Source organism: Aquarana catesbeiana, linkage group LG03, assembly GCF_042186555.1.
Source record: "Aquarana catesbeiana isolate 2022-GZ linkage group LG03, ASM4218655v1, whole genome shotgun sequence".
Taxonomy (NCBI): Eukaryota; Metazoa; Chordata; class Amphibia; order Anura; family Ranidae; genus Aquarana; species Aquarana catesbeiana.
The window spans coordinates 732,142,870-732,214,958 of record NC_133326.1 but is presented as its reverse complement, the minus strand read 5'-3'; the positions used below and the strand labels follow the sequence as shown (position 1 = coordinate 732,214,958).

The window sequence follows — 72,089 nt, the reverse complement described above, 5'->3', positions numbered from 1 at the left end:
ATCTCTTTAAAACTCATATTAGAGGCCTTAAATCTAGGCCTCACAGATCTTGTTGACGTTCCAGCCTCCGGGCTGTCTCCACTACCTGAGGTCGTCAACATTTCAGGTGTCTCCGCCATTATTTAACTCCACTATGCGCCGTAACAAAAAATGGGCGGAGAACATGAGTTAAAATCGAACGTCAGGGGCGGGCGACGCAGGCGGAGTTTCACACATGCGTAGTGTATAAAGAGGGGCCTTGCGCACGTGTCGTACGTACGTTCTGTGCGTCGAATTAGGGGGCGGAGAACATGAGTTAATTTCGAACGTCAGGGGCGGGCGACGCAGGCGGAGTTTCACACATGCGTAGTGTGTAAAGAGGGCCCTTGCGCACGTGTCGTACGTACATTCTGTGGTAGGTGGTAGTGGACCAGGACGTTACAAAACGAAGGTAATTTTAGATATATATTTTTTGGGTTTTATGGTCATGACTTTGTAGCAAGCGGCCTATATGGCTTGATAGATTGATGAGGCCTACATAGGGAGAAGATGATGAGGGGTTAGCAGAAACCTATAATAAAAGTGTTTTTTGTCTTGTGACTTCATCTTTTCCAGATATAATGAATCCCCTATTTAAGGATCCAGAGTTCCTTACATCTTTTATTTCCAAATATCGAGAGATGAGGAATTTGTGGGAGGTGAAACACCCTCAGTATTATGCAAAGCATGTGAGGAAGTCAACGCTGGAGAGACTTCTGTCCTTTGTCCAGGCGACCATCCCGGAAGCAACAATGGAGACATTGCTCAAGAAAATTGGGGTCTTGAGGAACATGTATAAGAGGGAGCATAAGAAGATCCAGGAATCAAGGAGATCAGGAGCATCAGCAGATGATGTTTATGTACCCAGGCTGTGGTACTACAATCAACTCCGTTTTCTGGATGACCAGAATGAAGCCAGGCCATCACTTTCAACCCTTCCCTCCACCCTTCCCTCCACCCCAGCAGAGGCTGATGAGGAGCAAGCTGGGTCTTCCATCCTGGATGAACCAGATATGACCATCTGGAGTCAGGTAAATTATTTTAACAAATATTTACTGTACTAATATTAATGATGTTAACTGGATGTTATAATTGTCTAAAATAATTTTGCCCTCAAAATTGTGTATACATATAAATTGACAGTAGTGGCTAAATATGTTTGGCACCTGCTTGAAATAATTAGGTTAGATTAGACTCTTTTATTAAAGAGATGTATTCACATTGAATTTGCTATTCATGAGAAGCAAACTGTGTGTCATTGATGAACCCAAAAAAATATACTCAAACTATTGTCCTTTTTTTATACACAGGATGAGTCCATCTAGGAGGAATGTGGGGAAAGTGGCAGGCAGGAGGAGACCGGGCCCATGGACAGCCTGGAGGAGGCCGGATTCACCATCATCCTGGAGGAGGCTGGGCCCAGTGTCAGGCAGGAGGTGGCTGCTCCCAGTGAGGTGGCTGCTCCCAGTGAGGTGGCTGCTCCCAGTGAGGTGGCTGGGCCAAGTGAGGTGGCTGGGCCCAGTAGGAGCCTGACCGAATCCCAAGTGCCTCCCCTCCATCTTCCCAAAAAAAGGGCCAGGAAGGGGATGGTCACACAGGACGCATCCCTGCGCCTCATGCAAGAGGCCACCCGTTTTTAAGGAGCCCCCCCGAAGCGGAAGAATCCTATGGCTGCTACTTAGCCAGCAGGCTTCTTCAGATGGATTGGGAGCAGCGCCTCATTTGTGAGCGCCTATTTGGGGAAACAATCCATAAGGGGCTGCAGGGCACGCTAACACAAAACACCCAACTACATGAGGCAGCCCCCCCTCCTCCTCCTCCTCCTCCTCCTCCTCCTGCCACAACTGAAACACCAGAGCCACAGCCTCCAAAGAAGGCTACAGGGAAGGCTGCAGGGCAGCGTGGAGGAAAGGCTGCAGGGAAGAGAAGAAAGTGATGACCTGGGTTCAGTCTGGTCTGACAGAAGGCGCAGGCTGTTGTAGGACCACAGTCTGGGGACATCTAGATCATCTGCTGGTGCTGTTGATCTCTGGGATTCTTGGACCAGATTGTGCTCCCTCTTATATGGACTCCTCAAGATCCCAATTTTCTGGTACACCTACTTTTGCCAGCGTTGACTTCCTCTTTATTTTATTTTGACCATGAATAAATGGATCTTTTTTGAGTTTAGCAAAAGACTTTATGTGTTTTCTTTTAAATCATTGATTTTACACACAATGTTAAATTAACAAGGGACAACAATCTCATTGAGTTTTGAAAAAACACACCAAAAATACATTACTAATGTTAATAATGTTCAAGTGGTAAGTCTTGAAAATAAAAAAATGTACATAACCAAAAACGGTGCTTTGGGTTAACTTTATCTAAAAACTAAAAAATAATCACTATAAAAAAAAAAAAGAATAATGGGTTCTTTGTGGTAACTTTACAAACCTAAAAAAAAAAAAAAAAAAAGGGGAAAAAGTATTATTAGTATGGAAACATTGTTTTTAAAATGCATACTATATCATTCATGAGATCAAAGAGAAAAAGAATCCAGAAATCAGTTTGGGAGAACTCTGATTATGAACAGCAAAACACCTTCGTTCTTTATAGAGCCTTCGTAAAGAAGAAATAAAATGCGCTGCATTCAACGATCACAGATTTTGCAGCGTGATGAATGTGCTACCTACAATACGAACACTAGTTTTACTAGACCGAGTGCTTCCGTTTAGTTTTTGCTTATGAGCATGCGTCGATTTTTGTCCGTAGGACTAGCATACAGACGAGCGGACTTCGGGGTCCGTCGTAGTTACGACGTAAAGATTTGAAGCATGTTTCAAATCTAAAGTCCGTCGGATTTGAGGCTAAAAAAGTACGTTGAAAGTCCGGAGAAGCCCACACACGATCGGATTACCAGCCAGCTTTAGTCCGTCAGCGTCCGTTGGACTTTTGTAGACGAAAAGTCCGACCGTGTGTACGCGGCATTAGTCCGTCCAACTTTTGAGAAAACAAAGTCCGCTGGAGCCCACACACGATCGAATTGTCCGACGAAATCCCGTCCGCCGGGCAAAGTCTGCCGTAAAGTCCGCTCGTGTGTACGCGGCATAATTTTACAATGCCTATTACTCGGCAACTTTCGTTAGGGGACTCTTTTTCTTGCATCTCCTCTATTAACTGTTTACTCTTTTTATTTAATGTTCTTTTGTAACCATTCTAGTTAATCTTACATTGTCATTATAAACTCGTGATAACGATCTGCCTTTTCATTGGTCTCCTTTATATTTTTAGTGAGCTCACATCCCCTTTCTATTAAACAAACCGAAGATATCCTTCCCCTGTTGCGTATTTTGACGTTTAAACTCTCTATAAAGATGCAGCAGGACAGGGCATAGTTCCAAAAGAATGTAATCAAGCCTTTTTATTTCCTTTGTCTCAGAGAAGCGATTTGACCTTCCACGTTCCACACGTCTTTTACTAAATGACTTTCTCTTTCAAAGATTTTTATTAGTTTTGTACAAGAACATAAAAAAAAAAAAAAATACAGACTTTCCGCACCCGGAATGTAAGCAAAGTTAAGAAACAAGCAATCATAACTATCGTGGAGTTTAACCCTTTCATGACTAAGCCTATTTTTGAAATTTGGTGTTTACAAGTTAAAATCCGTATTTTTTGCTAGAAAATGACTTAGAACCCCCAAACATTATATATATTTTTTTAGCAGAGAATCTAGAGAATAAAATGGCGATTGTTGCAATATTTTTTATCACACGGTATTTGTGCACCGGTGTTTTAAATGCAAATTTTTGGAAAAGTGACACTTTCATGAATTTTAAAAAATCCAAACAGTAAAGTTACCCCAATTTTTTTGTATAATGTGAAAGATGATGTTACGCCGAGTAAATAGATACCAAACATGTCACCCTTTATAATTGCACGCACTCGTGGAATGGCGACGAACTACGGTACCTTTGAATTTCCATAGGCGACGATTTACAATTTTTTTACGGTTACCAGGTTTGAGCTACAGAGGAGGTCTAGGGCTAGAATTATTGCTCTCGCTCTGACGATCGCGGCGATACCTCACATGTGTGGTTTGAACACCGTTTACATATGCGGGCGCGACTTCCGTATGCGTTTTCTTCGCTGCGCAAGCTCGCGGGGACAGGGGCACTTTAAAATTTTTTTTTTTTTATTTAATTTATTTATTTTTGTACTTTATAAATTGTGTTTAAAATTTTTTTTTTTTTTTTTTACTTTTATTGCTGTCACAAGCAATGTAAACATCCCTTGTGACAGTAATATGTGGTGACAGGTACTCTTTATGGAGGGATGGGGGGTCTAAAAGACCCCCCATCCCTCCTTTACACTTCAAAGTATTCAGATCGCCGAAAACGGCGATTCTGAATACTGTGTACTTTTTTAAATTCGGCGCCATTGGCAGCTGAGTAAACGGGAAGTGACGTCATGACGTCGCTTCCGCATTTACAACAAGAAGGCTGGAACGAAGCCGCTCGCAGCTTCGTTCCAGCCCGCCCCCAGCCGCCAAAGGCAGCCGAACGGACACCGGGCCTCCCGTGCGATCGGGAGGCCCGGTAACAGCGGCGGGAGGCGGCGGGAGGGGGGGGGGGGTGTCCCTCCCGCTCCTCCGGTATAACAGCCGAGCGGTTGTTATATTCGGGTAGCCGATCGCCCGCTGAAAACAACGGTACCGGGATGATGCCTGCAGCTGCGGGCATCATCCCGGTATAACCCCGGAAAGCCGAGTACGCATATGTGCGTTCGGTCGGCGGGAAGGGGATAACATACAGCCTGTGACTGGCACTAGAAATCAGGAGACTCCGTCTCACAACCAGAACTTTGCATCCGGGTCAAGGGGGATAGGACCTCTGGCACCCCCTATGGGATCACACTGTGCCTGGAGGGGTCCCCCCTTGGTCCAGGAGGCTGACAATCGCCCAGTGGGTGGAGACATAGTACCAGCCCCTCGCCAGCCAGCTCGGGGGCAGAAATAGCATGACATACAGTCATTCCGAATCTGATTTTGAGAAACTTTTAGGAAAAAAAAGCGGAAAGCATTAAAGAAGAGAAGAGAGAGAAAGGTGAAAAAGAAAAGGGGAAGTCACATAGAGAGAAAGGAGAGGAGAAAAGGAGCCAATCTACCGGGGAGGAGCCGAAGGTGCGTCGCCAGCTCCCCCCCCTGGAAGGGCCTAGAGTCCAGGACATAAGGGGATGCCCATGTGCAGGGACCAAGTTCCCAGGCAGCCTCGAACGTCAGGACCGTGTCTGCAAGCATGATAGCAAGTTTCTCCTGTGACATGATCCATGAGGTCTTGCGTTTGGCTGCTAAGAGGGAGATCTTGGGCTGCTTCCAAGCTTTGGCTATGGTCATTTTGGCCCCCAGAATCCTAAAGTGTATTAATCTGCGGTTGGCCTTAGGTATTTTAGGGATGTTGGAGTTCAGGAGAGCTATTGCAGGAGTTCTAGGTAACTGATGGGTAGTCATGGTCTGGATCAGGGTAAAAATCCTGCTCCAAAACTATCTAATCCTGGGGCACTCCCACCACGTATGGGCCATGGAGTCTATAAGTTGAGAGCCTCTAAAGCAGAGTGGGTTTGCCGTTGGGAAAAAGGAGGATAGTTTCGAGGGGGGGGGGGAGTACCATCTGGACATGACTTTGACACTGGATTCAACTAAGGAGATGTTTCTTACCCCCCTGAAACACCTGGAAAAAGATTACTGCCATCTCTCCAGGTCCCAGTCAATTTGAAGGTCCTGTTCCCAGGCTAACATGTAGGATGATTTAGAGGATGGAAGAGCAAGCGACTGGTAAATGATAGGTATCCCACCTCTCTGATCCATGGCCTGTCCACATCACATTTCATACGGTGTAAATCTGGGAGGAATGGGTTTCCCTTTCCATATCTTGTGGAGGAAGTGCTGTATTTGCTGGAATCTGTAGTCCTCTGAGGCCGGCATTTCTAGTTTCCGAGCACAGAAATTCTGGGAAACCGGGCCTGAGGGGGTGGAATAGTGCCCGATGCGATACAACCCCTTGTCCAGCCACGACTGGAAGGACTTGATGTCTTGACCGGGCGGAAAGTCCGGGTTGTGGAATATATGAGCGAGGGGTCTACATTCTGAGGTCAAGGAGGGCACCCGTCTCATTGTGTCCCACAGGGCCATGGTTTGTGATAGCATGGGCGATAAAATTGGGGAACGATCCTTGGAAGGGGCCCAGAGGAGAAAGTCTATATTATGGTTTGGGACATCCTGTCTCTCTATGCGGACCCAATCCGGTTTTTCAAGTTTGGAATAGACAGTGAATAATTGAGCTATTCTCGCTGCTTGGTAGTAACATAGTAGGCAAGGGAATCCCAGCTCACCACGAGACCTAGTGAGGAATAGGGTTTTTTGGGGAAGCCTGTGGCCCGATCCCCCCCAGATAAATTGTGTAACCTTACTTTGAAAGGATTTTAGGTGATCCTTTCTAATGTTGATTGGGATGGATCTGAACATGTAGAGCAGTCGGGGAAGGAGAGTCATTTTGACCGAATGTATCCTCCCCAACAAGGACAAACCCCCCTTATCCCAGCTGGTGAGGTCAGATGCTGGCTTCCGGTACATAGGTGGAAAGTTAGTTGAATACAAGTTCTCGATTTTGGCTGTGAGGGTGATTCCCAAATACCTAATAGAGGAGGTACTCCACTCAAATTTGAATAAATTTTGCAATGTTGCGACTATGTCCGGTTTGAGGGATAGATTCAGTGCTTGAGATTTGGTGTAATTCACTTGTAGGCCTGAGATGATGGAGAAGTCGTTTAGAAGTTTGGAAATGATTGGGGAGAGTTGTGATCTAGGAGGTAATGAACAGGAGTATGTCATCGGCGAACAAACCACACTTATGAGTCTGAGGGCCACAGGACACTCCTTGGATGTTTCTATTGGAGCGTATTGCAATCGCCAAGGATTCAATAGCAATAGCAAAGATTAAAGGGGAGAGCGGGCAGCCCTGTCTGGTTCCCTAACTATATTTAGGGGTTTTGAGTGGAGTCCCTGCAGGCGTATCATGGCCTTTAGGGACTAGTAGAGGGCATGTATCACCCCCATGAAGGGCTGGCCAAAACCCCAGCGCTCCATGAGGGCGAAGATGTAAGGCCAGGTCACAAGTCGAATGCTTTGTGCAAGTCCAGATTCCTTGCTGTTTGGGACCCTTGTCCCAGCCTGATTGTAGTAGGGAGATGATGTCGATTGCCCTTCTGACTTGATCTGGGCCCTGTCTACCAGGGATGAACCCCACTTGGTCCTTGGGGATGTACTGGCTGATGAAGGATGCTAGGCGATTGGCTAAAATCTTCGTCAGGATCTTAAGGTCATTGTTTATTAGGGAGATGGGTCTATAATTCGCCACCTCCTCTAGGTTTTTGTCTGGTTTGGGTATCACAGTTATGTAGGCTGTGTTGAGATGAGAGTCTAAGGGGGAGCCCTGAGTCTCTGCATTGAAAAAATGCGCCATGTAGGGGGCAAGGGTGTCGGCAAATGCCTTATAGTAAGAAACCCAAAGGCCATCAGATCACCAGGGAGCTGATCCCTTTATGACCTCCACAATCTCTTCTGTCAAGAAAGGGGCCTCTAACGAATCTCTATATTCAGTGGATAGGGACGGTATAGGAAGGTCCCTCAGAAAAGAAAGAATTTCCGGCCCTCGGTCAGTTGGGGGAGAGCTATAGAGCTGAGAGTAAAAGTCCTGGAATGCTTTGAGAATACTGTTGGGGTTAGATGTAGGTGACTGTCCTGCTATTCTAATCTGGGGAGAGGTGAACTCGGTATCTGGGGGAAAGTTTAGAGGCTAGCATGGAGCCCATGTTATCTCTCTGTATATAGAATTTGGCCCCACTCCAACTGATGTGTTTCTCTGCTTTCACCATGAGGCCCAAGTTCAGCTCCAATCTTGCAGCATCTAATTGTTCTATAGAAGTCTGTGAGGGGAATTGCTTGTGTCTGGTCTTTAGAGCTAGAAAAGCCTTTTCCAGTCTCTCTATGTCAGTCTGTGGTTCCTTCTTGACCCGAGTGGCCATACTAAATTTACTTCTAATGAACGCTTTGTGGGCAGCCCACAGGGTCTCCAGTGAGACATCCTCAACATCATTTAGGGTGAAGTATTCTTTTAAAGAGTCTTTAATTTCCTTGGGCCTGATTGGGTCACTCAGGAGCGAGTCATTAAGTCTCCATTGAGTGCAAGGTTGTCTTGTGAGGAGGTTTTGTAGGGTGAGGATTACCAGGGAATGGTCTGACCAGACTGTGTCCTTGATGGACGAGTTGAAGGTAGTCGGGATGAGACTTGGGGGGGACTAGGATATGGTCGATCCTGGTATATGTTTGGTGGGGGCAGGAAAAGTGGGTGTAGTCACGCTTGGAAGGGTTCATTTCCCTCCAGATGTTCACAAGGCCTTGGGAGTGAAGGAGTCTAGATTTTTTAAGACTAGCTCTAGAGGGACGTGTCAACTGGGCCCTAGGGGGTCTCGATCTGTCTAGACCTTGGTCGAAGGCTACATTAGAGTCCCCACTAAAGATGACTTTGCCCTCCAATAGGGGAGCAAGAGTGGTAAAGAGGGATTGGAAGAATTGATACTGTCCAGCGTTAGGGGCGCAGTAGGAAACCAATGAGTACAGGGTGCCCTCCATTGTGCCCTTGACCAATATATATCTGCCCTCCGGATCTCTGTGTACTGCCATCATGGAGAATTTGCTACGTTTAGAAAATAGGATTGCTACCCCCTTTGTCTTAGTATCCGCGTTCACAAGGATGAATGTTGGGTAGTGTGCATGGAGGAATTTAGGGTTGTATTGCACCGGGAAGTGGGTCTCCTGGAGCATTACTATGTCCAGTTTCAGGGAACGTTAATCAAACACCTTTCTCCTTTTCTGAGGAGAGTTTAATTCCTGGACATTGTGTGTGGCTATCCTTACATTAGATCCCGGGGGCCGAGGATTAGCCATGGAAGCAGAGAGGCAGAATGCCGTCATAGACACCGTCACTTACCCCCTTCCGTCCTTTTCCGTTCGGGGTGGATTCGTGGATGCGGTTTGTAGTAGACTGGAGCTGGTTCTGGGTCTGGCACCCACCAAGCAGATCGGCTAGAAAAAAGAGGAATAGTAGAGAGAGAGAGAAAGAAGTCATTAAGAAAAAACAAAATATAACAAAGTGTCTTCTGGGAAGACCTGTTCAGGTTTGGCAAAAAATCAGCTGCCAAACTCCTACCAAAAAAGTTTGGTTACCCCTATAAGGGGGCTGACTACCCATCCCACAGGTACAGTAAACTGCAGCTATGGGAGAGGTGGAGGCGCAAGTGGGAAAAAAAGGAAAATAAAAATCAAAAGAAAACCAAATAAAACTTAACTCGGGGGCCGTGTGGGAGAGGGATCCCTAGGGCTCCCGTGGGGGCGTCCCCCTCATAAGGGGGAGGGGGTCTCCCCCAGGCACCAGCCCCCGAAACAGAGATAGTTCATTTTTCAGATACCACATGAGACAGCTTGCCACGGGAAGCTGTCTTCTAGGCTTTGGAACCGACCAGCCCATGGGGCGCCCCGATACTTCGGAAGTAAGGGGCCAGGAAGACTCTAAAGGAGCACTGTAGAGTTCTCGAAAAAGAAAGACATGAGGATGGAGCCAGTAACCAAGGCCACACGGTGGGCAAGTCTTGACGGATAAAGGGTACTCTCGGTGTCTGGACCTTTAACTTGTCAGCAACCATCAACCAGGGAACACTGTAGGAGTATAAACGGAACATCAGGATAAACATTGGGGATGCGGGAGAACCAAATGGCCGCTCGGGCCTTGAGCGAATAGCTCCATCAACAGGGGAGTCTGCCCTCATGGGAGAGGGGAAGTAAGGAGTGAAATATGTGTTTGAGACTCGATCTCGATCTTACGGAGGCCTGCCATCTATCTCTTGTGCGGTCCCTTGTTCCAGACTGGAGAGACTGGGCTTGTAGGTGAAGGACGTTTAGAGAAGTTCGCTGATGCATTGGTGAAATCCATGGAAGGCTCCTAAGAGATTAGCTTGAGATTGAGGAAGATCTTCTTGCCGTCCGATTAGTTAGAGAAGTTAGAGAAGGAGTGGGTCTTGCCTTTTAAAGTGAATTTTACTGCGAACGGAAAAGCCCAGTGGTATTTAATGTCCTGTTGCGATAGGACTGACAGGAGCGGTTTGAGAGATCTACGTATCTGGATCGTAGAAGGGAAAGGACAGCGGATATTTGTACTTGGTGGCCTTGGCATGACACCTTTGATAAAGCGTGTGATTGCCGTATGACTTCCTCCTTCATTGCATAAAAGTGCGGCTTCACAATAATGTCCCTTGGGGAACCATCTTTTCGGGGGGGGGGGGGGTCCCAGGGCTCTGTGGGCCCTGTCCTGTTCTAGGCGATGTATAGATAATAGGTTGGTAAGACGAACTTTACGGAAGGAAACAACCAGCCCACATCCCTATATTCATATACACTGGAAGATTTTTTCCTCTTAAGGGGGATTTTATAGGGCGGAAGTCTCAAACAAAATATAACATAAAGTATAAAAAAATATCAAAATTTTATTATATCAAAGATTAAAAATATGACATATACTGAATAGAGAACGATAATAAAAGAAAAATGGATGCCAAAATTTACAAATAATGATAATACAACCAGGATATACACGACGAAGTCAACAGAACTACACATAACCCCACTGAGGCTGTATCAGCAAGGGAGCTAATTGACAGTGCAGGCCCAACGCGTTTCGAGGTTGCGACCTCTTCTTCAGGGGCTGGAGGTGAATTGTATATCTGTCATGCTATTGTGAGATCAGCATCATATGGCATCCAGTTGGGCATAGGGGAGGGAGAGAATGGTTAGCCACCGGGGTCCAAACCCGAGTGATAGCGCCGCTGCCGCGAAACCAAGACCGCCAGCGGGTCAGGAACGGACACAAAGGGCGTCACGTCCGTCAGCTGCGTTGGAAGTTATCTGATCAGCTATTGTCGTGTGAGGACTAGGATTGTCTATAAGCTGACTCCTGGAGCGGGTATCCAGCAACTGACAGCACCCCAGCTATGGGAACTATATGAGGTACTCTGGACTATTGACGCATAGTGGAGGGTTAGTCCCTATCCTGACTCGCATAGAAGTGTTGTCTATAATGGCTGGTTGATCTTAGATACCACGCTTCAGGGAAGAATCGCAGAAAAGCATCTAAGTTCAGCAGCTTGAGCAGGTCATAGCAGCTGCACCATGGGTTCAGTGTCCTCCCAGGCGATGTTCTAGGTGATGAGGAGGGGTATTTGGGATCAAGGCCTTGATCAGATCCTGGACTGCAGTGGGAACATCTGAGGTGGTTTTGGGTAGGCAACGGATTCTGAAGTTATACCACTAATAACACTGAACCTTGGGGTACACCACTAATAACACTGATCCTTGGAGTACACCACTAATAACACTGAGCCTTGGGGCACACCACTAATAACACTGAACCTTGGGGTACACCACTAATAACACTGAACCTTGGGGTACACCACTAATAACACTGAACCTTGGAGTACACCACTAATAACACTGGACCTTGGAGTACACCACTAATAACACTGAGCCTTGGGGTACACCACTAATAACACTGAGCCTTGGGGTACACCACTAATAATACTGAACATCGGGGTACACCACTAATAACACTGAACCTTGGGGTACACCACTAATAACAGTGAACCTTGGGGTACACCACTAATAACACTGAGCCTTGGGGTACACCACTAATAACACTGAGCCTTGGGGTACACCACTAATAACACTGAACCTTGGGGTACACCACTAATAACACTGAACCTTGGAGTACACCACTAATAACACTGAACCTTGGGGTACACCACTAATAACATTGAACCTTGGGGTACACCACTAATAACACTGAACCTTGGGGTACACCACTAATAACACTGAACCTTGGAGTACACCACTAATAACACTGAACCTTGGAGTACACCACTAATAACACTGGACCTTGGAGTACACCACTAATAACACTGAACCTTGGGGTACACCACTAATAACACTGAACCTTGGGGTACACCACTAATAACACTGAACCTTGGGGTACACCACTAATAACACTGAACCTTGGGGTACACCACTAATAACACTGAACCTTGGGGTACACCACTAATAACACTGAACCTTGGAGTACACCACTAATAACACTGAACCTTGGAGTACACCACTAATAACACTGGACCTTGGAGTACACCACTAATAACACTGAACCTTGGGGTACACCACTAATAACACTGAACCTTGGGGTACACCACTAATAACACTGAGCCTTGGGGTACACCACTAATAACATTGAACCTTGGGGTACACCACTAATAACACTGAGCCTTGGAGTACACCACTAATAACACTGAACCTTGGGGTACACCACTAATAACACTGAACCTTGGAGTACACCACTAATAACACTGAGCCTTGGGGTACACCACTAATAACATTGAACCTTGGGGTACACCACTAATAACACTGAGCCTTGGGGTACACCACTAATAACACTGAGCCTTGGGGTACACCACTAATAACATTGAACCTTGGGGTACACCACTAATAACACTGAGCCTTGGGGTACACCACTAATAACACTGAACCTTGGGGTACACCAGCAATAACACTGAACCTTGGGGTACACCACTTATAACACTGAACCTTGGAGTACACAACTAATAACACTGAACCTTGGGGTACACCACTAATAACACTGAACATTGGGGTACACCACTAATAACACTGAACCTTGGGGTACACCACTAATAACACTGAACCTTGGGGTACACCACTAATAACACTGAACCTTGGAGTACACCACTAATAACACTGAACTTGGGGTACATCACTAATAACACTGAACCTTGGAGTACACCACTAATAACACTGAACTTGGGGTACACCACTAATAACACTGAACCTTGGGGTACACCACTAATAACACTGAACCTTGGGGTACACCAGCAATAACACTGAACCTTGGGGTACACCACTTATAACACTGAACCTTGGAGTACACCACTAATAACACTGAACCTTGGGGTACACCACTAATAACACTGAACATTGGGGTACACCACTAATAACACTGAACCTTGGGGTACACCACTAATAACACTGAACCTTGGGGTACACCACTAATAACACTGAACCTTGGAGTACACCACTAATAACACTGAACTTGGGGTACATCACTAATAACACTGAACCTTGGAGTACACCACTAATAACACTGAACTTGGGGTACACCACTAATAACACTGAACCTTGGGGTACACCACTAATAACACTGATCCTTGGGGCACACCACTAATAACACTGAGCCTTGGGGCACACCACTAATAACACTGAACCTTGGGGCACACCACTAATAACACTGAACCTTGGGGCACACCACTAATAACACTGAACCTTGGGGCACACCACTAATAACACTGAACCTTGGGGCACACCACTAATAACACTGAACCTTGGGGTACACCACTAATAACACTGAACCTTGGGGCACACCACTAATAACACTGAACCTTGGGGCACACCACTAATAACACTGAACCTTGGGGTACACCACTAATAACACTGAACCTTGGGGTACACCACTAATAACACTGAACCTTGGGGCACACCACTAATAACACTGAACCTTGGGGCACACCACTAATAACACTGAACCTTGGGGTACACCACTAATAACACTGAACCTTGGAGTACACCACTAATAACACTGAACCTTGGAGTACACCACTAATAACACTGAACCTTGGAGTACACCACTAATAACACTGAACCTTGGAGTACACCACTAATAACACTGAACCTTGGAGTAAGTTATGTAAAAATTGGTGCTGCACTGTTCTTTAACAATAAAAAAAAACAAAAACAAAAAACAAAAAAAAAAACACACCTATGCTGCTAGAGGTACAAAGGTAAATGATATAAACATATAAAAAACCAGAAACAATATAAGAATAAGTACAATCAATATAGAGCACTTCTATACCCAATAGGTGCAATGTGATATTCCACAATAATCGGTGGTAATAGCAAAGTGCAAAGTGCAAGAAAATCATTCAATAAAGACTTAAGGCCAGATGTGATAAGTATCTTACTGGAAACACTAAAATCAATATACAATCACTAAACACCTCAAAGGATGGTGCAAGTAGGCAAAAAACATTGTGCAAAAAACAGCAATTTTAGTGAATTAAATGTGCAACGTGCAATCAATATGTGTAAAAGTCTCAAAAATTGCAAATGCAGTGTATAATAAAAACATATAACCAAAATAAGTCCACTGTAGAACTTGTAAAAATTCAAACAAAGGCAAACATGTGCAAAATATATAATGGGACTGGGAATGTAGTCCAATGCGATTAAATCCTCTTAATGTGGCTAATCAGAAAATGTGCAAAAAAGTGCAATAAGGTGCTGATAGCATGGGGGTGATCTCCTCCTCGTGCACAGGACACACAGTGGTGTGAAGTGGCCTCTTACCTTGCGGTAAAGAGGTAACCGCATAAAGTTGTTGGTAATGGCTGCTTCTCCCTTGTACTCCTAACTGCCTCTCACTTGGATTCCTGGGCTGGATGGAGCTGTTAGTGGATCTTTGTCTCTCAGTGGAGCAGGAGGAGGATTAAAGGAAAGAAGGGGCCAGATAGTGTAGTATTTCAATCAGAGGTTGGTTTTTATTAAAACAATGGTGAGGGTACTCACTTCACTTATAAGAAAAAAACACACAGAAAACTTATTTCCTACGAGCGGCGAGCTCGTTTGCATATATCAGTCTTGGATGCCTATCCCGTCCCTACGCGTGCCGTCACGGTCACATGACTTCACCAGGGGATAAAGGGAGGCATCATAGGTGTCCTTAAATAGTATCTCCTATTAAGTTCAATGGGCGGCCATTTTCCCGTAGCTCTATATAGTAATAGTATTGGCGGCCATTTTCCGAGAGTTCATGGGCGCCGCCATTTTCTAGGTGGTCTATCACTACATAATCCAGCCGTCAATCACAGCCTGTTTGATACCAGAAGGGGCATGGCCAACACCCAGATCCTACATGGGATGGGTGCGGCATTAATCTAAGAGAAGGGAGAACTGTCAGCAGAGTATCAAAAGCTGAGGTACATACTAAGGGTGCTGACATGATGGACTGACTTTACAAAAACGCAATAAAACAATCTCGCAAATATGATATATTTTTGGAAATGACCAAAAAATAGCAGTATTGAAAAATAAAAATAAAAAAATAAAAAATAGAAATATGTTAAAATAATTTTATTAATTAAAAAATATATAAAAAGAACGTGTATCTATGGCGAACGGGTTCGGATAGACTGCAGCACTGACATGTGCAAAATACAAGTAAAATCACACAGGCACAAGATACAAACTTAACCCGCTACAATAAATGAGGATACAATAAATGAGACACTAAGGGTGCTGACATGACAGACTGACATCACAAAAACGCAATAAAACAATCTTGCAAATATGATACATTTTCGGAAATGACCAAAAAATAGCAGTATTGAAAAATAAAAATAATAATAAATAATAAAAATAAAAAAATAAAAAATAAAAAATAGAAATATGTTAAAATAATTTTATTAATTAAAAAATATATAAAAAAAGTGTATCTATGGCGAATGAGACTTATTTGATCCTAATTTATTGTAGCAGGTTAAGTTTGTATCTTGTGCCTATGTGATTTTACTTGTATTTTGCACATGTCAGTGCTGCAGTCTATCCGGACCCGTTCGCCATAGATACACGTTTTTTTATATTTTTTTAATTAATAAAATTATTTTAACATATTTCTATATTTTGTTTTTTTTTTTTTTAATACTGCTATTTTTTGGTAATTTCCGAAAATATATCATATTTGCGAGATTGTTTTATTGTGTTTTTGTGATGTCAGTCCGTCATGTCAGCACCCTTAGTATGTATCTCAGCTTTTGATACTCTGCTGACAGTTCTCCCTTTTCTTAGATTAATGCCGCACCCATCCCATGTAGGATCTGGGTGTTGGCTATGCCCCTTCTGGTATCAAACAGGCTGTGATTGGCGGCTGGATTATGTAATGATAGACCACCTAGAAAATGGCGGCGCCCATGAACTCTCGGAAAATGGCCGCCAATACTATTACTATATAGAGCTACGGGAAAATGGCCACCCATTGAACTTAATAGGAGATACTATTTAAGGACACCTTTGATGCCTCCCTTTATCCCCTGATGAAGTCACGTGACCGTGACATCACGCGTCTGTGTGTTTTTTTCTTGTAAGTGAAGTGAGTTCCCTCACCATTTTTTTTAATAAGAAACAACCTCTGATTGAAATACTACACTACTACACACTACACTAAATACTACACTATCTGGCCCCTTCTTTCCTTTAATCCTCCTTCTTCTCCACTGAGAGACAAAGACCCCACTAACAGCTCCATCCAGCCCAAGAATCCAAGTGAGAGGCAGTTAGGAGTACAAGGGAGAAGAAGCCATTACCAACAACTTTATGCGGTTACCTCTTTACCGCAAGGTAAGAGGCCACTTCACACCACTGTGTGTCCTGTGCACGAGGAGGAGATCACCCCCATGCTCTCAGCACCTTATTGCACTTTTTTGCACATTTTCTGATTAGCCACATTAAGAGGATTTAATTGCATTGGACTACATTCACAGTCCCATTATATATTTTGCACATGTTTGCCTTTGTTTGAATTTTCACAAGTTCTACAGTGGACTTATTTTGGTTATATGTTTATTATACACTGCGTTTGCGATTTTTGCGATTTTTGCCCATATTGATTGCACGTTGCACATTTAATTTATTAATTGCTGTTTTTTGCACAATGTTTTTTGCCTACTTTTTTTGTTACCTTAGACCATTCAGGGGAAGAATCATTAACCACTACTCTCTGAATTCGAACTTTTAGCCAGTTTTCTATCCATTTACAAACTGATTTTCCAGCCTGTAGACTTTACCTTACACATTAGCCACTGTGTAATTATTACATTTTGTCAGTAAAGCAATTAATAAACCAGTCCACATTCCTGTAAGGAGCCCAGCCCAAGAACACGAAGACTATTATTACCTTACAAAACACCTATCCCTAGACCTACACCTTAACTCTAACCCTAATCCTACGAGGAAGACTGGGCATGGGTCCAGGATTGAGGGCAGAGGACGACTAGCTGGCTGGAAGAAGTAAGCGAAAGCCGCATCTTATCAGAAGTGGTATGTGCTTGGTATTTGTGTCAGAGGTTTTTCTCAACATGGAGCTGAGTTGACCACATCCCCATGAAAGTAGTATATAAACAAGAAAAAGAGTTGGGACTTTATACATGCTGAAAACCTCCACTTAGAATAATTATCTCTACAACAACTCAACAACATAAATTTAAGATTTACAGTTTATTAAATTCCATAAAAAATGTTTATTATAAGTAACAGTCGCGGACTGTCCTCCTTTCCATCCTGGAGGCCTTGGGGACATCTGTGTAATCATTAGTGATGGCTCAAACTGCCCTGAGCCTGGTTCAAGCAGGGTTTGGGGAACTTCAGGGAAGTTTGGATGCTTAACCGGAACCCCCTTGAAATCAATGGGAGCCGAATCTGTCAAATTAAAGATAGCCATTTTCTGGGCTAATAGGCAAGGGCCTCATACCCACAATCCTTGCTTGGCATTTGTGAGGGTATGCAGGTGGAAAACTTACTGAAATCTGGAAGCCCCCTTTAATAACAACTGGTCACCCAGATACCGCCCCCCAATATGTGATTATGGGGTACATGGTCCTTTACTAGAAAAAAAAATGTCCCCTGTTGCAAATTAATCATGATGCCCCCCGCCTGCCGACTTGCTGAAAAGAAAAAAGACAGCCTGGCACATAGGACTGATCCCAATGGTACTCATAGCTGGATGACAGCTCCTCGAACTGTCATCTGCTATGTATGAGAAGAGATGGGGATTATGGTGAAATTGGCCAGTGGCCATATTCGGGCGGTAAAGACACTGCTATCCCCACCCCTTTGCTTGGGCAGAGATTCCCAGTGATGTCATAGTTCCTGGGGACCAGAAACAAGCTGTCATATATAGGAGTGGTAGAAATTCTGCTTCTATATATAATGCATTTCTTCCATGGAATAGGGAAGTGCATGAGATGTCAACTCACCCCTAGTATCCATGAATGGCAGACAACATACAGGCTGAATTTGAATTGCTCTATAAAATTATATGCTCTCCTCCTACATGGAGTGATTGATAACTGGTCATAACTGGATTTCACCAATGTCTTATTTTACATCTCTCCCGACCTGGGTGCCAAAATTGTGGAGATTTGCATAGTTACATATAGTTACATAGTAGGTGAGGTTGAAAAAAGACACAAGTCCATCAAGTCCAACCTATGTGTGTGATTATGTGTCAGTATTACATTGTATATCCCTGTATGTTGTGGTCATTCAGGTGCTTATCTAATAGTTTCTTGAAGCTATCAATGCTCCCCGCTGAGACCACCGCCTGTGGAAGGGAATTCCACATTCTTGCCGCTCTTACAGTAAAGAACCCTCTACGTAGTTTAAGGTTAAACCTCTTTTCTTCTAATTTTAATGAGTGGCCACGAGTCTTGTTAAACTCTCTTCTGCGAAAAAGTTTTATTTCTATTGTGAGGCCACCAGTCCGGTATTTGTATATTGAAATAATATCCCCTCTCAAGCGTCTCTTCTCCAGAGAGAATAAGTTCAGTGCTCACAACCTTTCCTCATAACTAATATCCTCCAGACCCTTCATTAGCTTTGTTGCCCTTCTTTGTACTCGCTCCATTTCCAGTACATCCTTCCTGAGGACTGGTGCCCAGAACTGGACAGCATACTCCAGGTGCGGCCAGACCAGAGTCTTGTAGAGTGGGAGAATTATCGCTTTATCTCTGGAGTTGATCCCCTTTTTAATTCCAATATTCTGTTTGCTTTGTTAGCAGCAGCTTGGCATTGCATGCCATTGCTGAGCCTATCATCCACTAGGACCCCCAGGTCCTTTTCCATCCTAGATTCCCCCAGAGGTTCTCCCCCCAGTGTATAGGTTGCATTCATATTTTTGCCACCCAAATGCATTATTTTACATTTTTCTTCATTGAACCTCATTTGCCATGTAGTCGCCCACCCTATTAATTTGTTCAGGTCTTTTTGCAAGATTTCCACATGCTGCGGAGAAGTTATTGCCCTGCTTAACTTAGTATCGTCTGCAAATACAGAGATTGAACTGTTTATCCCATCCTCCAGATCGTTTATGAACAAATTAAATAGGATTGGTCCCAGCACAGAACCCTGGGGAACCCCACTACCCACCTCTGACCATTCTGAGTACTCCCCATTTATCACCACCCTCTGAACTCTCCCTTGTAGTTTTCAATCCATGTACTCACCCTATGGTCCATGCCAACGGACCTTATTTTGTACAGTAAACGTTTATGGGAAACTGTGTCAAATGCTTTTGCAAAATACAGATACACACCACGTCTACGGGCCTTCCTTTATCTAGATGGCAACTCACCTCCTCATAGAAGGTTAATAGATTGGTTTGGCAAGAACGATTCTTCATGAATCCATGCTGATTACTGCTAATGATACCGTTCTTATTACTAAAATCTTGTATATAGTCCCTTATCATCCCCTCCAAGAGTTTACATACTATTGATGTTAGGCTAACTGGTCTGTAATTCCCAGGGATGTATTTTGGGCCCTTTTAAATATTGGTGCTACATTGGCTTTTCTCCAATCAGCTAGTACCATTCCAGTCAGTAGACTCTCTGTAAAAATTAGGAACAACGGTCTGGCAATCACTTGACTGAGTTCCCTAAGTACCCTCGGGTGCAAGCCATCTGGTCCCGGTGATTTATTAATGTTAATGTTAATGTTTATTAATGTTACTGAAGCCCCCCGATTCACTTGTGAAGACTGAGGAGAAGAATAAATTCAATACCTTCGCCATCTCCCCATCCTTTGTAACCAGATGTCCTTCCTCATTCTTTATGGGGCCAATATGGTCAGTCCTCCCTTTTTTACTGTTTACATACTTAAATCATTTCTTGGGATTTTTTTTGCTCTCCTCCGCTATGTGTCTTTCATGTTCTATCTTAGCCGTCCTAATTGCACCCTTACATTTCTTATTGCATTCTTTATAAAGTCTGAATGCTAATGATGATCCCGCAACCTTGTATTTTTTTGAAGGCCTTCTCCTTTGCTTTTATATGCATTTTTACATTGGAGTTAAGCCATCCAGGACTTTTGTTCACTCTTTTAAATGTATTACCCTTGACTTGCAGGACATTGCATTCAACAGTCCATGGAAGGGATGAGAGAGATTGTGACATCGAGAAAACCAAGTCATTGCAAGATGATCAGCAATGTCATGCAACACAAAAATGTGGTCAGTGCAGCTGTATCACCCAATAATGAGATCAATTAAGCCGTATCACCCGATAATGTGATCAGTAAATCTGTACATCCAATAATGTGATCAATGATGCAGTATCACCCAATAATGTAATCAGTAAAGCCATGTCAGCTAATAATGTGATCAACGGAACCATGTCACACAATGATGTGATCAACGGAGCCATGTCACCCAATAATGTGATCAACGGAGCCATGTCACACAATGATGTGATCAACGGAGCCATGTCACCCAATAATGTGATCAACGGAGCCATGTCACACAATGATGTGATCAACGGAGCCATGTCACCCAATAATGTGATCAACGGAGCCATGTCACCCAGTAATGTCATCAGTGAAGCCGTATCACCCAATAATTTGATCAGTAAAACCATATCACCCAAAAATGTGATCAGTGAAGCCATGTCACCCAATAATGTAATTAGTGAAGCTGTATCACCCAATAATGGGATCAATAAAGCCATATCACCCAATAATTTGATCAATAAAGCCGTATCACCCAATAATGGAATCCAAAAAGCGCATAATTCAATAATATGATCAACTAAGTCGTATTACCCAATAATGTGATCAATAAAGCCATATCACCCAATAATGTGATCAGTGAAGCCATATTACCCAATATTGTGATCAATGAAGCCGTATCACAGAATAATGTGATCAATGAAGCCGCGTCACCCAATAATGTGATCAATCAAGCCGTATCACCCAATAATGTGATCAATCAAGCCGTATCACTCAATAATGTGGTCAATGAAGCCGCATCACCCAATAATGCGATCATTGAAGCCGTATCACCTAATAATGTAATCAATGAAGCCGTATCACCCAATAATGTAATCAATGAAGCCGTATCATCCAATAATGTGATCAATTTAGCCGTATAACCCAATAATGTGATCAATGAAGCTGTATAACCCAATAATGTGATCAATTAAGCCGTATAACCCAATAATGTGATCAATGAAGCTGTATTACCCAATATTGTGATCGATGAAGCCGCATCACCCAACAATGTGATCAATCAAGCCATATCACCCAATAATGTGGTCAATGAAGCCGCATCACCCAATAATGTGATCAATGAAGCCGCATCACCCAATAATGTGATCAATGAAGCCGCATCACCCAATAATGTGATCAATGAAGCCGTATCACCTAATAATGTGATCAATGTAGCCGTATCACCTAATAATGTGAGCAATGGAGCCTTATCACCTAATAATGTGATCAATGAAGCCTTATCCCCTAATAATGTGATCAATGAAGCCGTATCAACTAATAATGTGAGCAATGAAGCCTTATAACCTAATAATGTGATCAATGAAACCGTATCACCTAATATTCTTCTGTAGAAGAGTGTTGACGTGTTACAGTACATTTCCCTGGAAGCTTGGCTGAGATGTTATATGACTGAAGATGGCTTCATTCCAGGAGATCGGATGACGGATACGTCTTAATAAAACAACAGGCAGGAATGAGGGCAGCTACTTTTATTTTTGTTTCTCGGTAATGCTAATAATAAATTGAATCTTAAATAATATAGAAAACACAGGAGGAGCCATTTATTTAATGAGGGAGTCATTGAAGAAATATTTTCCACAAATATTGCATGAGTTATTTTTATCGTCATTGATGATGCTTTTATTTTGTGAATTAACTTTCTGGGACATCTCAGGTTTGGATAACCTTTAAAGTAAGTTTATATTGAGCAAAAAAGTATTAAACATGCCAATTCCTAGACAGAGGGCTCCATAAACTGCCAGATTGGACAAACCTGGTAGCACCTCTCCTCTATCCTACAATGTAGCACCCATCATCTTATCAGCCCATGCCATGGCGATCACAAAGTACCATCCCGTTATAGATGTGCCTGGGCCCATATTAATCTCAGCCATTGTAAAGTTGGTATTTGCATAGGACCTTGGCTGTTTCCGGTGGGGCTATCAGCAAAGAGGAACGTTCCATTTGATATTTTATGGTGCCCACCATCCAGGAAATGTCTCACTCAATGTTTCTTGAAATTTACGTTCCAAAAACCAGGTCGAGGAAATCTGCCTTTTCATTTATGGGTGAAACCAGTCTGGATTTTGCAGTACATTACTTGCTGTTTCTATGGTCAATAGGAAGGAGGTGTTACATAAGAGTGATCTACACTCACCAGCCACTTTATTAGGTACACCTGTTCAATTGCTTGGTAACACAAATTGCTAATCAGCCAATCACTTTACAGCAACTTGAGGTGAAGACGACTTTTTGAAGTTCAAACCGAGCATCAGAATGGGGAAGAAAGGGATTGAAGTGACTTTGAACATGGCATGGTTGTTGGTGGCAGACGGGCTGGTCTGAGTATTTCTGGAATTTTCACACACAACCATCTCTCGGGTTTACAGAGAATGGTGGGGAAAAGAGAAAATATCCAGTTGTGTGGAGGGAAATGCCTTGTTGATGTCAGAGGAGAATGATCAGACTGGTTCGAAATGATGGAAAGGCAACAGTAACTCAAATAACCACTCGTTACAACCAAGGTATGCAGAATACCATCTCTGAATGCACAACACATTCAACCGTGAAGCAGATGGGCTATAGCAGCAGAAGACAATACCGGGTTCCACTCCTGTCAGCAAAGAACAAGAAACCGAGGCTACAATTCACACAGGTTCACCAAAATTGGACAATAGAAGATTGAAAAAAACGTTGCCTGGTCTGAGTCTAGATTTCAGCTGCAAAATTCAGATGGTAGGGTCAGAATTCGGCGTAAACAACATGAAGGCATGGATCCATCCTGCCTTGTATCAATGGTTCAGGCTGGTGGTGGTGGTGTAATGATGTGGGAGATATTTCCTGAGCACACTTTGGGGCCCTTAATACCAATTAAGCATGGATTAAACACCACGGCCTGCCTGAGTATTGTTGCTGACCATGTCCATCCCTTTATGACTACAGTGTACCCATCTGCTGATTGCTCCTTCCAGCAGGATAATGCACCATGTCACAAAGCTCAGATCATCTCACCACTGGTTTCTTGAAGATGGCAATGGGGTCACTGTACTCCAATGGCCTCCACAGTCACCAGATCTCACTCCAATAGAGCACATTTGGGATGTGGTGTGTAGGGCAACCCCTTATAATGAACTGGGATCCCCTTCCCTGCACAGTCAGACACACCAAATTTTCGGTGTGAACAGTCCAGTACTTTGTTTTCTTTTTGTTTTATTGAGAGTAATAAACTTAGTTTGGAAGTAGGGGTATTATGGGATGCCCACTTGACTTCAAACAACTTCAGGGACAACTTCTCTTATATACAGTCTATGTACATTCGTCACTTCCTCCAGCACACTTGCTTGCAGACCTCCTGTTGGCATACTGTTTGTAGATCTGACAAAAAGCACTCAGTCAGATTTAGAGAGATAGCCAGTTATAGGCAGAAACCTGAGGCCTCTCGGTTGTGTAGCAAAAACTCAGTGTCCAGCTTAATCACTCCTGTGGCTGCTGATTCCAGCACCACCTCTTCAGGTACTGCCAGCCAACCTGGCTGCAGCAGCCCCTTTCACTAGCCCCCCTGGCTAACTTCTCCACAGTCCTCTCAGACTGACACTCACCAGTCCACCCGGCTGACTTCTCAGGAGACCTCCCGGACGTGCTGATCTGCTTTTGCTGTACTCTCCTTGCTTCCATGCCTCCATGAAGGGGTTCCTCCATGTGCTGTGGAAGGATTTCCAGCACTCGAACCCCAGGCCTGAGGTCACCCCCCCCCCCAGACTAGGGGGCACCCTCAAGGGCCACAACAGCCTTCTCAGCACTCCATCTCCATCTTTCACCTGGCTGCCTCTGCTGGCATGACTCATGCCTATTTATGAGGTGCCTACCCCCTTCGAGCCCCTTTGCTGGGGATTGGTTGGGGCCCTCATAAATATGCCAAGCAGCTCCTCCTAGCCTCCACCCACTTTTTCTGGAAGCTTCTCCAAGGTTTCAGAAAGCAGGGGGAGGCACCGGAGATGCTGCTTGCTGAATCATCCAGCCTCCCTGAGTCACTCTGCCCTGACCCAGATTCAACCCAGGCCTGGCTCCCAGCAAAGCCAAATTTTCCTACACCACAGCTTACTCAAAAAAAACCAATATAATCTAGCACACTAGAGGGTGCTACAGGTGGAACAGAAGATGTGCATCATGGATGTGCAGCCAACAAATCTGCAGCAACTGTACGATGCTATCTTATCAATATGGACCGAAATCTCTAAAGAAAGTTTCCAACACCTTGTTGAATCTATGCCACAATTAGCATTAAGGCAGTTCTGAAGGCAAAAGGGGGTCCAACCCGGTACTAGCAAGGTGTACCTAATAAAGTGGCCATTGAGAATATGTGTAGGCCTTTAAAGCAACAGAGAACTTGATCTTTCTTGTGCTGAAAGCCCTTCTCTTCTCCTTTAAGTCTTTTATTGTTTTTTTAACACAGACACTAAGAGTTGTACTGATCCCTGGCACAGCGTACCTACCCCAGCATACTTAGTAACTGGGCCTATATGGGAGGTAGCCTCTGAGATATTCTGGAACTATTTTACTCCAGCATGTCACCAGACTAGCTTCCCATTAACTTGTAAGAGCTCAATGAAAAAAGGCTCTACTGGTCTTCTGTAGGGCCTGCCAACTACTTATTAGATCCTCATATCACCCTCTGTGATCACTCACCCCCCCCCCCCCCACACACCTATATCCCACCGTCCTTTTTTCTTTTCCTTAGCACAGTCTTTTGTTCTTCAGCTGATGTCCATTCATGGTGTGATTGAAGTAAAAGACAATATTGGTAGACAACTGATCAACAGCAACCTCTTCTTTCTCTAACCATAAGAAACCTTATACAACACAGGAGCATATAATAACAGGGATAGTGAATGCCATGGGTCCAACAACCATGCGTTCATGTTTCGGCACAGCTCAGAGTGACTCACTAAGGAGCTGGATGGTTGCTTTGTTGCTGTGATCTCCATTCGGGAGCATCTCCATTGTTTCTGGCATTGGAGAACTTCTAATACAAAATAGGAAGAAGGTGTATCAGCCTAGTGCATTACTGTATAAAACTTTAATAGATATCAATAAAGTAATCCATTATACCCCCAAAGCAAGAAAGTTCACAAGCATAGAACACAATCATCACTGGACAAATGTCAGTTGGATAGGGGCAGCTGATGCGTTTCAAGGGCCATTTTTTTGCTGGTGATGGAGGAAGCCCTTCATCTGTAAGAGAGGAATATCTCCTGTTTAGTTAGTGCCTGGGTGGTGAAGATCTATTTTCTGATTTGTTTGTTTTATTTTCAACCTAACTGGCTACAAGCCAGAATTTTAAGAAAAGACCTGCCGCTTGGACTAACTTTTTTCTCAGGGAAGGTAAACCCCACTTGAGCTGACCCCCACAACCTATGAGGATTTTTGGGCCAAGAGACAACCAATATGTTTTCAATGTATGAAAGGACTGCCACTCCATGCTCCCGATATCAAGAGAATAGGAATAGAGCATATAGCAGCAAGCTGTCCTTTCCCTGATTGGTGAAGTTGGCCTTCAGTTGGGATCTTGTGACCTGAAAATGGAGGGAACTTTAAGAAGAAGGTCTTTGATGGACCAGGAAGGAGATCTTCTTGCCTTACTTTTGCGATTGTTTTGAGACTGCCATGTGAAGGATGCAATGGAAGTTCTCCAATATATATAAAAAAAACATATAAATAAGCACCAAACCCCTGCTAAGTTAAAGGTCTCTTCGTGGCGGTTTTGTCTTCAAGGAGAGCAGAATGGATAATAACTTCCACCATGAACATCAGATGGGGCCACCTGGAATAATCCACGACTGCGACCACCAATGAATGAACACCACCCTCTTAGGCCCTCTTAGGTACAGGGACACCAACTTCTAACAGAAAATAGGACGATGGCGCACCAGCCTAGTGTATCACTTTATAAAACTTTAATAGATATCAATAAAATAATCCATTATACTCCCAAAGTGAGAAAATTCACAAGCATAGAACTCAATCACCACCGGACGAATGTCAGTCGGATAGGCACAGCTGATGTGTTTCGAGGTCCATGCCTTCCAATCCCAAAGGACACAGGGGAAACGCGTTTGGCGGAGAGTGTGTGTGACGTCACCATGTCCCGGCACGTTGGGAGATACCATGGCTAGTGGGTTTTTAGTGTGCGGCCTGATATTCACTGCGTAAATGTAAGTGGATTTAACCATTTTTTCCAAGAAAAGGTTTATTGAAGAATATACATAAGAATACGAGCTTATTAAAAATTACATCAAGTTACAGTGTATGAATAGTTAATATATGAAGTAATAACTAGTAAGCAAAATCAGAAATAAAATGTGAATGGCGTCCCCGGATTGATTTTTTTTAATTTGAGTGGTGTGTTATACCATCTGGAAAACAATTTAAAACCATTCTCTTGTACATTCACATTAATTGAACCTTTATGTATAATAGTGTAGATCTTTCTATGTCTGAGAGATTGATAGAGAGATCTCTTTCCCATTTTGAGCTTGCAAGATTTGATTTAGGCTTTTGGTCATCAAAAAGTATGGAATAGATAATAGGTATGAGATGACGTTGTGGTTCTAAGTTAGAACAAATAGATTCGAAATGTGTTCGTTCTCTTGAGAATGCTGTTCGTGATTGTGGGGTAGTTAGATAATTTTTGAGTTGCATATATGACCATAAAGATATCTGGTGATCTGTCCTTCTTGTATTCAATGTTGATAATGGAAGGAAAGTGTTTCGATCAAAGAAGTCTTCTGCCTTTGGATTTTCATGGGATCCTAATTCTAATAATAGGGGTCTAACAAAGTCTGGAGGAAAATCAGGATTGTGTCTAATCAATGTAAGTGGGCTTGGAATTGAAGATATATGATATTGATGGCTTGTAGTATTAAATGCATGCAACGTGGTGCTTATTAGTGGATGTTGTTTACATTGTTGAGGAATACGTCTAGTATTTATCCAGGGTATATTTTGGAGTAGTAAATTTGAGAAGGCCTGTTTGATAGAAATCCGTGCTTTGGTGGTTGTATGCACGTTCCAATCCACTATTCTGGTCAATTGACATGCCAAATAGTATTTTCGGATGTCCGGCAATCCCAATCCACCTTTCAATTTAGGTAAGGACAATCTATCAAAGCTCAACCTAGCTCTTTTTCCACTCCAGATGAATTCCGAACAAGCTTTAGGGAAGGATGTAAAAAAATGTCTGTGGTAATTTTATTGGAATCGTTTGGAGCAGATAAAGAATTTTTGTCAAGATGTTCATTTTAACAATAGAGGTTCTACCAAACCAAGAAAATAAACCGGACAACCAAGCCTTTAGATCTTTCTGGATATTTTGTAAAATTGGGACATAGTTTTTGTTATAAAGATCTGAAAGATTGGTCGGTATGTGTATTCCAAGATATTTAATGGAATTCGAGTTCCATTTGAAAGGAAAGTTTGCCTGGCATAGGGTTTTGGTCTCATGGGATAAAGATACATTAAGTGCTTCAGATTTATCAAAATTAATTTTAAGATTAGTTAGATTTTCGAATAGAGATAGATCTTTGAGGAGATTGGGAAGCGAAAGGTGAGGATCTCGTAGGAATAATAGTATGTAATCAGCAAATGCCGCTAGCTTGTAGGTGGAATGATCTATGGATATACCTTTGAATTCTTGATTTTCTCTCAAACGTTGAAGACAAGGCTCTAATGTCAGTATAAAAATTAGTGGGGAAAGAGGACAACCTTGACGTGTCCCATTGGACACAGAGAAGGCATCAGACAGGTGTCCGTTAACTCTAACCCTAGCCGCAGGCCTTGAGTAAGGTGCAAGTATGAATTGTAGCATGCAATGCTGCATGCCAATCTGCCTAAGGACTTCTGTTAGATAATCCCATGCTACTCTGTCGAATGCCTTCTCTGCCTCCAAGGAGAGAAAAAAACCACCCTGCTTCTTTGAGGTCAGCCATTTATGAATATTGATTGCTTTCAGAGTATTATCTCTCGCTTCTCTACCGGGAACAAAACCTACTTGATCTAAAGAAACAAGGTGTGGTAAAAAGGGCAAGAGTCTATTAGCTAGGATTTTTGCATACATTTTAAGATCAACATTTAATAAAGAAATCGGCCAATGGTTAGAAACTAAAGTCTGGTCTTTATCAGGTTTTGGAATGACAGCGATATGTGCAGCAAGGAGATCTCGAGGAGGAGGATTGTCTATTGAGAGGGAATTAAAAGCATGCAGGAAGTGTGTATGTAATACATCAGAAAACGCTTTATAGTATCCCATTGTTAAGCCGTCTGGTCCCGGGCTCTTACCAGGTTTCATTTGTTTGAGAACAATATCTAGTTCATCTTTAGACAATGGTCTTTCTAAGTTTAAAGCTTCAGCTTCTGAGATTGGTTTAGGACCGTATTGGGCTAGAAAGTTTTTGATTGAACCCGTTTTCCGTATTATTCCGGTTAGATGGGTTTTTAATATTGTACAGTTGTGTATAATATTTGACAAATTGCTCTGCTATTTGATTGTTGGAGGATAATTTGGTTCCTTCAGGGGTGTTAATAGAGTGTATTATTGTAGTCGATTGTTTTGCCCGAAGTGCTCTAGCAAGTAATTTACCTGTTTTGTTACCAAATTCATAAAATTGTTTTTGATACAGTATAAATTTACGTTTCATTATTTTAGTAAGTTCCTCCATCATTTCGGATCTAGCTAAGGTGAGATCTTGGAGGGTCGAAATAGCTTGTGTTTTTTTGTGAGATTTTTCTAATTCGTGAATACGAACGGCCAGATTGGATAATAGTTTTTGTCTTTCACGTCATCTTTTAGAAGCTATCGCTATTAATTCCCCACGAATATTTATGAGCTTCCCATGTTAGCATTGGGGAAATGTCGGTAGTATCGTTCTCAGTGAAGTATTGAGTGAGCCTTTGTTGAATGTGTAACGCTATTTTATTATCTGTAAGTAGAGATGGATCAAGACGCCATATCTGTGTGCGAGATTGAGTGATCGGAAATTCAATCAGCATGGTGATAGGGTGATGATCCGATAAAAACATTGGTTCTATAGTTGCTTTAAGGAGCATGGGAAGGTCTCTCTGTGTGATAAAGAAATAGTCAATTCTGGAATAACTTCCGTGAGGATTAGAATGAAAAGTATATTCTTTAGTGGTAGGATTCAAAGTACGCCAGGAGCCATGCAATGTGAGTTCTTGAAGGGATTTCTTAATAGTACGTAATGCCTTGAATGGTAATTTAGACGAGCCTGAAGAGGTGTCTTGAATAGTATTTAAAGGGCCTTTAAAATCTCCCCCTACTATTAAGATACCTTCTTGAAAGGAAGCGAGATCCTGCATTGTACTTGTGAAAAAGGAAACTTGTTTGACATTGGGGGCATAAATATTAGCCAGGGTTAGGCGTTTGTCAAACAAGGATCCCTTGAGAAATAAGAAACGACCATCCTCATCTATCTGCGAGTCTGTTATTTGGAATGGACAATTTTTTGAAAAAGAATAGAAACTCCTTTAGTTTTAGAGTCCTTATTGGTGGCATGTATTACCGTTGGAAAATGGTGATTTGAAAATTTTGGTACATTGTCGGTTTTAAAGTGTGTTTCTTGTATGAACACGATATCCGCTTTTAATTTGTACATGGAGTGGAGTATTTGCGAACGTTATTCAGGGATATTGAGACCTTTAGCATTTAATGAAATGATTTTGGCTGTAACATTGTGGTTAACCTTTGGATGAGATTTAACCTTATTAGGTGACATTATGCGGTCTGATCCATATTTTTTTGCCTGCATATTTGTCGATGTGTTAATGTATGCACAAAAAAGACGCAATATATATATTCGTGGAATTCATAGTAGCTAGGAAGAATTCCCCAATTGTATATCAGGAATGGATTTACTTCGGTGTGTCAAGTACTAGAAAAAAAAAAAAAAAAGGATTTGTTTGTGTAAAGTAGAAAGTAGTGTAGGTGAGAGGGTAATAGGTACAAATCTATGAAAATTGAAAGTCATGAAAGTGGAAATAGAGCCTAAAAATAAAGAAAAAAGAAAAAAAAAGATAAAAGAATAAATAAATAAATAAATAAATAAATAAATAAATAAATAAATAAATAAATAAATAAGTAAATGAAGAAATATTCCAGAGACTTGCAAGGCCTGCTCGCTGGTCCAAATGCCGTAAACACCTAAATGTATACGCAGCCGGATTGAGTCAGTGGTTTTTGCATAAAAAAAGGGCAAAAAAAATAGTTCATTAGAACCAAAAGATCAGAGGAAACCACTGTGTGGGAGGGTAAATCAACACTGGAGTGTAATACAACTTAGCAAGATGAATGAAATCTCGCTGACTTCGGGAGAACACTTTTTAAATGATATATATGAAGAAGGTGTCTATAATTTTAATTGACTTTGAGAAGTGGGAAAATACGATTTATTTCTGGCTTGTGTAAAAAAATCAAAATAACAGACCGTAATATTTACGGTTATGCTTATCTTATGTAAGATCTAATGAATTTTATGAGTATGACAGTGACTGTATGAATAAAATCAATATTCTAATATACCTTAAACTAATTGATAAGGATAACTGTTAGAATTATTTAGAATCCTTAATATATAGAACATAACTTATATCTTAAGTATTGATAAACAATACTATATAATATGCTGTATAAACATATTGTAACGAATTTAAACATCAACAAACTAATAAAGATAAAACAAGGACTCTTAAAAGGAGAAAAAGATATAGCATCAGAACATTAACTCCCTCTATCCTTTTTCTCTCCGTTCTCCACCCCCTCCCTTCCTTTCTCTTTTTCTGTATTTCTCTTCTCTCCCCTTCCTTTTCGTTTATCAAAGAGATAACCTATTTAATAACAATGTATCTCTATGCAACAGTGTTTACTGAGGAAGTAACAAATAACCAAGAGGTGAGCAACCAATTTCCTAAATAATTCTGAAATAAAACTGTGGGAGGACAGAAAAGAATTATAGTGTCTATGAAGTAAATGATAGAAGTAATATAACGCAGGGAGAAAAGAATTATATTATGAATACTATAAGAAATGTAGTATTATTATAGGCATATATTTTCTGTCTAAATTTACTTCCTCGGTTCAGTAGAAAATTATTGTTTGTAAATATGTTGTAATCAATTCCTAAGTGTGGAGAATGAGAGGATAGATTAAAGGTATTGGTAAAAAAAAAAAAAAAAAAAAATTTTGGAAAGTATTGTCTATAATAAATAACCAGGACATGTGTGTCGTGAATGAGTCCTGTTCCTTGAAATAGAGACCAACATTGTTCCTCCTGACTGAGTAAGAGAAGTTTGAATATATCAAGGTACTATAAAAAGAAGAATAAAGTACTAGTTGTGGAGATAGCAGTTCCAGTTAGAGTGGTCTGTAGGAGGAGGTTTATGAACCATCCACTGCTTGCTAAGACCATAAAAGAAAAAGGGAAAGCTTGACGATATTCTATAACCACAAGAAAGTGTCTTCTGATATGGAAAAAATCATAAATGTATTAATTATATAGTGAAATAGTGTTTATTTTAATAAGTTATAATCGTCCTCCCTTTCCATTATGTTATTGGAGATGTTAATGCTATTGTAAATTTTAATTCCCTCACCCCTTTCTAACAGTAAAAACAATTATGATCAACAAACTTACATATTTGTGTGCGTAAGATAATATATCAAATGTTTAACTATTCAATTCGGAAATATTGTTATATATTCCTCTTTAGACTAGACTAATTAAGTTTAATAAGAGGACTACAAAATAAAGATACCTCAGAGCCTTCAGCCTTCCAATCGGTAGTTAGCAGACTTGGGGCTAGGGTATAAACCAGGAAATTCCTTGTTTCTAAATATGAGAATGAATAAGTCAAATAAAACAGGTTATTCCAACCCATAACCATGTTTGTAATCTTTGAGGAAAGAAAAAAGAAAATCTCCCTATATTGGATTATTAGTGAAGAGAGATTTGTAGAGAATAGAAGTTACAACAATTAAGCTATATAAAAAGGAGGATTAGAGATAGGAGCAAAGTCGAAGCAATAAAGGAAAATAGAACTAGACTGAGTGAGGGTATCCTTCTAAGATCACAATCTGAGTTCTTGTCATTTATCTATCTCGTCTGGGTTTCATTGGGCTGTTGATTGAAGAAGATTGCAGTCCTTGCTGAGATGATTTCTCTTCAGACGATGAGCGGTGTCTGCGATAGCGGACTTCCTGGGTCTCCATCGGTTCACTCCTGAGGTGATGTGTAGATGCCAGATAAGGACGGAATTCTGCATACCAATCTGGTATCTCCGGAAGCGGAATATCCAGTGTGTCACAGAAGTAATTAAGATCTTCAGGGACTCTGAGAAGAGCAGAGCGCCCATGTACTGAGGCTGCTAGACCAAAAGGAAATTTCCAATGATATATTATACCTTTGGTAAGCAATATTTCCAGCAGAGGTTTTAATTCTCTCCTACGTTGTAAAGTAATGCTGGAGAGATCTTGGAATATGCGGAGCTCCTTACCATAGTATAATAGCGGTGTCATAGTACGTGCTCTTCTCCAATATTTCCCGCCGACCGTACGCACATCTGCGTACTCGGCTTTCGGGGGTTATACCGGGATGATGCCCGCAGCTGCAGGCATCATCCCGGTACCGTTGTTCAGAGCGGGCGATCGGCTATCCGTATATAACAACCGATGCGGCTAAAAGCCGATCGGCTGTTATACCGGAGGAGCGGGAGGGGACATCCCCCCCCTCCCGCCGCCTCCCGCCACACTTACCGGGCCTCCCGTGCGATCGGGAGGCCCAGTGTCCAATCAGATGCCTCCGGCGGCTGTGGGCGGGCTGGAACGAAGCTGTGGGCAGCTTCGTTCCAGCCTTATCAATGTAAACGCGGAAGCGACGTCATGACGTCACTTCCCGTTTACTCGGCTGCCAATGGCGCCGAATTTAAAAAAATATACAGTATTCAGAATCGCCGTTTTCGGCGATCTGAATACTTTGAAGTGCAGAGGAGGGATCGGAGGTCTTTTAGACCCCTGATCCCTCCATAAAGAGTACCTGTCACCACCTATTACTGTCACAAGGGATGTTTACATTCCTTGTGACAGCAATAAAAGTAAAAAAAAAAATTTTTTTTTTTTAAACACAATTTTTAAGTATAAAAATAAATAAAATAAATATTAAAATTTTTTTTTTTAAAGCGCCCCCCGTCCCCGCGAGCTCGCACAGTGAAGAAAAAGCATACGGAAGTCGTGCACGCATATGTAAACGGTGTTCAAATCACACATGTGAGGTATCGCCGCGATCGTCAGAGCGAGAGCAATAATTCTAGCACTAGACCTCCTCTGTAACTCTAATGTGGTAACCGTAAAAAAAAAATTTAAAGCGTCACCTATGGAAATTCATAGCTACCATAGTTTGTCGCCATTCCATGAGTGCGTGCAATTATAAAGCATGACATGTTTGGTATCTATTTACTCGGCGTAACATCATCTTTCACATTTTACAAAAAAATTGGGGTAACTTTACTGTTTGGATTTTTTCAAATTCGTGGAAGTGTCCCTTTTCCAAAAATTTGCGTTTAAAACACCGCTGCACAAATACTGTGTGATATAAAATATTGCAACAATCTCCATTTTATTCTCTAGATTCTCTGCTAAAAAAATATATATAATGTTTGGGGGCTCTAAGTAATTTTCTAGCAAAAAATATGGATTTTAACTTGTAAACACCAAATTTCAAAAATAGGCTTAGTCATGAAAGGGTTAATTTGGTAATCTACTATGCAGCAAATGACGTCTCTTGGTGGATCTCAATCTTTTCCTTTTGGTCTAAGGGCTCGGTGTATACGTTACATGGTGATTGGGGTATCCTTTGGTCTATTTAGCACATTATTAAAAATGCCTATAACTTCTGTTTGCTGATGCTCTGTATCCACAGATTCAGTCAAACCTCTTAAGCGAAGATTGTGGCGTCTACCACGATTATCCAAATCTTCTAAATGCCGATTCATGTCTCTAAGTTGTCTTGTGTGGGTGTCTATTGTCATATGATTTTTATGGAGCTCTGTAGAATGTGATGCTGTCATTTTCTCAACTGCTATTACTCTGCCTGTAATAGCCTGAATGTCGATCCTCAGGTCCGTAATGGCAGCCGTCAGGGTATTTTTGATATCTGCTGCCACAGACCTAAGATCGTTCAAGCTGGGCTGTTGAATAACATCTGAGTGTGGAGTCAGAACAATTCCTTCATCGTTATTTTCCGAATGAGGAGAGGTGACAGCTCCAACATTAGATCCTGTCAGCCGGCGTTGTGTGTTCTGTGAGGTAAAAGCCGGCGCCATATTGCCGGCCTGGGATCGGAACAACTCCGGAATATTTTGAGGTATTCCACCTGTCAAATCACGGGGCGAATGTGACCTTGATGTCGAGGATGTTCTGGAAGCCGTTCCCATAGTATTTTTGGATGTTTCTGATACTTCCACCTTCTGTAATAGATAGTATTCAATCCCTGTCAGCGAGAGCTCTGGGATTAGGCAGTCATCTTCTCCAGCGTCAAGCCACGCCCCGGATTTAACCATTTTTAAAAAAACTATTTCCTGCTGTATTACACTATGAGTCTTTCCCTGATTGCTTCCCATATGTGATTTTATTGGTGAGCGATCTAAGGATGTTATGAGTGGAGATCCTGTATGATCTGATCCTTTATGGACCAATTTTCCAAGATGTGGTTCTGATATGGGTATTGAAGTAAATGGTACAATAAATATTATTCGAGCGTGGTTACGGATTCCCTCTATCTATTGCACCTATGTATTAACTTGTCTAATCCCCTAGTTAGTCTATTAAAACTCTGATCACATGTTACTGTTGATATCACAATAATACAAGGTTAGCTACGAGACCAAGCACACAGCTTAATAAAACAAAGTCTTATTTATTTCCCAAGAAGATGGGAAAATACTAACATTAAATACCAAGGAAAGATATTACAAACATATACCAACAGAACACATAATACAAGAATATCAAAGATACTTATCACAATGCTTTCCTCAAGGCTTTATATCATCAGGCTGGGCTCAGATGGCAAAGAGAGATAGCCACAAGGCTCTAAATGGTGGAGAGAGACATGCGGCCCAGGCACAAGCCAAGAGCGATAAGGGTAGAGCTCAGAGAACCACAAGCGAAAAGGAAAGAAATCCCTCCTCTGTGCCCTTTTTTACGCATTCATCCAGACCCATTCGTAACCACCCCCACTAGCCTCCTGTCCAATGAGCTATTGCCAAGAGGTAGTCCTTTTAATATGTTATTTTACTGTCCATCCTGCTATATTGGTCTCTAAGGGCAGCATTGTCCATGTATCATGTCTCTGTATCCTAGGTCAATCTTCAATCTTAGCTGGCCTTTTGATCTTCTGTAGCAGGACATTCATCAATCAGCTTGTCAGCTATGGTCCTTTTGAAGCTCGCTCGCATAGCGTTATAACACTAGACGGATAGGATTGCTTTTGTTCAGCCTAGATGGAGGCCTAAACTCTACAAAGCTTTGATGTGCAATTTGTTACATTCCAGGCCTGTTATCAACCAGGAAGACCTTCACCCTTTAAAGCCATGGACCTGCAAGTATCAGCATGGCTGATCTTTGGGAATAGGAAACAGATATGTAATGGATCTATGCCAGATCCAATTCAAACTCTGGATAATACCCAAAACACTGTTACCAATAAACGCAGTAACATTGACAGAGAAACTCCAGAAATATGACATTAGACTATGTTGCCTTCCAACAGGTATTACCAACCGGTGGATGGATATTATGCCTTTATGATCCCTATAATTCGGGACGCATATCGTTTAGTAAGCAGCCATCTTCTCTAAAGGAGCAGCTTTTGAGCACTTCAGCAGTTTTAGAGCATACTGCACATCGAGCACTTTTCACATATATATGGACTATTATTTGATTTGTTTATTGTTATTGTATTTTTGGATATATTGTTTGCAAATCGCTGCCCAGAACCCTGCATGTGGGACATTCAAGGTCCATATCACTGTTATTTTGCACACTGCCTTTGTTTGCATTTCATGTATTGATTATAGTGAAAGGTTTCTTTTTAAAGGGACAACGCACTATTTTTTTGAGGAAAGGGTTCAATGATAGTAGACAGAGATAGTAGGTAAGGGTTAGGATTGCTGCAAAGCACCATGAAGGATCAACCAGGCATACACGCAAACCAAATGGTCTACTGAAAATCCTCAAATCGGCCAATCTGGATGAGATCTTCACCAGAACGGTGGAACCGGCTGCTCACCTCTACTGACCACCATACACAAGCCTCATCTGGAAGCTCCACGCTACCTGAGATGGACCATTTCAGAGTCTCAAAAGCTTCTCCCCAACCTCAGTCATTGTCCATCGCCCAAAACATTTTGCCACCAGTTCTTCACATAGACTTCATGTGACTTTTTTTTATTATAATTACGTCGTCACTTTGTTCTGCAAAATATAGAAGAGTCATAAGCTGTTGAAGTGAATTTATCTGGAAACTTGGCTGACTTGCTACCTGATGGTGTCTTTTCTCCAGGAAATCAATGACTAATACGCCTTAATTACACCGAAGACAAGTATGAGTGAAGGAGCTTCTCATCCTTCAGTGTTAATAATAACAACTTATAAATAAAATAAACACACGAGTAGTCACATGAGGAGTCACTTGAGGACATGATCTTATTTGCCAGAACACCTTATCAGCAAACATTATGTAAATGTATTTCTATTATCATTATTATTATTATTTTTATTTTGAAATAGTTTGAAGTATTTTTTGAAGTAACTTTTTTGTGTTTTTTTTTTCTTTCACTTGATGTTTTATATTTGCACAATTATATTTTATATGGATTATCTAACAAGAAGAAAAATATCATATATTGCAGCTTAACAGTCATTAGATGTGGTGGCTGCATTCGTTTTCTTTTTTTTTAGGCTTTTCTCCCCTTTTATTCTTACCCGGCGATCCTGCCAGAAGCACACTTCCTGTTTTCGAGTGACAACGCTCAATCACTGTATCGTATAAATGGAGGAGTAGCGTTGTCACCCCGGGCTGCTCTCTCCTTTTAGATCACACTATTCATCTCCATTACACAGGGGGGGTTGTGCCATTTAAGGAAGACATCGGAGAAAGCTGATAAGAGATTTCAGTTCAGTCAAAGGGAGGTTTCAAGGACACTGGATTTCTGGCAGGATCGACAGGTATAGTTCTGTACTTGCAAAAATGCAAAACATAACGTAGTAACCACATATAAGGATTGGTGAGGTGTAATACACTATATTACCAAAAGTGTTGGGACGCCTGCCTTTACACACAAATGAACTTTAATGGCATCCCAGTCTTAGTCCGTAGGGTTCAATATTGTGTTGGCCCACCCTTTGCAGGTATAACAGCTTCGACTCTTCTGGGAAGGCTGTCCACAAGGTTTAGGAGTGTGTCTATGGGAATGTTTGATCATTCTTCCAGAAGCGCATTTGTGAGGTCAGACACTGAGCGTTCTATCGCTTTATCCCAAAGGTGTTCTATTGGGTTGAGGTCAGGACTCTGTGCAGGCCAGTCAAGTTCCTCCACCTCAAACTCGCCCATCCATGTCTTTATGGACCTTGCTTTGTGCACTGGTGCACAGTCATGTTGGAACAGGAAGGGGCCGTCCCCAAACTGTTTCCACAAAGTTGGGAGCATGAAATTGTCCAAAATGTCTTGGTATGCTGACGCCTTAAGAGTTCCCTTCACTGGAACTAAGAGGCCAAGCCCAACCCCTGAAAAACAACCCCACACCAGAATCCCCCCTCCACGAAATGATTTGGACCAGCGCACAAAGCAAGGTCCATAAAGACATGGATGAGCGAGTTTGGGGTGGAGGAACTTGACTGGCCTGCACAGTCATGACCTCAACCCGATTTCACCTGAATTGGAGTGGAGACTGCGAGTCAGGCCTTCTCATCCAACATCAATGCCGGACCTCACAAATGTGCTTCTGGAAGAATGGTCAAACATTCCCATAGACACACTCCTAAACTTTGTGGATGGCCTTCCCAGAAGAGTTGTTATAGCTGCAAAGGTTGGGCCAACTCAATATTGAACCCTATGGATTAAGACTGGGACGCCATTAAAGTTAATTTGCATGTAAAGGCAGGCGTCCCAATACTTTTGGTAATACAGTGTATATCACTATTCTGTTCTCGGGTTTAGTTCCCCTTAAAGTAAAGTTTATTTGTATCTAGCAAACAAAGTATTAAGCATGCCACATGCCGAACAGACAGCTCCATAACCTGCCAGATCCGACATCTCTTTGTACAATACTCTCGTTAGTAGGAGATAGGCACCCTCCCCCCTCCTACAGTATATAATATCACCCATCATCTTATCAGCCTATGGCAATAACTAAATACTGTCATCTGCTCTTGGTGTGCCTAGGCCCAAGCTTAAGCTTATATTGGGCATCTGAAAGTTGGTACCTACATAGAATCTTGGGTGGTCCCAGTGGTGGTGTCTGCAGAATTGTTTAATGACGACACCTTATGGTGCCCACCATCCAGGAAATGTCTCATTTAGTGCTTCTTGACATTTACTTTAATCCAGATGCCAGGAAGTGGAAATTCAAAGCTGGCTTTTTGACACGCTGGTGGCTTGGGTGAAACCAGTCAGGATTTTATTGTATGCTTCCATTATCAATACAAAGGAGGTGTTACATAAAATTGATCTTTGCGTAAACCACTAAAGCAAAATCTTCCTTGTGGTGAAACCCCTTCTCTTCTCCTGGTCTCTGGTCTTCGCCTGGTCTTTTATTGGATTTTCAACAATGACACCAGGAGTGGGGCACTGGTGTATAGGGTCACACTTGGCACAGTGTACCTACCATCTCCATTAATTTAGTGGACCTGTATGGAAGGGAGCCTCTGTGATACTCCAGAACTGTCCCTTTTCAGCATGCTACCAGACCAGCTTCCAATGGAACAGCACAAGGGAAAGGGCTCCACTAGCCTTCCATGGGTGTAGACACTTACCTATTAGAACCTTGTCTTACCCTCTGCCACCGCTCACTGCTCCCTAAATTCCTACAAACCCTCTCCCTTACCTTAGGACAGTCTCTGCTTCCTAGCTCAATGTCCATTCATGGTGTGAGTGAAGCAAAAGACAGAAAGTAGAGATAGTAGACAACTAATTACCAGCAACCTCTCCTTTCTCTCCTTAATACAAACCTGTCATTTTTACAACACAGGAGCATTCATAAACAGGAATCATGAATGACATAGGTACTGCAGCCAGGTGCTCAGGGTTCAGCACAGGTCAGAGTGGCTCACTAAAGGTTTGGATGGTCTTTGTCTCTATGATCTCCATTTGGGAGTATCTCCATTGCTGCTGGTGTTGGAGAACTGCTATTGCATCCTTCATGGCCTGGGGCATGCTCAAAACAACCACTCTCCTCCAAAGGCAAGAAGATCTCATTCCTGGTCAATCGAAGGACCTTCTTCTTAAAGACCCTCTATCTTCAAGTCACAAGATCCCAACTGAAGGCCAACTTCACCAATCAGGGAAAGGAGAGCTTGTTCCTAAAGATCCCTTATAGTACTCTTCTCTTAATATCTGATGTACAGTCCTTTCATACTTTGGTAACAGATTTGTTGTCTCTTGACCCAAAACTCCCCATAGGTATAAATGGTGATTCCTGGTTGTCTTCATGACCACAAGAGATGTTAGGTTAGGGTACAATGATGGAAGACAGAGTTAGTAGGTAAGGGTACAATGGTAGTAGACAGGGATAGTGGGTGAGGATGCAATCATAATAGACAGAGATAGTAGGTAAGAATACAATGATGGAAGACAGAGATAGTAAGTAAGGGTACGAGGATAGTAGACAGGGATATCAGGTAAGAATACAATGATAGTAGGCAGAGATAGTAGGTAAGGGTACAAATATAGTAGACAGAGATAGTAGGTAGGGGTACAATGATAGTAGACAGAGATAGTAGGTAAGAGTACAATGATAGTAGACAGATATAGTAGGTAAGGGTACAATGATAGTAGACAGAGATAGTAGTTAGGGGTATAATAATAGTAGACAGAGATAGTAGGCAAGGGCACAATGATAGTAAACAGAGATAGTAGGTAAGGGTACAGTGATAGTAGACAGAGATAGTAGGTAGGGGTACAATGATAGTAGACAGATATAGTAGGTAAGGGTACAATGATAGTAGACAGAGATAGTAGGTAAGGGTACAATGATAGTAGAAGGAGATAGTAGGTAAGGGTACAAATATAGTAGACAGAGATAGTAGGTAGGGATACAATGATAGTAGACGGAGATAGTAGGTAAGAGTACAATGATAGTAGACAGATATAGTAGGTAAGGGTACAATGATAGTAGACAGAGATAGTAGTTAGGGGTACAATAATAGTAGACAGAGATAGTAGGTAAGGGCACAGTGATAGTAGACAGAGATAGTAGGTAGTGGTACAATGATAGTAGACAGAGATAGTAGGTAAGGGTACAATGATAGTAGACAGAGATAGAAGGTAGGGGTACAATGATAGTAGACGGAGATAGAAGGTAAGGGTACAATGATAGTAGACAGAGATAGTAGGTAAGGGTACAATGATAGTAGACAGAGATAGTAGGTAAGAGTACAATGATAGTAGAAGGAGATAGTAGGTAAGGGTACAATGATAGTAGACAGAGATAGTAGGTAAGTGTACAATGATAGTAGAAGGAGATAGTAGGTAAGGGTACAATGATAGTAGACAGAGATAGTGGGTAAGAGTACAATGATAGTTGACAGAGATAGTAGGTAAGGGTACAATGATAGTAGACAGAGATAGTAGGTAAGGTAACAATGATAGTAGACAGAGATAGTAGGTAAGGGTACAATGATAGTAGACAGAGATAGTAGGTAAGGGTACAATGATAGTAGACAGAGATAGTAGGTAAGGGTACAATGATAGTAGACAGAGATAGTAGGTAAGGGTACAATGATAGTAGACAGATAGTAGGTAGGGGTACAATGATAGTAGATGGATATAGTAGGTAAGGTAACAATGATAGTAGACAGAGATAGTAGGTAAGGGTACAATGATAGTGGACAGAGATAGTAGGTAAGGTAACAATGATAGTAGACAGAGATAGTAGGTAAGGGTACAATGATAGTAGACAGATAGTAGGTAGGGGTACAATGATAGTAGACGGAGATAGTAGGTAAGAGTATAATGATAGTAGACGGAGATAGTAGGTAAGGGTACAATGATAGTAGACAAAGATAGTAGGTAAGAGTACAATGATAGTAGACGGAGATAGTAGGTAATAGTACAATGATAGTAGATGGATATAGTAGGTAAGGTAACAATGATAGTAGACAGAGATAGTAGGTAAGGGTACAATGATAGTGGACAGAGATAGTAGGTAAGGGTACAATGATAGTAGACAGAGATAGTAGGTAAGGGTACAATGATAGTAGACAGCGATAGTAGGTAATGGTACAATGATAGTAGACAGATATAGTAAGTAAGGGTACAATGATAGTAGACAGAGATAGTAGGTAAGGGTACAATGATAGTAGACAGAGATAGTAAGTAAGGGTACAATGATAGTAGACAGAGATAGTAGGTAAGGGTACAATGATAGTAGACAGGGATAGTAGGTAAGGGTACAATGATAGTAGACAGCGATAGTAGGTAAGGGTACAATAATAGTAGACAGGGATAGTAGGTAAGGGTACAATGATAGTAGACAGAGATAGTAGGTAAGGGTACAATGATAGTAGACAGATATAGTAGGTAAGGGTACAATGATAGTAGACAGAGATAGTAGGTAAGGGTACAATGATAGTAGACAGAGATAGTAGGTAAGAGTACAATAATAGTAGACGGATATATAGTAGGTAAGGGTACAATGATAGTAGACAGAGATAGTAGGTAAGAGTACAATGATAGTAGACAGAGATAGTAGGTAAGGGTACAATGATAGTAGACAGAGATAGTAGGTAAGGGTACAATGATAGTAGACAGCGATAGTAGGTAAGGGTACAATGATAGTAGACAGATATAGTAGGTAAGGGTACAAAGATAGTAGACAGAGATAGTAGGTAAGAGTACAATAATAGTAGACGGATATAGTAGGTAAGGGTACAATGATAGTAGACAGGGATAGTAGGTAAGGATACAATGATAGTAGACAGATATAGTAGATAAGGGTACAATGAAAGTAGACAGAGATAGTAGGTAAGGATACAATGATAGTAGACAGAGATAGTAGATAAGGGTACAATGATAGTAGACAGAGATAGTAGGTAAGGGTACAATGATAGTAGACAGATATAGTAGATAAGGGTACAATGATAGTAGACAGAGATAGTAGATAAGAGTACAATGATAGTAGACAGGGATAGTAGGTAAGGGTACAATGATAGTAGACAGAGATAGTAGGTAAGGGTACAATGATAGTAGACAGATATAGTAGATAAGGGTACAATGATAGTAGACAGAGATAGTAGATAAGAGTACAATGATAGTAGACAGAGATAGTAGGTAAGGATACAATGATAGTAGACAGGGATAGTAGGTAAGGGTACAATGACGGAAGACAGAGATATTGTAATAGGTAAGGGTATAATGATATGTAGAAGGAAATCACGGAAGTTAGAGATAGTAGGTGATAAATGATAGCAAACATATATTAGTGCAGAATGCTAAATGCAGAACCCAGATTCCGCCTCTCTCCCTCGTCACCCCTCCCTTCCATATAAAGAGGAGTTGTATCAGCCAGCAGTCATATCACACCTCTACTACCTGCAGCTGCTACATCCCTACTCACACTGCTCTCACCTGTACCCGCAGCTCATCATCAGTCTCACAAGTTTTCCCTGGATAGAGAGGACATTGTTCATATCAGATACCGAGGCACTGAGAAGAACTCATGTAACCTTGGAGGAGCTGAAAGAAAACCAGGACACCTTCTGTCGTTTCTTTGAATCTAGACCTTCTGGATTGTAGGTTTGTGTTTTCATTTAGACAAAGTAGTGTCAAAATTACTATGGACTGTCCGTTTTGGAGCTTCTTGTTCAGCATATCACCTTGTTTTTTTTTTGTTTAAGACCAAGTTCACACTGGCATTAAGAGCAGGCGTTTGAGAGGAGTTTGACAGGCGTTTGAAATGCCTGTGCACACGATATACTAGACAGCACGTAGTGCTGTTCACACTAAGCCCCAGCGACACGTTGCTTCAAAATTGAAGCCTCGCGTCGAGTCAGGAGACGTTTGGAGCCTTTTTACGCCTCCCATTGAAGTCTTTGGTAACGCTCCGCTTACTGACATGTTCTGCACACATGGGGAACTGCACCAAATCCTTTAACAATATTACTGTATGCGGTCTCTTACTATTTCCCTCCATTATCTCCCCTATCATAGAAGTTACACTTGTAGAGCGGTAGACATTGGGCGAAGACTTTGAACTTGGGCAGCACGGATGTTAACATCAACTGGTGCCAAGCCAGTCATTTCTGGGTCTTTAAAAAATTAGAAACAATGGCTTACGTACATACTGTATAACTGAACTCAACTCTCTTAGGACTCATGGGTGAAAGCCACCTGGTCCAGGTGCTTTATTCAAATTTTTTTGTTGTTTCTGGAACATATACGTGGTGAGCCATTGAGCCATGGAGGTTCCTTGTCTTAATACCGTTCCCATATTGTACATCAGCACCACCACCCTCCCTTTGTAGCTCTATATTGGTGTTATAGAACAGTGGTCATCAACTCCTGTCCTCAGGGCCCACTAACAGGCCAGGTTTGCAAGATAACTAAGATACATGACAGGTGATTTTGTTTTCTGCTCAGTGATTGAAGCATTTTAGTCTGCATCTCCCCCAAGGTAATACATAAAACCTGGCCTGTTTGTGGGCCCTGAGGACCAGAGTTGATGACCACTGTTATAGAACACGTGAGTCCTATGGACATGTGAGGAATAAAAAACACCAGCTCACTCCTTCCATTATATTCATTCTCATAAATGTCCCTTGCTCACTTCCGTCTGTCCTCCCCCACCTGCTTAGAAAACTGATGAACGTTGCCCTAGAACCTTTCCGATATGAGGCACATTATTGAATAAAATTGTGTGATTCTCCAGACACACCTACCTGGGGAAAATCAGGTGAAGGAAACATTTGCAAATCCTTCAGTTCTCCTGATGTGTTCATCGCTGCTTTGTTGTATTCTGTCTTGTTGGTAAAAGGTGGTCTCAGGGGCTTTTTGGTTCCATGAGTCCATGGGTGGGCTACATCTCCTTCCCAAGTCTTCTAGGACTTTCCTAGTAGAAGAATGGTCTTGGAGTGGTTGGGATAACTCTATGTCGGGGAGGGGGGGAATCAATTTGGAGGTCCAGACTGTGAGTGGGGCATTGCTTGCTGGAGTCAAGGAGAAGACGGTTAGCCGTCATTGGCCCTGTAGGATCTGGAAACCGTCATATTTTTTTTGGTTTGGAAAAAACACTTCCACCAGTGTTGGAGATGTCATAATTAAGAATAATTACGTTTTAATATATCTGTATTCTTAGTGATGATCGACTATTATATGGATTAGTATTTAGCCATTTAATTTAGTATAATCCCTTTTACTCAGAGAGAAGAACAAAATTGAATATCGGTACTATTTGTTAATGTCAGCGTACTCATCAAAATCCATAATGTCCTATATGTTCTGTTTGATTAAACATGTTTGTGAAAATACATAAAATTTAACTAGAAAAGACCTTGCTGACAAAATATATACTATATTACCAAAAGTATTGGGACGCCTGCCTTTAGGTGCACATGAACTTTAATGGTTAATTCCAGTCCAAATCATTTGGTGGAGTAGGGATTGTGGTGTGGGGGTTGTTTTTCAGGGGCTGGGCTTGGCGGGAACTCTTAAGAAAAAGTTTTAGTCTTTAACCCCTTCCATACCGCGCAAATTCCAGCACTTCTCTCCTACATGTAAAAAAATCACCATTTTTTTTTTTGCTAGAAAATTACTTTAGAACCCCCAAACATTAAATATATATATTTTTTTAGCAGACACCCTAAGGAATAAAATGGCGGTCATTGCAACTTTTTATGTCACGCGGTATTTGCGCAGTCATTTTTCAAACGCGTTTTTTTGGGGGAAAAAAAAACATTTTCATGAATAAAAAAACAAAACAGTGATGTCACATCTTTTGTGACAGATGATGTTAGGCCTAATAAATACATACCTCACACGTCGCGATTTAAAATTGCGCACACTGGTGGTATGGCGCCAAACTTTGGTACTTAAAATCTCCATAGGCGACAGGTTGCATGTTTTGATTTACAGAGGAGGTCTAGGGATAGAAATATTGCTCTTGCTCTAATGTTCACAGTGATACCTCACAAGTGTGGTTTAAACTTCGTTTACATATGCGAGCGCGACGTACATATGCGTTTTCTTCTGCATGCGAGCTCGCGGGGACGGGGGCGCTTACATTTTTTTAATTTTATTTTTAATTGTTAATCTATTTAATGTCTTATGTCACACGACCGGACTTTCCGTCAGAATAGACTCCGACGGTCTTTCCGACAGGGTTTCGCTGAAACAGACTTACCTACACACGATCACACCAAAGTCCGATCGTTTAGAACGTGATGATGTTTGACGGGACTAGAAAAAGGAAGTTCGATAGCCAATAGCTGCCCTTGCGTCGTTTTTGGTCCGTCGGAACGATTTGAAACATGTTCTATTTCTAGGTCCGTCAGAATTTTAGAAAGAAAAAGTCAGATGAAGCCCACACACGATTGGAATGTCCGACGGAATGATTCCGTCGGACCTTTTCTGCCGGAATGTCTGGTCGTGTGTACGCGGCATTACACTTCTAAACTTTCCCTTTTAAATACAATTTTGTAGATCACTTTTATTCCTATTACAAGGGATATAAACATCCCCTGTAATAGGAATAATGCATGACAGGTCCTCTTTATGGAGAGATGTGGGGTCTATAAGACCTCATATCTGTCCTCCAGGCTGGAAAGCATCAGACCACAAAAAAAAAAAAAAAAGGAACGATCTGATGCTTTCCAGCCGAGTCCCCGGCTCTGTTTACTTCCGGCGGCCCGGACGTGATGTCATAACATCGCCTTCCACCTGGGCCTCCGAGAGTCATAGAGATTGCCGGGGACCATCTGTCCCTTGGTTTTCTCTATGACTTCCCTCCGGCGCCGGCGGATTCCTTCTCAGGGTCACCGATCGCACGGGAGAGTCAGGAGAAGCACCGGAGGGAGGCGGGGGGGGGCGACTTCCCCTCCCGTCGCCAGTAAGAACGATTAAGCGACTGAACTGCCGCTCTGATCATTCTTATGATGAATGAAAAAGGGTTTCTGATAAAGAAAACTATAGAGGGTGTGCCACATCCCAAATGTACCAAGAAAGAGAAAAAAGCCCCCTAGGGTGGGACTTTTGAAGGCACTACCACATAAACATTGAGAAGTAGTAGAAAAAATATTGAACATTTATTAGAAAACGTATATAAAATATTGCACATGGTCATGGATACCATGGATAGGGCAGCACAGTGGTCTAGTGGTTAGCACTTTCACCTAGCAGCAATAGGGTTGCTGGTTCAAATCTGGACCACAATACTATCTGCCTGGAGTTTGCATGTTCTCCCTGTGCCTGTGTGGGTTTCCTCCGGGTACTCTGGTTTCCTCCCACACTCCAAAGACATGCTGGTAGGTTAATTAGATCCTGTCGAAAAAATTGGCCAAATATGTGTATGTGTTTGTAAGCGTGTCGGGACCCCATGGGGCAAAGGACCGCGCTATACCGCAGATGGACACCGGCGGCAAAAGCACCCTGAGGCGATTCAGTTCGCATAGGTAGCGCTATACAAGTCATTCATTCATTCATGGATACTGTGTGTACAAAAATGCAAAGAAAGTTATAACTTCCTGAACTCGACGCGTTTCAGAGATGGATGCTGTATCCTTCATCAGGGATCTTCACAGAAAATATAATATTGATAAAATTAAAATGCAAAATGATCGACAATGATTGAGCCCTTCCAAATAATACTGGATAAACATACACAGAATACTGAGGGTATTGAAAATAACTACACCGTAGTCATTTAATGCTAATGTCTATGATGTAAGTTTTTCAAGAGAACTCTCTGCATTTGTTAGATTTGGAAATGCTGTTTTAAGATCGGGAAGGGAAAAGAATCGCGATTTTCGATTCTAAACAATTAATCGTGCAGCTCTACTTACCCACATTGGCACACATTGTTTGTCGTTAATTTTGGATTGCCTGCCATGTATGTCATGTAAACAAGAGTATAAATCTCAAGGCTGGGATTGTAAGGACATGAGAGCCAAAGGAGCAGAGGCCACATCAGTGCCTGGTTAGGAGGTTGTAAACCACATTAAAAGGGTCATAAATCCTAGATTGTCATCACTCTATAAATAACAGCAGAACTTCTCTGGAAACCAACCAACCGTTCCTGTCTTGCTGCCACCTAGGCGCCAGCTCACACTAAGATGCCTGGCAGGAGTTTTACACAAACACAGAAGGGTGTGGGCCCAACGTAAAGCTTCCAACGAATTCTATTCACGGTATATGTTAAGTAGCCTTTTCCAACAGTGCCAATACAAATTAAACACTAATTACATTCCGACACTGCTTTATGGGCCTCCCATTCCAGCTGAGCCAGTTTATATGATGCACAACCTTTCCAAAATAACAAAAAAAAAAGGGTAGGAAGGAGTTTAGGTGTGGAAATACAAGTACAAACATGAAATTTCTTGATTAAAATTCATGATTGCAAAACACTTCATAAACATAATAGAACGCTTCAAGTTTAAAATAGGACAAGTGGGTTCCAACAAGTAGGGCAGGGACAAGGGTTGGGCAGGAGGGGAAGCTGCCCTGGGCGCAATCGCTTCTTGCAGGTATAGGGGCACCCTGTGCTGAGTTCCTTCTTTTACAAGGCTGACAGGTGTGGTGACAGCAGCATCACTATTCCTGTGAGCCCAGTGTGGGGAGCAGCGAGGAAAGAGCTGGGAGGAGATGAGGGTTGTGTTCTCCTAAGTTTGAACATTATGAACGGGAAGGGGGGGGGGGGGCACAGTTTGGCATGCTTGTCCTGGACTTTGGATAACCTTGTTCCGACACTGCCAATAAGAGTTGTTGACCATGGTAGACATAATCAATGAGATAACCAAATGAGTAAACAGTAAATTTGTCCATGCAAAACATTTCCTGGAACAAAGTCCACTTCTTCAAGGATGTATCTCATGTGGGAATTTGCGCTAATATTGTGTGAATATAGAACCATTATTATTATTATTATTAAGAACTGTCTAACTAACCCCCTGTTGCCAGGTATGATCTTATAGGTCCAAGAAATACAAGAGACCCAGGGGGGGTGTGAAATGATCCTTTCCATCAAGGGGAACACCACCTAACCCACCATTGTGTCCAAGAAGAAAGAAACCTCTTCATGGATGCAGTACTCCTTTGAACTCATTTGTCCTGTTTTAAATTTGAGGAGTTCTATTCCTTTTTTCCAAAGTCAGTTTATACGATACTTATCCCAAACCTCAAGAGAGCCAACACAGCAGTTGTTTTCAGTTATACCCCAACTCTGCACCGTGGGCCTTAGGGTTTCCCAGCTAAGCCACTTCGTACGAGATACAACCTTTCCCAAACATCAACAGAGCCCATACAACAAAACACCAATTTGTTTCCAATTATGCCCCAACTTTTCTCCATGGGTCCCGCATTCCGGCTAAGCCACGTCATATGACCAACCTTTCCCAAACATCAACAGACCCAACACCAATCAGTCACCCATTTTCAGTTATAAGCCAACTTTGTTGCATGGGCCCCACATTCTGGCTAAGCCACTTCATATGATATAAAAACATTTCCCCAAACATCAGCAGAGCCAACACAACAAAACACCAATTATTTTACAGTTATACCCTGTTACAGACCCAACTGGGATAGGGGCTTTTGGAGGTGACCAGGGGCTAGCTTTCTACCTACTGGTTATGGCCCATGGAAGAGACCAGGGATTTTGTCTGTTTCTCCCGATCACAGCATGGAAAAGAGTTTAGTTCAACCTCTAATTCCATAGAAGGAGCAGATCATTCTCGAATGATGGACAAAAATGTGATAAATGCTGAGAGCGAGGCTTGGATTAATTCTCTGAGTAAGGACAACAAAGCTTCCCTTCTGGATTGGATGGAAAGGTGTAATATGAATCTTGTACAGGTTCACGGTCAGAGGAAATAAGGTGGCCTGCAAACTGGGTTGGAGAAGCTTCACTTGGGACAAAAATATTTATCAACAATCTCCCCCAATAAATTTATGAAGATGAATTAATTCCACTTTATCAGACTGCTAGATCATTGTATTTGTTTTGTCTTTTGATGACTTGTCTAGTGGACAGATTACACAAGTGAAAACTAGTTAATAAGATTTGGACAGCCCTGGGTCTACTTTCTGTGGAACTGGTGCCGAACTGTCTGGGTGGGCACTAACCTGAGTCACCTAGGTTTGTCTAAGTGACTGTTAATTAGCTACTGTTTAATTACATTACTGTTTATGTTTATGTTGGCTGTTCATTAGATGTACCATTAGATGTACTGATGAGATTACTGTTAACAGTTTGTGTGGTTTAGGGTGTGATCCAGCTCTTTTTGTGTGGTATAAATTCTGTGTGAATTTACAATGAAGACAGTTCCAGTGTGCACTTAAGCTAGTGTTGTCTAGTACTTGGGTGCAATTCTCAGCTATAATATCCTGTTCCTGGTTCCAGAGTCGAGGGAGTTGTGTCTTGGCAGAAGCACCCAAGCAGGAGTCAGGCGGTCTGTTACATACCCCAACCCTGTTCCATGGACCCTCCGCATTCCAGCTAAGCCACTTCAAATGATACACAACCTTTCCCAGACATCAACAGAATCAACACAACAAAACACCAATTATTTTGAGTTATACCCCAACCTTGCTCCTTGAGCCCTGCATTCCAGCTAAGCCGCTCCAAAAGATACGTAACCTTTCCCAAACAATAGACTCAATACAACAAAACACCAATTATTTCCAGTTGTACCCCAACTCTGCTCTATAGGACCCGCATTCCGGCTAAATCACTTCATATTATACACAAGCTTTCCGAAACATCAACAGAATCAATACAACAAAACACCAATTATTTCCAGTTGTACCCCAACCTTGCTCCATGGGCCCTGCATTCCAGCTAAGACACTCCAAAAGATGCTCAACCTTTCCCAAACATCAATAGAATCAACGCAACAAACCCCAAAAAATTCTTCAAATATATTAATAGTAAAAAGGTCAGGTCTGAGCATGTAGGCCCTTTACAAAATAATCTAGAGTGGGTGGCTGGGGACAAGGAGAAGGCTAATTTATTAAATACTTTCTTCAGCTCTGTGTATACAAAAGAGCATGGGGAAGCTCATGTCCATAATGGGGGTGGTATTGACACAGCCCCCAATGATCCACAATGGCTCAAAAGGGATATGGTCCAGAAATATTTAGACAGAATAAAAGTGGATAAAGCACCTGGACCTGATGGCATCCACCCACGGATCCTAAAAGAATTGAGCTCTGTAATTTCAAAGCCATTGTATCTAATTTTTAGGGACTCATTAATGACAGGAATAGTACCACTGGATTGGCGCAGGGCGAACGTGGTGCCTATATTTAAAAAGGGATCAAAGTCTTTACCAAGTAACTATAGACCTGTTAGTTTAACTTCTATAGTCGGGAAGATACTGGAGCGTTTAATAAAAGACCACATAGACGAGTTCTTGCTGGAAAAAAACATTTTAAGCAACAGACAGCATGGGTTCATGAAAGACAGAAGTTGTCAGACAAACCTGATTTCTTTTTATGAAGAGGTAAGTAAAACCTTGGACAGAGGGGTGGCTGTGGACGTGGTATACTTGGATTTTGCAAAAGCGTTTGATACAGTTCCGCACACACGGCTCATGTGTAAGGTAAAATCTACAGGCTTGGAAATATCAGTTTGTAAATGGATAGAAAACTGGCTAAAAGACAGAATTCAGAGAGTCGTGGTTAATGATTCTTACTCTGAATGGTCTAAGGTTATCAATGGTGTACCCCAAGGTTCAGTGCTGGGACCCTTACTCTTTAATATCTTTATAAATTATATTGGGTCTGGGATCAAAAGTAACATTTCAGTCTTTGCAGATGACACCAAGCTATGCAGTGGAATAACGTCCTTACAGGATGTCTCCAATTTACAAGCCGACCTCAATGCTCTGTCTAATTGGGCGACTATGTGGCAGATGAGGTTTAATGTTGAGAAATGTAAAGTTCTGCACTTGGGGGCTAAGAATATGCATGCATCATACATTCTAGGGGGAGTACAACTGGGGGAATCCGTAGTGGAGAAGGATCTGGGGGTTTTGGTAGATCATAAGCTCAATAATAGCATGCAATGCCAAGCTGCGGTTTCCAAAGCGAGCAAAGTCCTTTCTTGTATTAGGAGAGGTATGGACTCCAGAGAGAGAGATATCATTTTGCCCCTGTTCAAATCATTAGTAAGACCTCATCTGGAATATGCCGTTCAGTTTTGGACACCAGTTCTCAAAAAGGATATCGGGGAACTGGAGAAAGTGCAGAGAAGGGCAACCAAACTGAAAAGAGGCATGGAGGAGCTCAGCTATGAGGAAAGATTAGAGGAACTGAATGTATTCACTCTTGAGAAGAGGAGAATAAGGGGGGATATGATCAACATGTTTAAATATATAAGGGGTCCATATAGTGAACTTGGTGTTGAGTTATTCACTTTACGGTCAACACAGAGGACAAGGGGGCACTCTTTACGACTGGAGGAAAAGAGATTTCATCTCCAAATACGGAAAGGTTTCTTCACAGTAAGAGCTGTGAAAATGTGGAATAGACTCCCTCCAGAGGTGGTTCTGGCCAGCTCAGTAGATTGCTTTAAGAAAGGCCTGGATACTTTCCTAAATGTACATAATATAACTGGGTACTGACATTTATAGGTAAAGTTGATCCAGGGATAATCCGATTGCCTCTCTGGGATCAGGAAGGAATTTTTTCCCCTGCTGTAGCAAATTGGAGCATGCTCTGCTGGGGTTTTTTGCCTTCCTCTGGATCAACTGTGGGTATAGTATTGGGTATATTGTTTTTTTTTTAATTTTTTTTTTTTATGGTTGGACTGGATGGACTTGTGTCTTTTTTCAAACTGACTAACTATGTAACTATGTGACTAACTATGTAACAAACCACTAATTATTTCCAGTTGTACCCCATGGATGGGCCAGTTTGGGGTGGAGGAACTGGACTGGCCTGCACAGAGTCCTGACCGCAACCCCTATAGAACACCTTTGGGATGAATTACAGTGAAAACTGTGAGCCAGGCCTTCTCATCCAACATCAGTGCCTGACCTCACAAATGTACTTCTGGAAGAATGGTCAAACATTCTCATAGACACACTCCTAAACCTTGTGGACAGGCTTCCCAGAAGAGTTGAAGCTGTTATAGCTGTAAAGCAGGGGTTTCACACTGGCGGCCCTCCAGCTGTTGCAAAACTACAAGTCCCATCATGAATCTGCCTGTGAGAGTCATGCTTATAACTGTCAGCCTTGCAATGCCTCATGGGACATGTAGTTTCACAACAGCTGGAGGGCCACCAGTTTGAGATCCCTGCTGTAAAGGGTAGGCCAACTCAATAATGAACCCTACGGACTAAGACTGGGATGCCATTAAAGTTCATGTGCTAGTAAAGGCAGGCGCCCCAATACTTTTGGTAATATAGTGTAAATGAATTTGGACTGAGAATTTACTTTTAATTAAACTATATTGTCAGAATGGGGACTGGACAATGGAGACAGGTTCTCCTCATAGTTCCGTTCTACAGAGAAGCAAAGTGATTTGGCAAAAACTGATTTAACCAACGTTGCAGCTCCTGATGTCACACACCGAGCTGTTTAGGTAAAACTTGATGACTAATGAGCGTCCTGATACCTAACTCTTATAACGAAACAAACTGATGGGACTTAGGTGTCCTTTGACTCTGAGGCTGAAAAGACAAAGTAAAGCTCAATAACGTGGCAAATACAAACACTTGATAAAAAAAGCAGTAATAACACATGACTGAAATTCTCATGTTCTTCAACAAGCATAATTGTGACCTGTTCTCTTTCATACCTTTCACCAACCAGGGCTTGGGCAGCCGAGTCCCATTTCCTCTAGGAAAAGCCCCAGCACACATACACATTTGTTGGAAAATATGACGGTGTGTGAAAGTGCGAGGCCCTGCCACTGTGTTCTTTTGGGTAGAAATGACACAGAATTTGCATGAAGGCTTAATGCGAAGCTCTAGCCTGGTTGTTATGAGTAGAGAGAGCTGAAGGCTCCAAAGTGTCTTGGTTGGGAAGGAACCTTCAAACCTGTGTCTGGGTTTTACTGGACGCCTGCAGCCTATGTGATTACACAGGTGTATAGGGTCGTTATAAGCCAGGTCTGATGAGAGCTTAGTTACTTGAATTCGGAGACCCTGCCTTTGTGTGAAGATAGTGATGTGCTCCAGTCAGTGGGGGATGACTTACTCGGGAAACGAGGCCCCATGTTGGGGGGACTTCTTGCCCACAGAACTAGGAAAGTCAGGACAGCTACACGGGTTCTGGGAGACTGGGAAAGCTGAGGTGACTAGTGAGTCCAGGGGGGCTGGAGTGATTCTAAGTTTCTGAGAAGTGTGAGAGAACCCAGGGTGCTGGGAAAATATGGAGGCCAAGAGTGGGCCTGTACAGTAAGGTGCTGTGATAAAAGGCTAAGTGAGCCTAAAGAACCAATGGTCTGGGAGACCAGTGCTTTTAGCACTGTAGCTAGGTGGGCTAGCATTTCTTTATTATTTATGGTAGCTGGAGAAGAACCCCTGTGTGGGCAACCAGTTTGAACTGAATTTTGTGTTGGACTTTGTGTTTCTATAAATGTTTGCCGCTGAGCCCCTAGTTAGAGTTCCTGTTTTACATGGACTCCCAGGTCACAGGTGTCACCTATATTGATCCCACCACATGGCCTGCAACACAAAGACCACACCACATGACCTACGCCACTTTTTAGCAACATCACTCATTGGTGTTTGTTGGTCATCCTCACTCACATCTTCCACTAATGTCTCTGCTCTTCACTACCAGTCCAGTGGTCAAATCCAACCATTCACTGATCTACCAATGTTATCTTTAAAAAACAAATGAATACACAGAACAATTAACATCACATAAGTAAACATATGCAGTACATGAAGCAGAATAGCACTTCGTACAAGAGTGTTTCAGGAGGCCACCATAATCCACACCATGCATCATTTCCACCCAAACTATGAAATTTATGAAAGTCGTAGCTGACAGCAACTCAGAAGAGACTAAACATTGCAATATTTTCTGTTTTTTTTCTTAGATGTTTGTAGTAAGAAGACAAGACATCCATACACCATTTCATCAAGACTCAATGAATTCCTCAACCTCTTCCCTGACTCCCTCTTTCCTATCACCCTTTTCCACATCCCCTCTTTCCACATCTTCCTCTACTATGTCACCTATTTCCACATTGTCCTCTGCCCCATCTCCTGCTTCCACACTACCCTCAATCTCCTTTTCACCAGCTTTTCCTCAGGGAGACAGTGACTGCTCTCTGAAGTGTCTGATCAATGACCAAGACCTGGACCTATCGGAGCGTCTGGGGGGCGGTTGCTTTGGGGTGGTCAGGAGAGCAGAATGGAAGATTCCCAATGGAAGTACAGTGAGTATTCCCTTCCTTTATCTTTTTTGTTTCTCTGAGTTCTCTGCCCTCCTGTCATGTTCTGTCTCAATCATCTACTACATCTTTGCAGGTGAGTGTTGCTGTGAAAACCCTCCATGCGGATGCCGACTGTAACCCTGAAGTCCTTCAGGATTTCCTGCAGGAAGTGAATGCAATGTACGCCCTGGATCACCCACATCTCATCCGACTCTATGGCGTTGTTCTTACACAGCCAATGAAAATGGTGAGTGACTGGCACTTGCCTCACTGAGGTAACTGGGTGAGACTAAATGTCATCTACACAAGAGGGCAAAGTGGCAGAAGGGAGCACCTCCTTCTGCAGGGTGACACAGAAGAAGGCTACAGTATCTGACAAAAGTAAGTACACCCCTCACATTTTTGTAAATGTTTTATTATACCTTTTCATGTGACAACACTGAAGAAATGACACTTGTCTACAATGTAAAGTAGTGAGTGTACAGCTTGTATAACAGTGTAAATTTGTTGTCCCCTCAAAATAACTCAACACACGGCCATTAATGTCTAAACCGCTGGCAACAAAAGTGAGTACACCCCTAAGTGAAAATGTCCAAATTGGGCCCAATCAGCCACCCCCCCCCCCGTGTCAAGTGACTCGTTAGTGTTACAAGATCTCAGGTGTGAATGGGGAGCAGATGTGTTAAATTTGGTTTTATCGCTCTCACTCTCTTACTGAGCCCTGGAAATTGAACATGGCACCTCATGGCAAAGAACTCTCTGGGGATCTGAAAAAAATAATTGTTGCACTACATAAAGATGGCCTAGGCTATAAGAAGATTGCCAAGACCCTGAAACTGAGCTGCAGCACGGTGGCCAAGACAATACAGTTGTTTAACGGTACAGGTTCCACTCAGGTCAGGCCTCGTCATGGTTACATAGTTACATAGTAGGTGAGGTTGAAAAAAGACACAAGTCCATCAAGTCCAACCTATGTGTGTGATTATATGTCAGTATTACATTGTATATCCCTGTATGTTGCGGTCATTCAGGTGCTTATCTAATAGTTTCTTGAAGCTATCAATGCTCCCTGCTGAGACCACCACCTGTGGAAGGGAATTCCACATCCTTCATCCATCACTCTTTTCTTCTAATTTGAATGAGTGGCCACGAGTCTTGTTAAACTCTCTTCTGCGAAAAAGTTTTATTTCTATTGTAGGGTCACCAGTACGGTATTTGTATGGTTGACCAAAGAAGTTGAGTGCACATGCTGAGCGTCATATCCAGAGGTTGTCTTTGGGAAATAGACATGTGGGTGCTGCCAGCATTGCTGCAGAGGTTGAAGGGGTGGGGGGTCAGCCTGTCAGTGCTCAGACCATACGCTGCACACTGCATCAAACTGGTCTGCATGGCTGTCGTCCTAGAAGGAAGCCTCTTCTAAAGATGATGCACAAGAAAGGCTGCAGTTTGCTAAAGACAAGCAGACTAAGGAGATGGATTACTGGAATCATGTCCTGTGGTCTGATGAGAGCAAGATAAACTTATTTGGTTCAGATGGTGTCAAGCGTGTGTGATGGCAATCAGGCGAGGAGTACAAACACAAGTGTGTCTTGTCTACAGTCAAGCATGGTGGTGGGAGTGTCATGGTCTGGGGCTACATGAGTGCTGCCAGCACTGGGGAGCTACAGATCATTGAGGGAACCATGAATGCCAACATGTACTGTGATATACTGAAGCAGAGCATGATCCCCTCCTTTCAGAGACTGGACCGCAGGGCAGTATTCCAACATGATAACAACCCCAAACACACCTTCAAGACGACCACTGCCTTGCTAAAGAAGCTGAGGGTAAAGGTGATGGACTGGTCAAACTATAAATATAAATATCTCAAGACCTAAACCCTATTGAGCATCTGTGGGGCATCCTCAAACAGAAGGTGTAGGAGGGCAAGGTCTCTAACATCCACCAGCTCTGTGATGTCGTCATGGAGGAGGGGAAGAGGACTCCAGTGACAACTTGTGAAGCTCTGGTGAACTCCAGGCCCAAGAAGGTTAAGGCAGTGCTGGAAAATAATGGTGGCCACACAAAATATTGACACTTTGGCCCCAATTTGGACATTTTCACTTAGGGGTGTACTGACTTTTGTTGCCAGCGGTTTAGACATTAATGGTCTCAACATTAGTGTGTTGAGTTATTTTTAGGGGACAGCAAATTTACAGTTATACAAGCTGTACACTCACTACTTTACATTGTAGCAAAGTGTAATTTTTTCAGTGTTGTCACATGAAAAGATATTATAGAATATTTACAAAAATGTGAGGGGTGTACTCACTTCTGTGAGATACTGTATGAGTCTGTGTTATGATATGTTATGATATATTTATGTTAGGGGTATGATATGTATAACATTAAAATAAAGACCTTTTGTCTTTCTTTCTTGTATCTCAGGTTACAGAGTTGGCACCTCTTGGATCCTTACTCGATCATCTGCACTCTTATAACGGCGTGTATTCTCTGCAGCTCTTGTGGTCATATTCCATCCAGATTGCCTCTGGGATGAGCTACCTTGAGACCCATAATTTCATCCACAGGGACCTGGCAACTCGGAATGTATTGGTAGTCAGTGAAAAAGTGGTAAAGATTGGGGATTTTGGATTGACAAGGATACTGCGAACAGATGATGAACATTACACCATGTCTCCTCACCGAAAGATACCCTTTGCATGGTAAGGGTGGAATTCAGCACATTTTTGGGTCATAGAATGAAGGATCTATCCTTCATTGTAAGGAGTAAGATGCTAACCAAATCTAAGGTTGGGTTATGTTTGGAAAGTCTTAACCACTAAAGACTCCATTATTTTCCCCCTGTGTTGTAGGTGTGCACCAGAGAGCTTGAAGTTTGGCACGTTTTCACACCCAAGTGATGTCTGGATGTTCGGGGTCACCATGTGGGAGATGTTTACTTATGGACAGGACCCATGGCTTGGCCTGAATGGGAGACAGGTAATGTATAGATCCTGTAGAGCAGTACTCTCCATATTCTTTTGCTTGCCTTCATTCAACCCTTGGGGCACTATTCCTCTTACTGACACCAACAGTGAGACATAATCCCATTCACTGACAGCATTAGGACTAGTCCTTCCACTAATGCCATTGATAGGTCTTTATTCTTTCTCCTGCTGACCACAAGTGCTATGTAATTTTTTTTACTCCCACTGATTAGCAAGCCTGGGACACTGTATACTCCTACAGAATCTGGCCCCACTAAAGTCTAAAGGACAATAAACTGAGCCTTTGTTTAGAAAGTTTGTCGATCAATTACCTTCCTCTGTCCTGAGATTTGTAACTGTATCCATTTCATCAGATTTTAGCTGCAATTGAAAGAGAGGCTGAGCGGCTGGAGTGCCCCGATGACTGTCCTCCTGCTTTGTACAATGTGATGATGAAATGTTGGGCGTACATACCGAAAGAGAGGCCAAATTTTGCCTCTCTCATCAGCCTTCTTCAAGAGGTAAGTGATCTGACAATTGTATCAAAGAGATCTATCTCACATATTGTCTTCTAATTATGATAGGACTGTCTCAAATATTGTCCTCTAGAGTGCCTTGTAATGGATCCAGGAGGAGCCTCTTTTTGGATTCAGGACATCCATCTCTGATATTGCCCTCTACCCTAATGTGCAAGGGACTGGGAAGACTGTGGGCAGGTGCAGTCCATATTCCCCAATGTAGGTGGCACTCGACCGAAGCGGCAATGCAGAAGGGGAAGGAAGTTGTAAGGAACTTGGTTCCTCTATGATTTCCTGCGGTCACCAGAGGAACAGCTGTCCGATTAGACGTTGTTGCCCCTCATGAAGTCCGCGGCCATCTTGGGCGGCAGGAGAGCTTATTTTAGCCCCTGAACCCCTGATTTGGTGCACTAACTGAGAGTGGTTAGTGTAGGGAGAGATTCCAGAGGAGTAAGGAAAGCGCTAAGAATACGCCACCTCACCTTGGAAGCCTCCCAGTTGGGTCGGACCGGCCAGTATTCCTGCTCCTCATTATATCAGCATTGTTTCAAGGGACTGAATCACTGCTACTGACTCTGTAAGTGACCTCCATGGTTGTGGTCACCTGCCAGTCAATTTAGTTTATCCTCTGTGTGTTCTCTGCCGCTGGCGCGCCACTCTGCACCCAACTCACAAGACTATTGCCATTTTTGCCCTCTACTCCTATCTTTCATGGGTTTTGGAGGTCTGTCATCAACTTTGACCTCCACTTTTATATAAATGAATGTAGGACATCTATCTCCTATATCGCCATCTAATTTGGTCTGTAATGGATCTCTAAAATACACCCAGGAGATCTATCTTTGATGTTTCTGTAAAACCAATCTCAAATGAGTCTGGGGTATTTCTAATCTATTTCTCTGTTCTAATTTTGGAGGTACATCTATCTCAATATTAACCTTTATTCTTTAATAATTTCAGGAAGTCTATCACCAGTATTTCCCTATACTCTGATTTTTGGAAAGAGACTTTCTACTAAACATGATAATGTGTGATGTTTCTTACTATAAAGTCTCAGTTACTGTAATTTCCTTGGTGCTGCGCTTTGATACTACTCCTTCCTTACTCATTATATGACCTCACTTGATAGTTCTTTATTAAATATAAATTTTCTTCCTTTTGCAGTTGAAACCACTAGAGGTACGGGTTCATCAGGAAGTTAACAATTCCTCCTGTCTCCCCCTGGATGCTGGGGATGTTGTCACTGTCATTAATGCTGGGTAAGGAAATTATTATTTGTTCTCTGTGTCCACTTGCCTCAATCCCCCATTCATCTCCCATAATACATCGCTCATAACTGGTCATCATTCATCTTCTACAATGAATGAATATTTCCTTGCTGATTATTCTTTATGCATCCATTGTTCACTATCTTCCATTTATCTCCACTATCTATGATCTGTGTGCTTGATCTGGAGAAGGTCATGGTGGCAGCAGACCAATTGGCATTAGGCTTCCATTTATGTTGCAACTTTTCCCTGTGGGGTTTCTTCCCAGGCCACCTGGGAGATATGATCTGGGGCCTGGTGTCACGTACCTGGTAGGAGATTGATATGACAAGGTTAGCCTCTCTTATATCTCCCACACTGGCCCCACTGAGAGTGGGACAGAGAGTACCAAGGCACAGGAGGACACACGAGTGCCAGCAGTTGTTAATAGGAGAACTTGTAGCTGGAGTAGGGGATTCTGGGCAGAAGGTGGACCATCAGTACAGGAACCGTATCTGTGTTTAGGAAACCAGCAAAGATTAAAGGGGCAATCCACTTGTGCTGCAGGTTCAGGATGCGTAGCTTGTAAGAACTCTCAGTGAAGTGCAGAGCAGGTGCAGTGTACAGCCAGGTGAACACTCGAGCAGGAACGACAGCCAGGATTGGAGATAGAAGTGTGGTCACAGAAATAACCAGGGTCATCAACAGGTGGGCCGCGAGGTACCAAATCAAAAGCAGAGCCGAAGTCAGGAACAGAGCTGGGGTCAAGAATTAAGTGACAAATCAGAAGCAGGATCCAAGATCAGGTCAGGTGCAAGTCGGGTCAGCAACAAGGGAAACACACAGGAAGAACGCAAAATGCAGGCAACAGCTGAAAGACCAATTAGCAGTTAGGTATGAGCAGAACGATCCTTAAATAGCCCATCTGGCGCCAGCATGCACTGTGTGCACACGCACCAGTGCACATTCCTGCGCGCTTTCGGGTGCCTGGTCACTATTCTGCTAATGATTCCGCATGCATGCGCATTTCTGAGAACTGAACATCTGGTAAGCATTCTCTGACACCTGGACTTCTCCATGTTTAAGATGCCCAAGACTGTTCCAGCTTTAGCTTCCCAGGTGGCAACTGTATAAGAAAAACAACCCAGGCAGATGCTACTTTCCAAGAAAATTAATTTTAATTTGTACTAGTACTTATATGTTCCTTGTATTGCTGGAAAAGACCTTTGTAAATCTCTTCCCACAGGTTAGACACTAAGCTCTGGAGAGTGCAGAATCAGCGGACTCTTAGGATTGGAGCTTTACCCACTGCCGTCATCTATTCAGAGGACTTTGACAATGCCTGTAACTCTTTACACTTGTCCAATAGTCTGGAGAAGCTTTCTCTTAGGAATGATGACTCACATAAAGAGTAAGTCTCTTGCCACCCCTGAGTAAATTAAGTAATGGTACTTCTCACATACTCATGAGTTCTTGTTTCTTTCAGCATGAGAGCCATAGCAAAGGAGGATCAAAGAAGATGCGTTCATGATCCTGTTAGAGAGAGATTGCTGCGTCAACGACGTAAGTGTCTCCATGTGGTGAGCATTAACACACCTCACCCTTTCTTTTCTTTTAACCCTTTTCATTCTCCTTGCCTTATCTTCCTCACGTCTAATACATTTTCATCTTCAAAGCTTCATCATTAATTGTGTTTATTTTTGTCTGTTTCTCCAATTCTTCTCATGTCTTTTCTCTTACATTCATCTGAATTGCCTCCTCAGGTATGTCTAGAAGTCTGGAGAAATTCCCTGACTTTGATACAAAGGACAAGCCTCATAGCCAGCCCTCATCTAAGCCCTGCAGATTGGAAATTAATTGCACAGCAGCATCGCCCCAAAAACTGTTTTTAAGAACACTGAGTGACCATCACCCACGGCATTTGGTGGACAATCAGCGTCGCCCAACTCCTCCCAAAACAACATCCTCCAAGGATGGGTTTCTGGCTGTGCCCACCATGAATTGCCCCAGTCGGTCCTTGAGCTTCAATAAGAAAGATAAATTTCCATCCAACCCAAACTTGGGTCCCAAAGAAACTGTGATTGTCCCTGAACTGCCACGTGAATGTTCATCTCGAAGATGCAGCAAGAGGATGACACACAGAGAACTGCTGAAAAAGATCAGAGAGGTGAGGACACTGAGTGGTCTAGAGGTTATTAAAACACTTTTGCAAGCATTTTGGATTTAGAGTAGGAAGGGAGTTGGTTGATGGGAATGAAAGTTTATTAGCTTCTCCTGATGCCCCGTTGCCAATCTCTAGCTCCAGTGATTCCCCGTAGTCTTCAGTCTGGCACAAAGAGGGACGGGAGGGGATCAAAACCAGGAAATTCTGTGTGTGGGACCTTAAATGAGGCAGATTGTGGAAAGAAGGACAGCCAGATGGAGCTGAGGAGCAGCCCTACTCTCCTCAGCCAATCTACATGAAGTAGGCCCTTGGGGATTGTGGCTTCCTTTTTAAATGCAACACCATTTGGGAGTAGGGATGGGCTTTATGTTCGGGTCAAACATGAGTTTGACTCGAACATTGGCTGTTCGCCCGTTCGCCGAATAGCGAACAATTTGGGGTGTTCGCGGCAAATTCGAAATCTGAGGAACACCCTTTAAAAGTTTAAATATTAAAGGTTATTATGCAAGTTATTGTCATAAAAAGTGTTTGGGGACCCGGGTCCTGCCCCAGGGGACATGTATCCATGCAAAAAAAAGTTTTAAAAATGGCCGTTTTTTCAGGAGCAGTGATTTTAATAATGCTTAAAGTGAAACAATAAAAGTGTAATATTCCTTTAAAACACCAAACCAAAATTTTTTATAAAAATGCGTGGGGGTCCCCCCAAATTCCATACCAGGCCCTTCAGGCATAGGGAAGTCCCTGTGCTTCAGAGGGGGGTCACTAGGGAACAACATGTGGCCCCGCCCTCAGCTATAAAAGAACTGTCAGAAGAACAGAAGTGTCACACAGCGGGAGACTCCCATTGAGGCGGATCGAGGACGAAGCGGGGAAGAAGAAGCCAAGGAATAGTCCCTTTTGATGTTGACATTTGCTGATCCACAGTCAGGCTGGCTAAAATGTTCCTCTGAGAGTGCAATACGTTATCAGGATGTAGATTCCTTTATAGGGCCCCAAACACAGCCCCTTTACCGGTTCACTTCCATGCTCACAGATCCATAAATAATCCATCCAATGAAATATGTAGAGGCATCAGATCAACAGTAAAGTGAATTTAGTTTACCACTGACTCAAAACTGCAGCCTCCACGTTCCTTTCATGGTGGGTACACCTTAACATAAACAATTCATTTTACAGGCACCACTGGAATCCTGGATACACAGTATAATGTCTATAATGTCTATTTTTCTGCAGGTGGAGGATCAGATCCATGGCGTGACACCAGAGAAGTGCCATGAAGCCCTGCGTTTCTTCGGAGGAGACGTGACACGGGCCGTCCAGCACTTAAAGGTGACAGTTTCCTAATAAACCAATAAACTGCTCATATCAGAGGTGAATGTAAATTGGGAGTCACCGACAAATGTCTCATCTTCATCCTTGGTGCTCGGCACATACTGTAGCTGTGTGATAACATCTTCGTGGGGCATAAAACCATTGTATGAATTACTGAGGTCAATTGTAGCCAGGATGCCGGCACCATAACCTCTGGGACATGAGGGAGATCCACACCACACACAGCAGCACCCAAATGTCTATACAATATCACACGTGCTATTTAAAAGAGCCTTATTTTGAGTACCCAAAGATTGGAATCATCCGTGGCCTGAATAGTTTGGAGGTTTGAGTACAATCTTGAGAAATTATCCCCTGGTGGCCATGGAGGACCTTCTGAGGATACTAGTTCCCTGGCTGGCTATAATACGTTCTGCATTACTGACCTAGAACAAGCCTGGAGATCAGGAAAGGCTTTATCCCTTATCTGTATACTTGGTCCAGGTCAATGCCTCAGTCAGAACTCAAGCATATGGATCAGCATAACAGCCTGGCACTAGCATTTTCAAAATATGAGGTTAGCAATGGAAACTATTGGAAATATACCAAAAGGGGAGCAGAAGATCTGTAAAAGATAATTTGGGTTGTGGGTTGACACTTAAAGTGGTGTTCCGGACGAAATTATACTTTTTAAATAAAAATACCCCTATAATACACAAGCTTAATGTATTCTAGTAAAGTTAGTCTGTAAACTAAGGTCTGTTTTGTTAGTTTATAGCAGTAGTTTGTTATTTTATAAACTTACAGCAGGCCGTGGCCATCTTAAGTGTGGGCATCTGAAGCCAGACTGTATTTCTTCCTGGATCTCATCCTTGCAGATCTCACACATGCTCAGTGCAGCACAAGCAGTGTAATAGGTTTCAGGTCAGGTTTCCATAGCAACAGCAGTTTCAGAGGAAGTTGCCGCCCCTTTCCAGAAGGCATTGCAAACAGGAAATGATGCAATGGGCCGCGGCCAGGGAGGAGGAAGTGAAAAATGAATACAGCAGATATACAGTAGGTGCTGAGAAAAAAATGTTTAAAATATCCAATTCGTTTACAGTGCACAGTTTAGTGAGGGATGCTGAAGAGTTGTAAAAGTGGGTGGAACTCCACTTTAAGGCCTGCTGGCTGCTACACCCTTTCACCATACTGTGTAGACAAGATGTCTACAGATGTTGGTCAGAAGGTGAATATTGTCAGAAGGTGGGGTGGTCAGAAGGTGGGGTCAGGAGGTAGGGTCATCAGAACCTGGGGGTTGTCAGAAGATGTTGTGGTCAGAAGGTTGGATTGCTAGAAGGTGTGATGGTCAGAAGGTGGGTTTGGTCAGGAGGTAGGATCCTTAGAAGGTTAAGATGTCAGGAGGTAGGTTTGTCAGAAGTTCTTGTGGTCAGAGTGTGAGGTGGTCAGAAGGTGAGGTTGTCAGGAGGTAGGGTCATTAGAAGATGGGGTGGTCAGGAGGTAGGGTCATCAGAAGGTGGGGTAGTCAGAAGGTGGAGTGGTCAGAAGATAGGGATTGTCAGAGGGTGGGGTGATCAGAAGGTGAGTAGTCAGAAGGTGGGTAGTCCGAAGGTGGGGTTATCAGAAGCTTGGGTGGTCAAAAGGTGGGGTTGTTAGGAGGTAGGGTCGTCAGAAGGTGGTTAAGAGGTACAGTATGGTTGTCAGGAGGTAGGGTCATCAGAAGGGGGGGTGGTCAGAAGGTAGGGCCATCAGAAGGCGAGGTGGTCTGAAAGTGAAGTTGTCAGCAGATAGACATTTTCAGAGGGTGGGGTGGTCAAAAGGTAGGTAGACAGAAGGTGTGGTGGTCAAAAGGTAGGGTTGTCAGAAAGTAGGGTCGTCAGAAGGTACAGTGATCAGGAAGTAAGGTTGTCAGAAGGTGGGGAATGTCAGAAGATGGGTTTTTCAGAAGATAGGGATTGTCAGAGGGTTGGGTGGTCAGAAGGGGGGGTTGTCAGAAAGTGGGGATTGTCAGAAGGTGGAGTGGTCTGAAGGTCGGGAAATCAGAAGGTGGGGTTGTCAGGAGGTAGGGTCGCCAAAGGATGGGGGTGTCAGAAGGTGTGGTGGTCAGAAGGTAGGGATTATCAGATGGTGGGGTGGTCAGAAAGTGGGGGAGTCTGAAGGTGGGGTTATCATAAGGTGGGGATTGTCAGAAGGTGGAGGAGTAAGAAGGTGGGGTTATCAGAAGGTAGGGTGGTCACAAGGTCAGGGTGGTCAGAAGAAGGGAGGATCATTCATTAGGTAGGGATTTCAGCAGTTAGGGTGCTCAGAAGGTAGGTGTGCCAGAAGGTTTGGTTGTCTGGAGGTGGGGTTGTCAGCAGGTGGGGTGGTCAGAAGGTGGGGTTGTCAGGAGGTACGGATGCCAAAAGGTGAGGCTGTCATAAGAATTCAAATTGGAGTCATCTTAAATTTTCGAATACAGTGGGACTGATAGAACAAGTTGGAGGGAATTGTCAACTTTGTCATGGGGAATAGAGGTGTAAACATTATTTAAAGCCCTGGTTCCTTTTTCAGGATACATCCCACAGGAGACATCCATTGCATTTTGATCAGCTGGCTTACTATGCCTATTTCATGGATTTAGGATTTATGCAGCATCATGATCATGTTTTTGTAAAATAAACTACTTGAGAGTACATTGGTAGAATTGACCTACATTTCCCAATGTGAGGCTCTTTTGTCATGCAGTTCTTTCTTCTCTCTCTTCAGGTGGTCCATCTGTACAACATGAGCCGGTACAGTAAGGAGGAGTGCCGCCGCATCCTGGAGAACGTCAACTGGAACCAGGAAGCGGCTTCAAACTATGCCCTGAGACATAGGAACCCTCACTAATGGGACTGAATGAAGGTTCTCCCCTTCTTGCAGAGCTATTCGGGATTCCTGATTGCCTAGAGGGGTGTCGAGGAACATGGCTCTACATATTTGGATTTTCAATCACAGTTCTGACTCTACACACAGAGGACGTCTTAAACTGGTGTACAGGTAGAGATGGTAGAAGCTTCTGGGTGCACTGATTGACTTTTCTTCTGAATCCTGAGCCTAGCATGTTCTCAGCATCCCATCTGCCATTAAATTTACTTCTGAGATCCCAGCAGAACTGAGTGCTGGTAATGGAGAAATTTCACTGGAGGAATTTCTCTGGCTAAACAGTTTATTAAAATAGGGCAGCAACATGCTAAATGTACTGCCTCTGCATCATCTGAAGGATGTGTCCAAAACGAGAAGGACCAGACTGTGTTTTCTGGTGTCCAACTTGGAATTGGCATGTGCTAGTGTTCAAAATGATGTCACATTTATTGGTGGTGCTCTTGCATTAGGACAACACTGATGGATCATCGATGGTCAGCTACCACAGAGGGGTTTCCAGTCATAGAATGCTTTACTGCACAAAAATCAACTGCCACTGCCATGTTGAGCTTGGTGTGACACTAAGACCCAGCAGGCGTTTTCAGAAAGAAGCTGTGAAGAGAACAAATACTTTGAACAATAATAATTTTATTTTACCACCCAGGGTTTTGGTTTGTTTCTGCTGTATGGATAGATAATATTAATGTATGTTATATAAAACTTTGCATATAGTTACATAGTTAGTAAGGTTGAATAAAGACACTAGTCCATCCAGTTCAACCTGAGTGAGCACCCCCATCCCCGCACATTGCATCCCATCAAGATGCCCATCCACTATATTATTTTTTTTTTTATATATATATTTAAGGTACGCTTGTAGCGCCATCAATCTACACAGCACTCCGCACACACCCACTCCGGTCCCCACCCCCAAGGGGTCTGCAATCCAAGGTCCCCAACTCACACCCATACACCAGGGCCAATTTTTTTTTTTGGAGAGAAGCCAATAAACCTACCAGCATGTCTTTGCAGTGTGGGAGGAAACCGGAGTACCCGGAGGAAACCCACGCAGGCACAGGGAGAACATGCAAACTCCAGGCAGGTAGTGTCGTGGTTGGGATTTGAACCAGCGACCCTATTGCTGTGAGGCGAGAGTGCTAACCACTACACCACTGTGCTGCCATAAATGATTATTTAAAGGGAACTCGTCCAGGCCTGATAAGACGGGATGTGGGGGGCTAAGTGAGCGGTGCTGAGATGGCAATGCCAATAATGATATCCAACTCGGTGATCATGAGTAGTTGGAGCCCAACAAACCCGTAGACTGTACCATCAGTGACTGGGACTCATGGTGGCCACCATTGTGGGAAATTTTCTGGACATAGTCCTCCTCTCTCAAGGCAAGGTGTGTACAGTGTGTACAGTGCAATGTTTTACCTTGTAAAAATTCAGGAAATTCGCTGTACATTTTTTCTTACAAAGTTTCTGTTTATGATAAACAAGGTGGGATTGGTGACGATGGGTTAGGGTAGGGTGACATGACACCAGAAATTTAACATCAACTTTGACAAATTGTAATCTACAAAGGATCAAGATTTAGGAAAGGAGATCCGAGTCCAAGGCATAAATGCAACAGATGACATCTGGGTCTGGCAGTAATTCGGGACACTGACACATTTCTAATAGGTAATGATATAGGGGGCTCAGACACTTGGCCATAATAATAAGTGTAATTTCTACATTAGTGAATTGAATGTTCAACTAAGACATGCAAGCAGGTGCTTCCAAGGGGTTTACTGTGTTATGTATATTTTTGTATATGTTTTTGACTATTGTTCTAATTGCTTTGTTTGCATTCATTCGTTAGACTGTATATTGTAATATGAGTTAACTACACTGTTTTGTTATGTTGCCCTGCAGAGCCAGTACGTTCTGAGAAGCAAGGGCTAACACTGCTGGCTAGGTTTTCCCAGGCTTTTTAGGAGGTACCGCCCTCTGCAAGGGAAAATTGTTAAAAGGGAACTGCCTTTAGGGCAGGGGTTCAGTTCAGTTCTGCTCCATGATGGGAAGGGAATAGGAGCTGTTCCAGGATGTAATGGCTTTTTCTTCTGAACCCCCTCCCCCCCTTGTGGGAACCCAGTCAGGGGTTCCAGGGATATGGAATCGTGCCACTGCTAAATGGGCTAATGGACTCCAAAATGACTTTCTCATCTATCTGAGGTATGACCACCTCATAGGGCAGGGGCACCAGAAAACATCTAAGGGGAACAAAGAAGCCCTTTGTAGTAGGAAACTAAGGCCCGGAGCATTACCTAAGAGGTAACTCAGTGCAGGGCCGGCATGACAGCGGTTAATGGGGCTTGTATGGGCTTGGGTAAGGGGGTGGGTACAGCGAGCAGGGCTGGCAGTGCAGAGTGGAGGGGGAGGAGCCGGGAAGGAAGTGAGACGGAACGGAAGGGGAGGCGCAGTAACAACACGAGGAGAGAGAGTAAGGAACTTCCCCCCCCGCCCTCCCTATAATTTTAGTGGATATGGTGGGGGTATGCAGCAACCCACGTGGTTGGTTGCGGCAATTTGAGGGGCGCAAGGTCCTTTTTTGGGTCAGATGGGCACATCAAAAAGGCCTGGTGTAGGGACCCGTCTGAGGTACGGCTCCCAGTTGGTATATGGGTACCTGCTAGTTGTCTCCGAGTTGGGGGTTCCACGACTGGAGGCCTGAAAAGTGACTAGCAGGTACAGTTATGGGTTATGCCTATTGGGACCTTGTGCTCCATTTTTGTGATAAAACTGGATATATATTAACAAGGTTTATTGTGTTAATTATTATGTTAGTTATTTTATATTTGGTTAATAAAAAGGCTGCTATGGTAAATTTACCCCCATTTCAGTGTCACGTGGTCATTAGTGAGGAGTGGGGTTAATGGGATAGCAGGCCACAAGCCATAGTTAATGCCATAGTCAAGAGGTTTATGAACAATTGCCTGTATATTCTGTATATTTTAACAACTTTTTAGTAAAGAACTTTGTTGTTACATAACTTTGCCTGGTCTGAAGTCACTTCAGTATGACTGTAAAAGGGTGCATGTGTGCTTGCTGTATCCCAGAACAGGTTTTACAACCAGGGACCAGATGAGTTAAAGAAGATGCAGTGCAGAAGTCTTGCAGTGAAGCTATTCAGAGGAGGATTTATTGCCTTTGCTAATGACTACAATACTACTGTTGCATGCATAAGCAGCCAGCCAGTCGGGAAGCGGTGGTGACTTGATATAGGTGATAGAAGGCCCTGGTAGTGAAAGAGCTTGTGTGCATAGACTTTTTCCCTAGTGAATGGAACCCCAGTACTGCGTCCAACTCATGACATGGTAGGAGTTAGATGCAGTAATGAGGTTCCTCTCCTTCCTCTTCTTCACTCTCCTCTCCTCTCTCCTCTTCTCTCCCCTCTCTGCTCATCTCTCTCCTCTCCCCTCTTCTATCTCCTCTCTTCTCCTCTCCCCTTTCTCCTCTCCTCTCCACTCACCCCCCCACCCCAGCTTTTTTTCATCCTCAAGCCCCCGACTTTCATCTAAAAGTCTTTCCTGCAGTTCTTTCCCTATTGAGGCAGCAGGCAGGTAAATGACAATCTACAACATGAACACTAGATGGCAGCAGACAGATAAATGACAATCTACAACATGAACACTAGATGGAGGCAGGCAGGTAAATGACAATCTACAACATGAACACTAGATGGAGGCAGGCAGGTAAATGACAATTTACAACATGAACATTAGATGGCGGCAGACAGATAAATGACAATCTACAACATGAACACTAGATGGCGGCAGACAGATAAATGACAATCTACAACATGAACACTAGATGGCGGAAGACAGATAAATGACAATCTACAACATGAACACTAGATGGCAGCAGACAGATAAATGACAATCTACAACATGAACACTAGATGGCAGCAGAAAGATTATTATTATTTTTATTATTATTATACATGATTTATATAGCGCCAACAGTTTGCGCAGCACTTTACAATATAAAAGAGAGACAGTACAGTTACAATACCATAAAATACAAGAGGGTTAAGAGGGCCTTGCTCAGAAGAACTTTCAATCTAATAGGGTGGGGCAAGTGGTTCAAAAGGGTTTTAACTGTGGGGGATGAGCTGATAGAAGTGATAAAAGATTAGTTGGAGGCATGATAGGCTTCCCCAAAGAGATGAGTTTTCAGGGATCACCTAAAGACAGTCAGAGTAGGAGACAGCCAAACTGATAGAGGTAGAGAGTTCCAGAGGATGGGAGAGGCTCTGGAAAAGTTTTGGAGACAAGGTCTTGGGAGGAGCGGAGGACAGTTTGGGTGATATTTGGAAACAAAATTGGTGATGTAGCTTTGTAGTGAAGGAATTGGGGGAGAGGGGTGGCGGACACGGAATGGAGGCCAGTGAAGGGATTGGCGGAGAGGGGTGGCGGGCACCGAATGGAGGCCAGTGAAGGGATTGGCGGAGAGGGGTGGCGGGCACCGAATGGAGGCCAGTGAAGGGATTGGCGGAGAGGGGTGGCAGGCACTGAATGGAGGCCAGTGAAGGGATTGGCGGAGAGGGGTGGCGGGCACCGAATGGAGGCCAGTGAAGGGATTGGCGGAGAGGGGTGGCGGGCACCGAATGGAGGCCAGTGAAGGGATTGGCGGAGAGGGGTCACGGACACTGAATGGAGGCCAGTGAAGGGATTGGCGGAGAGGGGTGGCGGGCACCGAATGGAGGCCAGTGAAGGGATTGGCGAAAACGGGTGGCGGGCACCGAATGGAGGCCAGTGAAGGGATTGGCGGAGAGGGGTGGCGGGCACCGAATGGAGGCCAGTGAAGGGATTGGCGGAGAGGGGTGGCAGGCACCGAATGGAGGCCAGTGAAGGGATTGGCGGAGAGGGGTGGCGGACACCGAATAGAGGCCAGTGAAGGGATTGGCGGAGAGGGGTGGTGGGCATCGAATGGAGGCCAGTGAAGGGATTGGCGGAGAGGGGTGGCGGGCACCGAATGGAGGCCAGTGAAGGGATTGGCGGAGGGGTGGCAGACACTGAGCAGTTGGAAAGGTGGATAAGTCTGACAGCAGCATTCATGATAGACTGAAGAGGGGATAGCCTATGTAGAGGCAGGCCAATGAGAAGGGAGTTGGCATTGTCAAGGCGAGAGATAAGGGAGTGAATGAGTAGTTTGGGGGGTTTAATTTGTTAAAAAGCGGTGAATTTTGGAGATGTTATAGTGGTGAATTTTTACAAGCATTTGACAACGATTGAATTTGGGGCTGAAAGGACAGGTCAGAGTCTAGGATTACACCTAGTAGCCTGGCGTGAGGGGAGGGATTGATGGTTGCATTATTGACCTTAGGGGAGGGATTGATGGTTGCATTGACCTAGATGAAAAAGTCATGGAGGGGGGCAAGGGCAGGAGGGGAGATATTATTAGCTCTGTTTTAGAGAGATTTTCGTTTAAGGAAGTGGTGCGACATCCATGCTGATATGTCAGTTAGTAGGTTAGTAATGCGAGAGGAGACTAGGGGGGTGAGGAGTAGACAGCACCCTCACAACTTGAGATCCATACTAT

General features: G+C 42.9%; 1 protein-coding gene across 2 annotated transcripts; it reads left to right on the top strand.

Moving 5' to 3' along the window:
• Window positions 1–43,359: 43,359 nt before the first annotated feature.
• On the top strand, window positions 43,360–69,537 carry LOC141133832 (activated CDC42 kinase 1-like). 2 transcript variants are annotated; one of them, XM_073623400.1, is made up of 12 exons: window positions 43,360–43,598; window positions 55,070–55,411; window positions 55,503–55,655; window positions 57,836–58,113; window positions 58,264–58,390; window positions 58,752–58,898; window positions 60,060–60,154; window positions 61,389–61,553; window positions 61,629–61,705; window positions 61,906–62,309; window positions 63,540–63,635; window positions 66,363–69,537. In XM_073623400.1, exons 2-12 carry the CDS (start codon window positions 55,070–55,072, stop codon window positions 66,483–66,485), a joined length of 2,007 nt encoding a protein of 668 aa, XP_073479501.1. In that variant the 5' UTR covers window positions 43,360–43,598; the 3' UTR covers window positions 66,486–69,537. The 2 variants fall into 2 exon arrangements, with proteins under 2 accessions (XP_073479501.1, XP_073479500.1); XM_073623399.1 differs by having other exon boundaries at window positions 43,360–43,602.
• Window positions 69,538–72,089: the final 2,552 nt, after the last annotated feature.

Excerpts from the sequence above, each read along its gene's own strand:
- LOC141133832 (XM_073623400.1), top strand. The coding sequence starts at position 55,070 with ATGTTTGTAGTAAGAAGACAAGACATCCATACACCATTTCATCAAGAC. Across the intron at positions 55,656-57,835 it reads TTACACAGCCAATGAAAATG|GTTACAGAGTTGGCACCTCT; the intron begins GTGAGTGACTGG and ends CTTGTATCTCAG. Across the intron at positions 61,554-61,628 it reads AATGATGACTCACATAAAGA|CATGAGAGCCATAGCAAAGG; the intron begins GTAAGTCTCTTG and ends TGTTTCTTTCAG.